At 34.1% G+C, this 72,089-nt stretch overlaps 2 protein-coding genes across 3 annotated transcripts; both read right to left on the reverse strand.

Moving 5' to 3' along the window:
• Positions 1-8,901: 8,901 nt before the first annotated feature.
• On the reverse strand, positions 8,902-21,430 carry LOC133321373 (ATP-dependent RNA helicase p62). 2 transcript variants are annotated; one of them, XM_061530460.1, is made up of 6 exons: positions 21,332-21,430; positions 20,651-20,968; positions 15,007-16,128; positions 14,516-14,754; positions 10,291-10,469; positions 8,902-9,212 (listed from the first exon to the last, which is right to left on the reverse strand). In XM_061530460.1, coding segments are annotated over exons 2-6 (1,851 nt in total). In that variant the 5' UTR covers positions 20,653-20,968; positions 21,332-21,430; the 3' UTR covers positions 8,902-8,903. The 2 variants fall into 2 exon arrangements, with proteins under 2 accessions (XP_061386444.1, XP_061386445.1); XM_061530461.1 differs by lacking the exons at positions 8,902-9,212; positions 10,291-10,469 and adding an exon at positions 13,071-13,189.
• A 4,696-nt stretch (positions 21,431-26,126) lies between these two features.
• Positions 26,127-29,979, reverse strand: LOC133321371 (hatching enzyme 1.2-like). The gene is made up of 2 exons (XM_061530459.1): positions 29,805-29,979; positions 26,127-26,942 (listed from the first exon to the last, which is right to left on the reverse strand). Exons 1-2 carry the CDS (start codon positions 29,977-29,979, stop codon positions 26,128-26,130), a joined length of 990 nt encoding a protein of 329 aa, XP_061386443.1. The 3' UTR covers position 26,127.
• Between the last annotated feature and the right edge of the window lie 42,110 nt (positions 29,980-72,089).

Here is a 72,089-nt window from a genome sequence, read left to right on the forward strand (position 1 = left end):
TCAGATTTAGATATAGCTACCATATATAGAATTTTTTAAAGAATATTTTTCAAAGCCCTATTTTTAGGCGTGGATTTTTTAAAGAATATTTTTCAAAGCCCTATTTTTAGGCGTGGATTTATTGAAGAATATTTTTCAAGGGCCAACGTGGATTTATTAAAGAATATTTTTCAGGGGCCAACTGAGGCGTGGATTTATTAAAGAATATTTTTCAAGGGCCAACTGATGCGTGGATTTATTAAAGAATATTTTCAAATTTATTAAATTAATGTAATTACCTGAAACCATCTTAATGTAAATACCTAGTTTTTCATCTTTGAAAAACACGTGCTGTGGCCAGATTCTGAATGGTTAGTTTACGTCAATTTTTATAATGATATTTGACATCATTTCCGTTTTTGGTAATAGCCGCATTGATAATAAATTGTTGCCATCATTTTAGCACCGGTTGTAACAGGCACATTCGTTGCATGAAGTTTCCCCACAGATACAAGTCCGCCATCAAAGAAAATCTGTTTCGATGATGTTGAAAAAGAAAATTTGCAATTATGATGGTGTTGGTAAGGGCAGGGTTCGGAGCTATTTATATCCTTCACCACACTGTGGTACAGGGTATTATGTCTTTGTGCATATGCTTGTAACAGGCAAAAGGAAACGAGATAGACACATGGTTCCTTCGAGAATATGCATAGAATCACATTCTATGTCGATTTATGCATGTTCGTCCGTCTGTCCATGTTAAATTGTAAACAAAGTGCAGGTCGCATTTATGATTCGAATTGGATGAAATTTGGCACAGCTCGTTTATTTGGTCCAAGGACGAACCCTATGAAATTGGGAAAAATCGGTTTAGATTTAGATATAGCTCCCATATATATTTTCGTCCGATTTAAGGTAAATGGTGCGCCAAAGTCCCTATAAATCTTCCGATTTGCACAAAATTTGACACAGTGTACTGAATACAGCCTACACTGATCTGTGCAAAGTTTCGTAAAAATCGGTTGTGATTTAGATATAACTCCCATATATATTTTCGTCCGATTTAAAATAAATGGTGCGCCAAAGTCCCTATAAATCTTCCGATTTACACGCGATTTCGTAAAAATCGGTTCTGATTTAGATAAAGCTCCAATATATATTTTTGTCCGATTTAAGATAAATAGTGTACCAAAGCCCCTATAAATCTTCCGATTTGCACGAATTTGGCACAGCGTATTGAATTGAGCCTAGACTGATGTGTGCAAAGTTTCGTAAAAATCGGTTCAGATTTAGATATAGCCCCCATATATATTTTCGTCCGATTTAAAATAAATGGTGCACCAAAGTCCCTATATATCTTTCGATATATCGAAAATTTTGCATAGCGTTTCATGAAAATCGATTCAGATTTAGATATAGCTACCATATATAGAATTACTTTATTGCGTTTTGTTGAAAATCGTGCAGATGCAGACATATCTTCCATATATATTTCGAACCGGTGCCTGATTGAGATTAAATTTTGAACAGTGCGGCATACCGAATAGCGTGTATCAAGTGTGCTATAAATCGATTTACATATATTTGACCTATTGTACACAAACGACTCTAAATCTGCCCGAATGAAATGAAACTTAGCATAGGTTTCAGAATATATGTGGGCAATATTGCCAATTTTTTAACATAGCTGAAGCGGAGGTTCACCCCTTTATAACTCGGGAACTACTTAAGTATATGAAAAAAGTGAATAGTTTTGGGTTAATTGATCTGTCGTTGCAAACTGTTCATGATATTGACCTCCAAACTTTATTTTGGTGGAAGCTGTGTCTACTTTAATGTAAAAAAATGTGTAAAAACCTCAACCTGTTTTTACCAGTTTTTTATGTTCTCTATCGATTTGTGACTAAGCCACTCATTGCACGGTCTTCGTGTCAAAAGAAAACTAGAAGTCAACAAAATGGGGACTACGCCCCTTATGTATCATTTTTCAAAATTTTAACTGCATCTACCTTTAAATGATGCTGACATTTTGAAGCTCGATTTTGAGTGTTTTTTTAATTTTACTTCTAGCTTTAATACGCAAACAGGAATTTATAAAAATCGATTATAAGATTATTGTAGTCGCGAATCTGCGTAATTTGATATGTATTTTGTGTATGTAGTATGCACAGCTTCAGAGTAATATTCATCCGAAGGTGCGAATTTTGTGCGATCAAATTTCTAAAAAACCTATTTATCGGGCCAAATTTTTAGATCTGTCAACTGAATGATATGGGTACCCGCGATCAATAAGGTTTTTTACGTTTCGGATGATATAAAATCGTCTTCGTGAAAATCCATCTACTAAAACGACGGGAACTGGCCTTCCAAAAACACGAAATTTGGCAAAAAATGTTTTTGAAAGTATCGCGGATTTATTTGCGTTTTCTATGGATCATTTCCGCTTCAATAAATGACCTCATACGGATTTTGATCTTGTTCGAAAAGAGAACTTTAAAAACTTCAGCCGAAAGAGAGATGTACCCAATTTATCTCAAAACTAGTGTGAGACTGCACATCCATAGTTCTTAATGGACCACATTGAAATCGGTATAGATCGATGTATTTTTTTAGGGTGCACACCGAAATCGGATGCGCGTTAATGGCATATGGAGTTTTCGGAAATTATTCGCGTTTTACGATTTTTTGGGTACTTCAATGTAACGTGCGGCACATCTTAGCCGTCAAATGAAATTTCGCAAAATATATATGGATTGGAAGATAAACTTCAGTACTTCCTAAAAACCGCATGCGCATCAAATGATTTTGAGAATTACGCGATTTAGACGCAATTTATCTCAAACATAGTGTGAGCTGGCACATCCATGGTTCTTAATGGACCACATTGAAATCGGTATAGATGGATGTATTTTTTTAGGGTACACACCGAAATCAGATGCGCGTTAATGGCATATGGAGTTTTCGGAAATTATTCGCGTTTTAAGATTTTTTGGGTACTTCAATGTAACGTGCGGCACATCTTAGCCGTCAAATGAAATTTCGCAAAATATATATATGGATTGGAAGATTAACTTCAGTACTTCCTGGAAACCGCATGCGCATCAAATGATTTTGAGAATTACGCGATTTACACGCAATGAAAAAAGTATCTTTCATAATATTATTTTATTTTAAGATTTATTCCTATTTATAGAATTCTAAGATTTATCGGAAGGGTCTTGCTATAATCCGCAAGGCGTATACTTATACACAAAAAGTGATTATTATTATATATGTCAATTTTTCGGCGAAATTCGGGTAAAATAGCAGAATAACCCCAACATTTTTTCTGAAATTTCTTGTATACAATTAAAAAAATTAATATGATGACATTATTTTTTCGAACCAAAAACAAATATTTTTCCTCAATATCTTGTTTTGTTGTCGCTTTGATTTAGAAACCGCTACACGGACTTGTGTGATTTTGATATCATTTGATTCATCATGGTGTTTAGATTATGTAGATATTTTTAAATTAATTTTTAGGGGTGTGTATGTCATTAATATAATGAAAATATTGATGTACTCTGCTATATTTTTTTATTTTTCTCATATTTCGCGAAGATGTGCAACTTTATCGCGATTATTATAATATATTGTAGATATTCCGAATGTATTCTTATTTTACGGAGGAAGATATATAATAACGTTTTTGGTCAATATAATAATCGGCGTAATTTTAAGATTTTTTTCTTATGCCCAAAATTAACACCTCGATAACTTTTGCGCGCATCAACCAAAAATTTGATCGCGAACGGTTTCGGAGTCAGAACATTTTTCTCTATATGTATACCAAAAATCATAGATGTGCCACAAAAACAAAAAAGCTGATTTTTTGAAAATGGAATATTAAAAAATTGACAATAGTGCCCATGTACAGATTGATGTTAATCGGTTCACATATAGATAAATACCACATATTTAAGTTCGTTCAATTTCATGTCAATATTATTTCGAAAGGCGACGTCTATTAGGATATATGTGTAAAATATACCAAAGTAGTGAAGGGTATCATATAGTCGGCTCTACTTTTACTTTACTTTACTACTTTCCTCACTGGTTTTTAATTCTATTTTTATGTGAGTGAGTTTTTAAAAATATTTTTTGGCATATTTTGAGAGGCGTGGATTTTTTGAAAAATATTTGTTTGAAGATATAGCCCAAACATTTCCAAACCCTGCCCTACCATTAAAATAAGGTGAATAGCCCAGGTGAAATCAAACTCACACTACATTTCACAACAATGGCGCTATATTTCATACATTACCGTTCGTTTATTTGCTGCCACTGCCAACATAGTGAAAGGATTTTTTTATGGTTGTTTAAGAAATTGAATTCCTTTCTTGTTGTTGTTGTTGTTCGCCTACGAACACCTTGGCTCAACATCATTCCATATTCTTGACGCTACCGTTAATATTAACATTAAAAAAACATCTTCTCGCTACTATGTAAGCAATCATTCCATTGAGTGTGAAACGCAGGGTAAGTGTGATGGATGGACGGACAGACAAGCATTCGGTTAGGGTAGATGGGTGAAATTGAAATTGTCGGAACTGTGTGCTATTTTTGTTCGGTTCTTCCTCTTCTTCTTCTCTTTTTGGGTCTTCTCTGCTTCGTGATATTTTTAAATCATTTTGCACTTCTTAAATGATAGCACCAACAACACGCCACCAACCGCCGTAATGGCCATTTCTGATTGAATTCTTCGCTTAAGTGTTAATTAAATTTGACTCACTTACCAAACGACGTGGACCATGATTTTTTATTATTTAATTTATTTTTTGTTCCCATTCAATGGACGGTATTTTCTAATATTCTGAGGTTGCTGTCATTTAACATTAAAAAGCTCAATGGCAAGTAAAGAAATAAGTAGTTCTTAAATGAAATTAACATTGTTTGTAGAATATGGCATTTTTTGTACTTTTATATATTTGTAAGAGAAAAAGGAGTAGAGGAGCGACGGAAGTCCATTTGAGAAGTTTTAGATCTTGCAATGTAAAAAAGTCTGCAAGTTTGGTCATGGCGTAGATCTTTTAAGGAATACTTTTCAAGGACTCTCAAGTTTAGTTAGTAGTTTTTTTTTCAAAGAATAACTTCTCAAGGCTTAGAATTTTTAAAGATTATTTTTTCAAGGCGTAGCCTTTCTTACCAATATTTTTTTTCAAGGCTATCATGTCAGACTTTTTGCAGAATATTCTATCAAGGCGTAGACTTTTTAAGGAATATTTTTTCAAGGACTATCAAGGCGTAGACTTTTTAAGGAATATTTTTTCTTTTTTCAAGGCCTATCAAGGCGTAGACTTTTTAAGGAATATTTTTTCAAGGCCTATCAAGGCGTAGACTTTTTAAGGAATATTTTTTCAAGGCCTATCAAGGCGTAGACTTTTTAAGGAATATTTTTTCAAGGCCTATCAAGGCGTAGACTTTTTAAGGAATATTTTTTCAAGGCCTATCAAGGCGTAGACTTTTTAAGGAAAATTTTTTCAAGGCCTATCTAGGCGTAGACTTTTTAAGGAATATTTTTTCAAGGTCTATCAAGGCGTAGACTTTTTAAGGAATATTTTTTCAAGGCCTATCAAGGCGTAGACTTTTTAAGGAATATTTTTTCAAGGCCTATCAAGGCGTAGACTTTTTAAGGAATATTTTTTCAAGGCCTATCAAGGCGTAGACTTTTTAAGGAATATTTTTTCAAGGCCTATCAAGGCGTAGACTTTTTAAGGAATATTTTTTCAAGGCCTATCAAGGCGTAGACTTTTTAAGGAATACAAGGTAATACAAGGTACAAGGTAACCGCATCGGCGAATTTCTACAACAAACATCGGTTGTTGTATTTTGATATGTCAAAAATATTTTGCCGAAACAAACAGATTGACAAGATTTTTTACACAAATTCTTGTAGAAAATGTTAATAAAAGTATTGCCAAACAAGTCCTTCGAAATTCGCTGATTTTCATTTTTAATTTTGTTTTTTAATTTTTTGGTTGAACATTACAACAACATTTTTGACATTTATTTGCAGCAACAGCTGGGCCGATGCGGCTACCTTATTAAATATACCTTAATTCTTACAGTACGGGAACATACCAATACATACCTGGAGCCAAATCACCGAATTCGCCACCGAGTTCTGTTTTGTATAGAGAAACATTTCGATCGTTGTAAATGTTTGGATCACCGCATTCGATCGTAATTTATTTTGTCTACTACATTTTTTACATTGCTGTAAACATATGGAAATTGGAAGCGAAAGAGTATGTCAAAATAAGTTCTCGTGATCAAAATATGTTATTTTTGGAAATTTATATCGTTTTGGTGTGTTTAAATATATGTGTATAAATATTATATGAATCCAAAAGATTTTTTTATTTCCTCTTTTTCGTATCCAGAGGATGAGTACACTGTGGCATTAACAAGGAATTTAGTTTTGTTGTCAATTCGCGCCACAGAACCAATTCGATAACGACTGCTGTGATCCGCGTAAACTACATTACGATGCCGAAGTACTCGATTTCGACTGCGATGAATTGGCCCCTGTTGTGTTAAAGTTTTTGGCGACATCTATTGGATGAAAATTAATCAAAAATCTTAAAATCAGTTTATTACCCTACAGTGTGGTCAACAAAATTCAATTACGCTAGACAACATGATTTTGGTGGGGACGGAAAATTCCGTATGGGAATGAAAATCCTGAGTGTTTGCGGCTATTGCACTTTATTTCAGAAATGTGTTACATTTAGTAAAATCAAATGAGGTTTTTTGAAAATATTTCGGTCAACAAAATTCAATTACGCTAGACAACATGTTTTTGGTGGGGACGGAAAATTCCGTATGGGAATGAAAATCCTGAGAGTGTTTGCGACTATTGCACTTTATTTCAGAAATGTGTTACATTTAGTAAAATCAAATGAGGTTTTTTGAAAATATTTCGCGAGACTTTTCGTTATCTTCTTGAGCCATAAACTAAATACAAGACGAGATTATTTGAGATCCGAATGGAATCGTCGTATTTTTACCAACTGTAAAATAAGTTTTAATATGAGACTCATCGGTAAATTCCATATCGTATCTTTTCCACAAAGGGTCAACATTTTGAAAATATATTAATCGAATAAAAATCATATGGAAAGTCAAATTTGACACACATTTCGAACGTCGTTTTATTTATTTCAAACTTAAATCAAGTTCGAAGATGATACCTCCCACACAATGTAATATTCCATACTTTTCAAAAAAAAAACCATTAGTTAGTGTCAAGCCGTCGTCTTTTCAAGTGATCTATTATTTATGTGGGGAATAGTTCATTTCCAATGACCCACATGTTAAATGTCAATAGTAAAACATTGTGTTTATATATACAGTATTGGTGACACTAATAAATTGTGTATAAATGGTAGATTATTAAGAACATTACAGTTCCTCTGTAATAAGTAAATATCTACTTACCATAAATGGCATTTATTCGCTGGGATTTAAAAATCCCATATAGCCCAAAAACCAACCAAAAATTAACCAATGTTAAACTATGAGACCATTTGTGTTTCCTGTATAATTTATTTTATTGTTTTTGTTTGTTTTACTTTTTTCAATGAAATACATTCATTTATCTTAAGTTTTATGTTTAGGATTGTTTTAAGTTTGTTATCATACAAATAAAAGTATAATTGTAGTAGAATGCCAAATTTGTCGATTGAATGTAAATTAAATTGGGGGCAATAATTCACAACCAAATAAAAATTAAACCAAACGAAAATGGGTTAATTAATTCAAGGAAGAAAAATAATGAACAGAAAAACTAATTTAATAAATATTCCTCGACTTTTTTCGTTTCGTTCTTTGTTTGATGATGTGGCGGCGTAGCAGGATTTACAAAATGCCAACAAAGGAAAATAAACTAGGGCTTACATGTATACGACGTGGCGTTGGCTAGTTGTAGTTGTTGTTTGTGCGGCAAAAGAATTAGAAAACAAATTAGTTTATAATAAAGTTGGTTTGTTTAGTTTTGTTTTTTTTTCTCCTCTCAAACACAAAGGTTTACACATGCTGTGTGGTGGTTTTGTTTTTACGGTCTTTTGCAATTCCTAGACTTAAAGCTAGAAATTATTTTCAAAGCAAATGTAAACTTAAGTGTGTATGTTTTGAACAATTAAAGTGTTCATATTCAGTTAAGTTTCTGTTGTTTGTACATTGAATAAAAAATGTATGTGGCGGCGTATGCGAAGGAGGAGAGGAGGAGGACAATGTGAAAAGAAATACAATTTTAAATTTGTTTTGTTCTTATAAATTGTGTTTTTTATAAATTTATTACTGCTTATTGTTGTATTGTAGATTATAAGTTATTTGAGGACAGAGTATCACAAAAAAATGCATATCATTTTGTTTGCTGTTTTATTTTATTAAATTCCAAAAAAAAGTATCACACGAAATATTCTTGTGTTTGTAGTTGAATTATAATTTAAGAAAAATAAAGACAAACAATGATATTTCCTTCTATGAATATGCAAAATAATTATTCTTTCCAATACCTTTTTTAGGCGGGGCAACCAACTACAAATGGAATTTAAGGTATTTTTTTTTCATTTTTTATATAAAAAAGCCTCAGTTTTTTGTTGTTGTTTGTTTTGTTGTATATGTATTATGTAATTATTATATATGGATGTAGATAGATACGAGAGTATACAATAAATGTATGGAATCTGTTTTCATTTGATAAGTATGTTGTTGTAGTGATTTTGTTAAAATGAGAAACAAATGATTTTGGATTGTTGTTGTTGTTGGTTATTAAAAAGTAAAAGTAGTACTAACATTAAGTTTTGTTTTTGTTTAATATTAATTCCTTATAAACTAAATTTTTGTTTTGTTGCTAATTTGATTATGTGTGTTGGGGTTTAATCAAAACGCGTATGTCTGGTATTGCCGCCACTACTACTACTGGCACCGCCACCACGGCTGTAGCCACTGTCTCCACTGCCGCCACCGTAGCCGTTGCTGCGACCACTATCACCACCGCCATAACCGTTGCTGCGGCCACCGCCATAACCACCGCCATTACCGCCGCCATAGCCGCGACCATTGCTCATGGAGCCCTTTTTGAAGGTGCCATTGTAACGAGAGTTACCGCCACCGCCATAACGGGAACGGCCGCCACCATCGAAACGGCTGTTGCGTACCATGTTTTCTAGAGCGGGGTTGATTTCCTGTAGGCGAGAGAGGAACAAATTAGAAATTGGATTTTTTTGAAAAAATATTTTTATAAAAAATTAAATTGGAAAAAATTAAATTTTCGATTTAACCTCCATATAACGGTACCTCCACATTTTCAGAAATTTTATCATTCTAAGTGGATTTTCCAAACCTAGTGACTGAAATTTGACATTTGGCTTCTTGTTGAATAATAAAAAACTCTTCGAAGAATTGCTTCCATATAAAAGTCCGTCCAATTTTCAATATATCAAAAGTTCTAGCCGAGTATTTCAAACTCTCTCAGAGAATAAAAACCTCCTACCAGAGATTTTTCCCATATTTTCGATATAATCTGAATTAAACTCTATATAATCTAAATTAAAGGCCCTAGCCGAATCATTCAACCTCAGGGTCTGTAATTTGACATTGCCCAAATTTTAACTTTTAAAAATGCGGCTCTAAGTATAATCTAGACGAAGGATAATATGGATGTGACAATTATGACCCTCTTTCTACAGACATTTTGTACTGTCGATCTAATTTAAGATTGATCCAAATCCTGACTTTGACTTTCCATATGATCTTCTAGTGCAACCAATCAGACAGGCGGCCAAACAGACTTGGTTATTATCGACTTCAAATGTTCTACATTGATTATGCAGATACCGAACGACCGTTTGAAAACGGCCTCTGAAAAAATAACAGAACTTTAAATCTCCTATTTTTTGTGGCGAATTATTTAAAATAATGGTACCCCAAATGATTCCATTCCTTGAGATTTGTCCAAAACTATTCGATTTAAAAACAAAAAGGTCGAATTTTTAGACGTTATGAATCGAATTTTGGCTTATGTTCAATTTACGAATTTTAGAATGTTTTGTCTACGGATAATGTACATATATTCCGAATTGTGTGTATTGAAAGTTACGGTATTCGTCGGGTTTTCTTTTGATTTTTACTATATCCAACAGTTATTCTTTTTTCTTTTTCGGCTACATTCTGAGGCCATTTTCAAAATTTGGTCTCCTTTAAAAATATATTTTCAAATCTTATTTTAATTTATATTGTAAATAAAAATACAAAAATTCTTACCTGATTAGCCTCACGAAGTACATCTAACAATGCCTTCGATTGTTTTGAGTTGTTGCGTGTAAAGAATGCATATGATGTGCCAGTTGTGTTTGAGCGTCCAGTACGGCCAATACGATGGATATAATCCTCCGATGATTGTGGATAATCGAAATTAATAACATATTTAATGCCATCAACGTCTGTTGTGTTTTGGTGAATTATGGAATTGTTATAAAATATATAGAAAAGATAAATAAATTAATAAAATTTCATCAAAATGGGAACAATTAAAGATAGCAAAAACGTAACACAGTTTATGTTTCAAAATGTCCCTCCCATATATATAGAAATATATAGATAGGTAAGATAGTATAGTAGTAGTAAACAACCATGACTTGTTTTCATTTTCTCTCTTTTGCCTGTATGCCTTCTTCTTTTTGGTATTTAAAACAAACAAAAAAAAACAATATTCTTCTACTCTCTTTTAAACTAACTTTTCTGGTTGGTTAGAATTTTGAAAAAAGCTTTTTTGTTTACTTCAAAAAACTACAAATATGAATTTCGATATTAAGAAAAAAATTTAGCAATTAACAATTTGTAAAAAATATAGTAGTTTAATTTAAGTAAAAAATAAATTACCTTATTTTTTGGAAGTTTCTTTTTTTTTCTTATCAATAAAATGCGAACGAAATTTCAAGAAAACACATAAACTCTTCACAGGAACCACGTCGTTTTATAGGCGCAATACCGCCGTGTGTTTTGGGATGCACATTTGGACGACGCAGTATTTTTTGGAAGAGGTTAGAGGAGAACTAATATGAGATCGTCCGTCCCATAACCCCACCCCACAACATTATGCTTATAGAGCGCAGTGGGGGTGAGACTTGACGAAAATTTATTTCTTTTCAAATAAATTTCTAATAGCTTGTTCGACTTCTCGTTTGCTTCTTTCAAAATCTAGACACACATGTTCAGCATACGTTTTTTCTTTTTTCAATTCTAGTTGGTTTCTAGTTGTGTACAATTTTATCGCGCGATCGATGAAGAACGACGATATTTTTCAAAAGACGCCAAAGCCCATGTTCTTTTCTAAATACTATTTAACACACTTTAATCCACACACATACATACATACAATTCTGATGAGGTTGAGTGCGTTTCTCTTAGTGTGTCGCAACAATTCAAAGGCTCCAGCATCCATTGTGTACAACAGAGGTATTATCTAAGGCAGGCATCCGATGGTTACTTTATAAATAACATAATAATATTATTGTTGTTGTTGATTTTGTGTATGTAGTAGGAAGAGATTTCCTAAAATAAGTTAACTATTCTCTAACTGGTTTAGTTGTTATTTTTCTATGTATTTTCCTTGTTGTTCTCATTTTGTAGGAATTTTTTTTGTGTCCTTTGCTTGTGTATTTTGTTGTTGGTTTGAGCGGAGGTAGTTGTTGTGTAAAACGACGTTACGATTTTGTGCCGGGGACGTACTCTCGTTTTTGTAAAGGACGTAAAAGCAAATGATGATATGCGCCGTCGTTTTAGGGGTTTTGTGGTCCTCTTGTGAACAGCCTATTCAACATTTGTTATACGATTTCACATACTTTGGGATACGTCTCTCCAACTGCATTTAAGAAGTTCCATTTGTTTTGAATTATTTATTTTTTTTTTTTTCAACAAAAAAACCAAATTTTAAAACCAAATCATCACCAGTAACAATGATCCAGCTTTGTTTCGTTTCTTGTATACACAACAAAGAACACATTCATACACACATAGATAGAAAGTGCGAGCGAGCGAGCTTGAATGAGCAGCTTCACTCTGTATCGAGCTGTTTTACTTATTTTCTGTTTCTATTGAGATGCCTGCTTAAGCCAACTGTGAATAGAGCGGAGAGCATTCGCCATTCGCGGGGAGATGTTCTTGAGTTATATTCTTCAAATTTCTTATTTTTGTAAAAACTCCAAAGCTGAGTTTTGGGGTTTTTTTCTGTTCGAATATGTTTCAACTGACTCCTGCAATGCAATGCACTCCGTCCAATGGTGATGATGCTGCTGCACGTGTGTCCCCACCGTTAACATTAATTTCTTATTTTTTGTTTTAAATTAATTTAGTTAATATTTTTATTGAGATTTTAAATTGAGAGAGAGAAAAGATTTATGGTTATGCTTTCATTTTTTTAGTTAAGAAGTATTTCTAGCTTCATGTTGTTTTGTTTCTATGTTCGTTCAACACCAATTTGCTCCCAACATTTTTTTTACAGCAGAGGCCTCTTTTTTGTGCACATTTTTTAAATGCGCGCTTGCTTGATGATAGGGATATATGTTGTTGTTGTTGTGACGCGAAATGCATTTGTTTAAATTAGTTTAGCGCGTAGTATTTATTATTATATCTCTGAAGGTGGCGGCGGTATATTTTTGCTTGTTCGGCTGGATGTTATAAAAAAATTGCAGCAAACCAAACATATGCCCAGGTGCGGTACGCTCAGTAATAATTGATACACACGACGACACCACTACTCCACCATTGGGTAAATTGTGTGTGCGGCGTTGTATTACATTCATTCACAACCAAGCGTAATCCACACATTGTGTTTTGTTGCAAATATACCTCCTCCTCCTTAGCGATTGATTGTAACGAGGGATTCTCGGTTATTGAGCGGTGGTGAGACGGTTTTTTGCTACGGCATACCCTTTTTTCCAATGGCCAGTTAATGGTAAAAAAGTGTTGCCGTTTCTATATATCCGTGGCCGCCGCTTTCTCAAAACGCGTCCGAGAGAAGAAAAAGATTTCATTCAATACACAGCTCACATGTTTCAAATGTGACTTTCACTTTTACATTCGATTTCGTTTTTCGTTCAAATCATTACAAGATTTTTTAGTTGACATTTTATCCCCACCATGCAACAATTTATTATGGCCTCTGTAAACGAAATAAAAAGAGAATTGGGAAGAGACAAAAACAGTGTTGATGACACACACAAGGCGTTTTTTGTGAGGGGGTGGAGGGAAAGGAAAAATACCATATAAGTATTAATAAAGTCATGTTTCGTTTTTTATGGTTGTTGTTATTGTTATCTTATAATCTAAAATTGAAATGTGTGTTCGAGGGGTTAGGGATGAGGGAGGATAAGATAAAGTAGTAAGTAAGTAGATATGGATTAATGATAAGAATGTTGGGTTTGGGTATGGAAATGAGGAGGAGCGCATTTTATAGTATGCTGATTGATTTCTAGCCCTATAATTTTACTGTTAAATTTCGAATAAAAGCCCAAAAATAAACTACAACATATTGAAATGAAATTTTAAAATGCAAAACAGAAAATATTAAAGACTGGTAATACTATCGTCTCAAAAACACCTTCTTTGTGTATATTTAGCATCAATGTGATTCTTTGTATACAGTGAGAGAGAATGGCTACCAGAATTGTGTTCAAGATGATTAAAAACATTTTTTAGCAGGACTGTCGGTAGATTACTTTGCCTCCTATGAACAAATGCAAGTTCATTGTTTCCGAACTTCGTTTAAAATAATAATGCATGAAGAACTTAATAGTTAAAACATAATATTCGGGAAAAAAGGATATTCCCAAAGATTTTTTACTAGGGGTAGTCATACATACATAGAACCAGGAAAATTTAATATAAGGAAGTGTGTTTATATTTGCATTCAGTCATAGAATATAAGTCCAATTTTTTTATAATATATTAAAGCATTTGCTTTATTTATATATCCGAATTGAAAATGAAACTCTAATAAATTATGGATCGAAATTATCTTTCGATAAAATAGACATGAATTTCCTGTAACTTCTCAAGTTGTGTAAATGTGTCCACAATGAGCTGAGATCGTTGACTGAGAAGACTCGGTCAACGGATATAGTTCAATATTACGTAGTGCGTTTAGATTTGCATTCAATCCTAGAATTTAAGTCAGAGTATTTGATAAAATATTAAAGATGCCGTTCATAGTATTCAAACAATGCTATGAACCTCTAAACTTGGAATTTTTGCTTCCAAACAAATTTCATGTTTTGCATTTAAAAAAATTAGCATTTCTTTCATTTAATAATAAAATCGAAATAAATAATTATTCTATAGATGATGATGATGTAGTAGTAGATGAAAGCTAGACGATCATAAAACATATTACATGTGTGTGGGAGGATATATCTATTATTATATTCGTAGAATGAAGATAGTAGTGGTGATGGTGATAATAACAACAAAGACTTCAAGAAAAACTTACCCAAACCACGAGCGGCAACATCTGTGGCTACCAAAATATTTGATTTGCCCGAACGGAATTCACGCAATACAAAATCACGTTCCGATTGTGATTTGTCACCGTGAATGGCACCGCAACGGACGCCAAAGCTGCGAATGAAACGTACCAAATGATCAACGCGACGTTTTGTTTCAACGAAAATTATAATTTTGCCGGGATTTTCGCTGGTATCATAGATTTCCGAAAGCAAAGATTTTAATCTGTAATAGGAGAAAAACATACATTAATATTGAATAGACAAATTAAAGGAATTTGGATATACCCGAGCACACTGCAATATCTGTTTTTTATATTTTTAGTTACTACAGAAAATATTTAATCTCCAATAACCAAAAACATATTTAAAAACATGTGCTCTAAGATTATTGCAAAACCATAAAATTGGGAGGTTGTGATTTTGCTGTGCTCGCAGAGCATTTCAAAACTATAAATCATATTATATTCCAACTTACTTTTCTTCCTTGTCATTTTCCTCGCACACATCAATGACTTGACGAATATTGTGATTAGCCGACAATTCCAATGAACCGATATTAATTTGTATATAATCTCCCAAGAAATCTTCAGCCAATTGCTTAACCTCTTTGGGCCATGTGGCGGACCACATCAATGTCTGACGATCGGGACGAATTTGTGAGATGATCTTACGAATTTGAGGTTCGAAACCCATATCCAACATACGATCAGCTTCGTCCAATACCAAATATGTGCAACGTCTCAAATTGGTGGCACCAGCGGCCAAGAAATCAATCAAACGTCCAGGTGTGGCAATAACAATTTCACAGCCACGTTGAAGATCGCGCATTTGACCGCCTTTGGGTGCACCACCGAATACACAAGTATTGCGTACATATGATGAAGAACCAAATTCGGTGGCAACTTGTTGAATTTGTTGGGCCAATTCACGGGTGGGCGCCAAAACCAAGGCAATGGGACCATCACCACGTTGCAGGGGAGCCTGATTGTTGATGTGTACAATGGCGGGCAAGATATAACCCAAAGTTTTGCCTGAACCTGTCTTGGCAATACCGACCAAATTGTGGCCAGCCATGGCAATGGGCCAACCCTGGGCCTGAATGGCTGTGGGTGCCTTATAGCCTTGACGGCGGATTTCTTTGGTTACATATTCGGGCAAGTAGGCCTCGCTGAAATCTTGAATGGGATTGGGGGCATTACCGCGAATTGTGATTTCATGTTCGTCACGGAAACGCTGGACCTCGGCAAAGGAGCGATTGGCAACAGTGGGATGTTCCTTGTAGAAATCCTTTTTGAATGGAGTCAAGTTGCTGAAATCAACGGGGCGAATGGAAAGGTCTTGGGCGTTACCGCCACCACCTCCACGACGATCACCACCGCCAAAACCACTGCCGCCGCCATAACCGCCACCGAAGCCGCCACCGCGACCTCCACGATCACCACCACGACCTCCTTTTTCAACACGTCCCTTGCTTACGCCGTGGTAATCACCACCACGTCCACCGCTACGGCTGCCATAACGATCGCCACCCTCACCACGGCTGCGGTTTTCATCACGTCCGCCACGAGCGGCACCATAAGTTTTGTCATGAGGAGCCCTAAAAGAAAACAAATGAAAAGGATACAACATTAGTAAAAATTAGATCAAGAATAAAGAATAAAATAAAATGTTATTGCCTTTTAGATGATGATTTACGATGAGAGGTCATTTTGTGGGTAAAATATAAGCTTATATAAATATTCTTATGCAAACTGTATGTAATTAAAATCTTTTACGGAATTTTCCGTTAGCGCTTCTTGGCTTTCCTGTTTGAATAACAAACACCGAATAAAAATGGTTTCACTACAAATTTTTGTTAGCCTCTGTCGTTGGCTTGGGGGAAACAACAAACGTTAAGAGTTTCTGAAAACCTCCGTCATTATTTTGAAATTAATAAATTTGTTTTTTATTTGCATTTAATAGTTTCCAATAAAACTTAGAATCATAAAATTATAATCCATGCCAGCCATAATGTCTGCCGCCTTCCTCGTTTCCCCTTTTCCTCGTCCTACTTTTGCTCAATATAATTTGAATGATTTCAATATGTGATTTTGATTTGTTTGCATGTTAAATTCTTATTTAAAACTAAATTTATAAATTATACACCAGGTGGTACACTCTCTTTTTGAATATCTAGTGTTCTGTTCTCTAGTTGTTGTGCTTTCTTTTTGGTTGTTGGCTGACGATTGGCTGCTGCATGCCACATTTTGACTTTTCAGTATACACAGCGCTATCACAACAACTAGCAAAAAACACAATATTACATTTTGCCGTCACTCAAAATGCCAACCCAAACGACGTCGTCGTTGACACCGACGACAACATTTATATTGTCGTTCGCGTTCTCTCTCTTCTTTGACGGCTTTTTGTCGCGTGTATACATTTGCCAACAGAAATGACTTTGTTTGTTTTTGTATTTTCTTAAATTAGGGGCAATATAAATAATTGTTAACATGCAATTAGACGTCGTTTTTTTGTATTTGTATTAATAAAAATAATGTGAAAGTGATGTTCATTTATTTAATGTCACATCATAAGTATAATTTGTAGCGTGGGGGGTTCTTGGTAAGAGAGGCGTGGAATTCGATTAATTTGTGTGTTAGTTTAATAAATGGGATTTATGTATTTTATTAATAACACATGTGTACTCAATACTGTAAATAGAGAAATATTGATTTACAAATTATTTTCTAGCTCGTATATAAAGAGTAGTTGATTGAATTTGTAAATAGTGATATGTATATTCAGAAGTAATGTGTTTTTGGAATTTATTACAAAGTCCTAGCCCGCTATACATGTTAAAAATTATAGAAGTGTATAATGAAATATCGGTATAGTTTTAGAAAATGACAAAATATCTCTTTAAATATCTGTTTATTTTATCAGTACTTAACCTTGTATAAAACTTTTTAAAGAGGTCATTGATAAACATTATCAAATCTTAAATTGCAGCAACCAGCAAAAGTAAAAAAATTTTACTTATAGACTAGAAAGCCCAATTCACGTTAAACTAAAATCGTTTTTTACAATCGGTTCAGTTCCTGACCTTAGAATTATCGTTTGATAAAATGGTCGGTAAATATATATGAATATTATGAGAAGTGGTGTAGGTAATGGTAAATGTTATATATTATAGCCTGAATAGCTTTTGGGCGACTTATAGCCCTGGAAAGAGGTCAATAAAAATGATTATTGAATCTAGTGTAGCTATTATGGAAAATGGAAAAATTTAATACAGAAATTAAATTTCAGATTTTATTTTCTGCTTTTTCATTTTTTATTCGTAACATTCCATACAATAAATAACAATTTTAATGTTTTAGCAAACATAATATTATCGCTATAATTATCACCTTTTTCATAATGGTGTCTTATGATCAAAAATTAATCAATTAATCATTAATCAAAATTATTGTTAAATTTAACGTATGCAAAGACTACTCTAGGAAACGAATTTGTTTCAAGGTAATATATGACGACAATCATATAAAGTAACCAAACTTCTGAGAATAATATCTTCGAAAAATAAATGATCTAAAAGGTGGAGTAAAAACAGAAAATTGGATAAGAATTTAAACACAAACACCTACTATTTCGTTGAATTATTTATATAACATTTATGGGACAGTCCGGTATAACGACTGATATATTGTCAGGCCCATTCGTTATAGCGAAAAATTCGTTATATTGCGAAGTTATTTTAAGGTGCAATTTTCTTTAAAAACAAAAATTTCTTAGAAAAAACATATCAATTAACGTAATAACAGTAAGAATAACGTGTTAACATATTTTTTATAAGGCTAACCCATTATTTTTTGCGCCATTCGTTATACCCAATATATACATTTGGAAAACGTTCGTTATATACGGTAGTCAGTATTAAAAAGTCGTTATTTTGCTTATTCGTTATATCCTGAATTCGTTAAACTGAGTATTCGTTATACCTGGCGTCGACTGTATTTATATTTTTTTATTTGTTGGCTAATGGTTCCGAAATGAGACCATATGTTAGTCTTCACATCAAATTTAATTAACCGTAATTTTATCTTGCGCAAGCTTTATAACAAATTGTCAGAGATATACAACAATTTATAGGCTAATTGCGCTAAAATATCGATAACCATATACAATTCCTAAAAATTATTCTATTTGCTCTTAATATAATGTTGGATAATGGTTCCGAAATGAGACCAAATACAAGTCTTCACATCAAATTAAATTATCCTGAAATTTCTTTTGCACAAGCTTTATAACAAATTGTCTGAGAGATACAACAATTTATAGGCTAATTGTGCTGAAAAATATATTTTGATTTGTTTAAATAAATTACCTACAATATTTATTTATCATCGGACGTCAAAAGATGGTATACAAGCAACAAAGTCAATACTATTTTACCATGAGCATTACTCTAAACAGTGGCTCATAGATCTATTGAAGAATTATCCGCTTTTCAGAATTTTGGAAAATAATTTTTTTGAAATAAAAATTCACATTTTTTTCACTTTCTGAGTTGATTTTTACATAGAGTGCAGAATGACAAGATAAGGATCGCTTGATTTCGTCCGATTTTATTACAATGATCCTTTAAAAATGCTTGTGAAGGTTATCTTATCCGATTTCTTATCTGTTTTTCGTAAACAAAAAGTATATCAACTGTTTCCGAAACGAATGTGGATAATAATTCCGAAACTGGTAAAAAATAACAAAGTCAATTTATATTAAAATTACATACACAATACATATACCACAAGTCTGCTGCATAGTTAGGTTAGGTTGAACATATTAAATAGAATCATGACAATTCATCCACAAAATCATTCTATATGCAGGCGGCAGACAACCTTAAAATATGAATGCTGCTACAGCTGGGGTATGTAACACAAAAAATGCATGAATGCATCGATGCAATGCAACGCAACGTATGAAAATGTCAGGTAGAAATGACCGCTGTTGTGGTACAATGCACCCTACCCTCAGGGCAGGGCATGAACAAAAAATACCCCCTTTGATGTATACACAAAGAATCTATTTCTCATAACGGATGCACATCATCATCATCCACACAAAATGAATCTTGCTTTCCTGTTAGTATGGCATTTGTTCATGGTCTCATATGAGAAACGAACGAGTAGTTGTTGGTGAGGGTATTTTGTGTCAAAGAAAAAAAAACTTGATTAGACGACAGACAACTACAAATAGAGGTAATTATCTTGTGTCTATCACAGAGAAGAGAGTCCACCAATGAGTTCGTTCATGTATTAACACAAAAAACAACAACACACAAACACATGAAAATAAAAAACCAGCGAAAAAATAAACGTGTCGAGCTGGCAAAAAATTATTAACAAAATCTTTGGTATATAAAAACACACACATGCACAATGTGATGTGTGGTATGTATACAAAGAAAATGGCAAAATAGCAAACAAAAAAAACGAGGTAAAACCAAAAGAAAAGGAAGAAGGGGAAAGAGAAATTTAAAAAAACACGAGGCAATGAAATGTGCAAACGTCTTTTATACAGAACTGCACACACACAACTACACACCGACAACCCATGAAAGTATATTGACGTCAGATTTGGTTGTTATGAAGTCGGCAACAAGGTAAGAGAAAGAGAATGAGCGTCTGGCTTTGTCAAACAGGTAGCAATACAAAGAATAAAAAATAACGTGGTTTTTTAATGTAAAAATTTTCCATACATGGTCGGTCTACTTAATAATTTCAAATGTAAATAACACGCAAAGGGGTAACACAAACTACTTAATGTTCTCTTTGCACCCCTAGCCTATGTCAATAAAATAAAAAAACTACGCATATATGTTTGCCAAACATGACCAAAAGAGAAACACTAACACAAAGAATACAATCAAACATCTGGTATACAGAAAATATTTTGTTATAGCGAAGAATGAGGGAGGAAGATGAAAGAAACAAGAAGTACCAATAAAAAATGTATTTCAAAATGGATGACAAATCAGGTGTAGATAAGCATTTTCAAAAAAAAAAAAATATGTAATCACCACATTTTGGGACTTTCATCTTAAATCGAATTCGAGGAAAATTTGCTGTACTTACATTTTACCAAAACTGTTGTAATCTTCTTCGTCTGGATCTTCAAATAAAGTCTGTTGTCTTGTATGTTGTTGTTGTGCTGCTGCTGTTGAATCCCTTTTGGATGTTGTTCCAACGTCTGATGCTGATGAGGTTAGCTTTTCCGTAGGATTAGTATCGGCTGCCGCTTCCTTAAAATTTGCTTTAACGCTAGAGCAATAAATTCCTCGTACAATTTGGCGAGTTGATTTTGTATGGAGCTCTAGGTTTTGTCCTAAGCGGTAACTACTAACTCCTATGTGTTCCTTTTCGGTAATCGCTGGAAAAGCTGCGATAGTTTTTCTGTTGGTCGATGAAAAAAGAAAATGGCGTCGTTGAGTAAAATTTGCCACCGACAATGTGCTATTTTGCGTTGTTGGTGAAATTAGGAAATTTTTAATACAACAAGCGGTTTTTAGATTCGCGTTATCTTTGCACGAGTTTCTCGTTAATAAAGGCACAATTATTTTAAACATAATTATTCTCCTTTTTTAATTTTCTGTTTCGTATTTTTTTAATATGTATATAGTACAGTAATACTTATATCTATATCACAATCTTTTTTTGGTATTCTTTATCACACAGAGACAAGAAATATAGAAGAAAAATACTCTCACAGAAATGAACTCGTGCACACAACGCGAAATAACCGCAATAGGTTCTTACCTAACCTCGTCCAAAAGTGGAATGACGCATGGCACAAAATTTTTGTCAGTATTTACTTATCGCACGAGTTGTCAAACAACCACAACAGGGTTGCATTTCAGGTATATGTGAAACAAAGGGGGACAATGTGGAATGAAACACAACGACCAGACATGTTTTTTGGGAAACGAAAATAAATAAATTTGATTAAAATAAAAATATAAATAATTTCAATATAGAAATAGTATTTACATATACATATTTATCATAAATCAATATTTATTTGTAGCAATAGTATTTTAAATGATGTTTAAAATCAATATGAATTGGTATAATTTCTATTGCGTTGCCAACTCTTCTTAGATTTTTCTTGCCATTCAGGAAAAAGTATATCGAGTTAATCGCAGGAATTTCCAGCATGGGATGGAAATACATGAAATGTATCGAATTACCTTTGGCCTGTTTCCGTACTGCAAGAATCTACTAATTTTTACTATTTTTTCCGATATCATAATGGAAATATTGTTATCGCAGTAAAAAGTTGGACATTCTTGCAGGTTCTGGAACAGACCACTCATTTATGCAATAGACCATGACATTATTAAACAAGGTAGTCTCATGCAGTCATATGTTTCCAATTTTTTCATAAATTTGCCTTTGTCAGTATTCAGCTTTCAAAATGTTAATGAAAATATCTTCCTTCGAAATGTACGCATATCATGTGTTCAGAGACAAAAATTGCTAAATTATTTATATTTATAAATATTTTGAAGTTCCCTGTCTCTAAAACTTAATAAGTTGTAACAACGAAGGATGAATCTTGAGAGCAATACTCAGCTTTACAAAATATATATTTTTTCATATTATTTCAAACTGATAGATGAGTTCCAAATTAAAAAGGTTTGACATGATAAAATTCTCAAATGAGACTACCTTCTATAATTATGCTATCCAATAAACCTTCATCACTTAAAAAGGACTTAAAAAGGACGTTCTACAAAATGTTTAATGGTGAGACGTTCTACAAAATGTTTTATGGTCTGATCCAGAAACTGCAAGAACGTACCATTTTTTACTACGATAACAATTTTCCTTTATGGTAACAAAGGAAATAGTACTTGTATAAATTGTCAACAAAAAAATAATAATAATAAAAATGGTTCAGATAATTTGAAAAATAATTCTTAACAGCCTGTTTTTGTAAAATTTTAAACGAACGAATTCGAGTGACTTACAACCAAACTCCTTGGTTTTGAAAAATATGTCATTTATTTTTGTTTTGAATCAAAAAATATTTGTTTACATAAACAAAGGTTTGGTCGGAAGTCACTTGAATTCGTTCGTTTAGAATTTTACAAAACAAAAATTTGCCAAATAAAAATCTGCCTGTGGAAAAGCGGACTAAGTCATGAATGAAAATAATTAATTATGGGAGAGGGGGCACCTTAGATCATCTTTTCCTTTGAAGCCTCATACAAATTTGTATTTTATATATATTTTTTTAATTTTTAACTGATAGATTCAGATCATGGTACAATAATACAATTTAGGACAGCTTGAGTTGAATAACAAAAAAGCAACTATACACGTGTGGCTTCTTCTGCCAAAAATAAAATAAATATACACAACAAGTGTTTGTGTTTAATTAGCATTTTTTCAACACAAAACTAAAAACGCGAAAAATGAATAAAAGGTTATGTTTTCTTCCCAAAATCCAGTAGGGAATACCATCAAATGTTTTTTTCATACATAACAAAGTAATTATTTCCAGACGAACATGTTAATAACATAATTTTCATTTCAATTAAATTCGTATATATTTTAATTTATTTTGAATTTATTTGACATAGTAATCAAAACAATAAACACACATACACAAATACGTACCTTGAGAAAAAATTGTAATCAGTTGGTAGCTGTGCCCTACCTTGTAATAATTATACAATGGTACAGATGTAACCTTTGCACAGAATATTCATATGACTTACTTTAAGTTCGATTAATGGACGAAGTCATTATTTTTAAAGCTGTCCCAAGGGGGGCGCCCTTACAACAACAAAATTAAAATAGTTCACTCATCTTCATTTTGTTGACAACTGAAAAAGCTAGTCAAAGTTATTTACGCTGCTGAAGTACAAGATTTCCAAAAAAAATATTGCGAGTCGGAAAAAATTCAAACCGAGATTTTATAAGCCCACGTTCAAAGGTGCCCCCCTCTCCACTATATAACAATTGAATTATAAAATTGTTCATTTCTTTAATCTTCAATTCATTTCGACCAACTTTTTATACTTTCAATTATTTTTTATTCTTTTGGGTTTAAATATCATAAATTGTCCACGTTTAATGTCTATGAAAAATTCAAGACATTCACTAAACAACTGACAAATATATAAAAACATAAACCGTTTGTAAACACTAGGTTAGCTTGACTTTCAAATTAATAATAATAAAATCCCCCTTCATCTCGAGTGTCAACTTTTGATAGGGTGTAGTGTTGTTCTTGAACGACTTATTTCCAATTTAATTTTTTTCTAGTTTTCTTATTTAACATATTCGTATATACTTTGATGTTGATTTTGACATTGTTCTCCTTTAAAACTTTTCTATTAAAACAAGCACGGGAACAAAGCAATATGTAACACACATGCCATTCCGTTTGCGTCACCATTAAAGTTTCCATGTATTGTCGCATTGAGTATGTTCAGTGTGTGTCTTTTTTTTTATTAAAACGTAATTCGTGTTTCAAAAAGCGGGTAAAATTTTAGAGTGCAAGAAAAATTGAACAGAAAATATTGAAAAACTGAAATTTAGTTATAATTCAGACAATAAGTGAATTATATGAACTAACAACGATTGATCTATAAAAGATATGACTTACATCAAGTGATATTTATTAGAAAAGTTCTTGATTAGTCGTGATCAGTTGCAAACATTTTTTTCTGTCAATCAACCGTTATGTGGGAAAGCAAAAGTGTCACACAAGGAGCCAAAAAAATGAATGAATGAATGTGATCTTACCATTCGAACCAAGGACTGCTGTGAATGATCAAATGGAGGTAAATGGTCCCCAGTTTATTATTTGGTAAATTGACAAATGCACAAATAAAATAAAAAAATATAACATGTATGATTTTCTTTCAGTTGAAAGTTTTACCACGTAGGGAAATGATTCTTTGGTAATATATTCCAATTTTATGTTCACAAAGTTAGTAAATCAACAGGAGTTGAGAAATATATCTTGTGATCAAGTCCGAAATAGTCCGAATAATAGGGTAAGTAAACTAAAATAACTGATATATTTGCAATTAGTTAAAAACCTAACCTAACTTTTACCATATATAGCCCTTCTGATACTGTTGGAAATCAGTGCTTCCCGAGATATAGGTGTCCAAAGTTTCAAAAATATCCCCAATTTATGTTAAATATAAATTAGATTATCACTCTAGTACTTTTGAATTTTTTTACTACAGATAGTCCTTTTGATACTGGTTATGACATTTTTTTTTTTTGAAATTCTTTCCAAAATTTGAAGCGATTGTAATCAGCATGAAAAAATTTCAAATGTTTCAGAGAGGTAATCCTAATGATTTTTTAAAATCTTGGGGGTACTTTTGGAAATTAGGAACTCCGTATCTCATAAAGTACTCATTTTACCCCGAAAAACATGTTTAGAGTTGACTGTAAAGTACCTTTGTTCAGTAAGCAAAAGAGTATGAAATAAGTATTAGGATACGCAAAATCGCTGAATCCCGACTTCATCCAAATTTTGCTAAAATATTGTGGGTAACATCTAGTAAAAGAGACGAACATTTCTGGAAATTTCCTAAGCATTTTGGGATCAAAGATACTTGGAATTTAAATTTCCAATCGTATCGAAATGTCACTTTTAGACCCTATGTTTCTTTAAACCAAATTCGTTTCAAATAATTTGGAGTTGATGTAGAATTGTCCGTTCGTCTGTTTTGTGCGGACGATAACTCTTGAAGGTAGTAACCGATCTCATTCAAACTTTGCTCATCGTATTATTATTTTCAAGCGGAGATTAAGTTCGAAGATCCGAAATATAGGTACACTTCTCCTGGTAACTCCCACTCAAATGACTCATAATATAATTTGAGTGGAGTAACCTATCTGAACCAAAGTTTGCATAACCTAATATATTAACCAAACATTTATACTGTCCTTCTAGCATCTCTCCCACAATTGGTCAAAATTTGTCATAGGCTGAGGGTTTTTATATTGTCATAGGTTCACTTTTTCGGGTAGCCCCAATTATTCAATATTTTGGGGAGGTTTTTTTTTAACACAAGTGGTTCTAATTTGTTTCTCATTAGTGACAAATATTTCTATCAAAATTATCAAGATATACATAGACTTATTTTAAATTACCTCATGGTGGAGGTTATAAAAAGTTTGTCCCGGTCGATAGTAGGTTGTCTCAATTTCAAACCTATTTAGTCCATAGTAGGTTGTCTCAATGTCAAACCTATTTACTGCACTGTTTCCAATACACGCAATACTGATACACTTGACTTGAATTCGTTCCTTTCGAATTTTATAGAAACAGACTAGTAATACGAATTTAAAATATATACATAGTAAAAAGTCAAACATCACATTATGTTGTTTTAATTTTTTTTTAGTTGTAATATAAAAAATATCGTATATAAAAAATGTATACAAAAAAACAAAACATTCTAACATTATAGACAATTATTTACAAATTCGAATATATATTTACATTTATTTTTGTATTTAAATCAATATGATTCATTTGTTAATAACTTATAATCTATTTTCGCTCACATTAATTCTCACAGACCCAATAAATTACAAAAACTTCTGTACATTTTCGCATGCCGTCCCTTAAGGCAGCCATATAAATCGTTGATTTTCAAACAATCCGTTTTACTCAATGTTTTCCGTTGACCAATTCTAACACCCGGTTGTAGCGGTGTTATCGATGGCTTCTTACCCTTACTCTTACTAAAATAATATTCACCATAATGCATAACCGAATTGTAATCATATTCAAAACTATATTTTCCACGTTTTTTGGAGATTAATTTGAAATTCTTACGAAACTTGGGTACAATATTTTCCCAATGTACCTTAATGTAATTATCACGATCGGCCCGGGATTGTTCATGATAAATGCCAATTGCGTGCATAAGTTCATGCATTATACGTCCCTCGCTGCTGAAACAATGAGCACTTGTTTCATCGGGTTTTTGCAGAGACACTACTTGTTCGCCACCCTTTCTGCCAACATAAGACCAGCATCCCTTGGGGCCATCTTCGGGGGGTGTTATCAGTATATAATCATCTTCTTCTCCATCGTATGGTACAAATTTGATGCATGTCAATGAATTAAATGTTTTCAATACACGCTCAATTGCCCTTCGCTCTCGCGAATCATAGAGATAACTAATTTCGAATGGTATTGTACCATTTGGCCATAAACGTTTTGGATGTTTTGTTGGATTCACCCCCAGACGTAAGGTGAGGTATGTAAATGGATCAATGGCAATATCTCCTTGAAATAGCCGGGGTTTAGTTTCAGGATCATCACCACCAGCATCGGTTAAGTCATCTTCACTTATATTTGGTCCATAGGGGTCGTATTCATCTGAAAAGAAAATGTTTTTATAATTAGCTGTATGTTTTTCTAATTTGAAACAAAGAAGTGGATAAGGATAAGAAAAAGTATGAATTTATATTTTTTATGGAGAAAAAGATACACAGAACATAATAGTGGAATAACTGACATACATATCCATTACCATATCCTCTGTATTGATAATTAGGTTTAATCGATATTTGTTATATCTCATCTAGGGAACACACGTTGGGTCTTTCTAACATAATACTTTTTTTAATTGCTTTAGCAAAAATCCAGAAATGTCAAGTTATTTCTTCGTAATTAAATGGAAGGGGAAATGCCATTTTATAATTAAAAACAAATTTTAAAAGCAATATTTTTTAAATATATCACAAAATATATTGTGGTGGATCTTAAAACGACTGATATTAAAATAAATGCTAAAAAATAGGCGTTGTTGATTTCAATTGAGTTGAGGGCAGATAGTTTAATATTTTTTTACTGTTTGTTGCCCACTTTTGAAATTACGTTTTTTCTGTAAAATCAAAAAGAAACATTGTTTTTTTGAGGATATATTAAGAACTGAGTTTTTATACTCTACACAACTATGCTGTCAGGGTATTATAGTTCTGTGCAACCCCAAGAGTTTGTAATGCCGCGAAATATTGGTCCTAGACCCACCTTTAAGTATTCCGATCGTCATATCTCGACTGAGTAGATCTAGACATGTGTGTCCGTCTGGCCGTCCGCCTGTTCATTATTTTGTAAACACAATTATAGACCCATCGTCACGAAATTTTGCATGTAGGATGGGTTCTGGCTAAAGAAGGCCCCTATTTTTTTGGTTATGATCTGTTAATATTAAGGAGATGAAATGGACCAAAAACCTTATTATTGTCTGACCGCTCTAGAGGTCACAATTATAACCCCAACATCACATGGCTGACATAGAACGGCTGTTTCCGCAGAGAGTTTGTGTTACGTGGTAATATTTGTTTATGTCTTTGTGCATATGTTTGTAACAGGCAAAAGGAATCGAGATAGACCCATGGTTTCTTTTGGGAATATGCATAGAATCACTTTCTGAGTCGATATACGCATTTCCGTCTGTACAGGTCGCCAAACTCCCAAACTCACCAAACTCTTAATATTTGTCCGATTGGGAAAAGATTTTGCACAGAGTTCTGAATTAGGTCCAGACTGATGTCTGCGAAGTTTTGCTGAAATCGGTTCAGATTTAGATGTAGCTCCCATATATAGTTTCGTCGGATTTTTTGTGAATGATGAACCAAACTCCCAATATTTGCCAGATTGGGACAAAATTTTGCACAGAGTACTGAATTAGACCCAGACCGATATCTGCGAATTTTTCTTAATATCGATTCAGATTTAGGTATAGCTCCCATATATAGTTTCGTCCAATTTTTTGTGAACTATAAAACATACTCCCAATATTTATCCGATTGAGCCAAAATTTTGCACAGAGTTAAAATCGGTTCAGATTTAGATATAGCTCCCATATATAGTTTCGTTCGATTTTTTGTGAATGATACACCAAACTCGCAATATCTGTCCGATTGAGCAAAATTTTGCATAGCGAATGCAATTGAGGAAAAAATGGTGTGTGATAAGGCTTGTTGAAATCGGTTCAGATTTTGATATATGTCGTATATACAGTGTTGCACAAAACAAAAGCAACAAAATGTGAATCAAAATTTATCTTATTTGTTTGTTAGTTTTACGTCACTGTGAAACATAATGTGTACATATATTTTTGTTCTATGGTTATGAGAATAATTCTAATAAAGTTCTATTAGCTTTTAAAGTACAGTAATGTTACAAATGAGCCGATGACCGTGGATCGTTACAAAAAGAAAGTGCAAAACAAAAGCAAGAAGTCATGAAGTATGCAAATAGAGTAAATCAATCAAAAAAATTAACGGTACTTCTGATGGAAGCAGAATTTTTGTTCTGACAAAAGAAATTTAGCATTAGTATTTTATCCTAACCATCGCATTTTGTGATGGCTCGAGAAAAATATTGTACAGCCTTAAAATCTCAAATTATTTCTGAATATAGGAATGGAAAATCACAAATATCAATTGCCAAACAGTTTAATCTTAACCGATCTGTTATTTTGAGACTAATAAAAAAAGAATAATAATACACATGACGTAATAACCGTGCATTCAGGTGGGCGGTCACGGAAGACATCGGCTCGTGACGATAGGAAAATTTATGGCATGTTAAAAAAAAAATAATAATAATAAAAAATAAAAACCATTTGCTACATCTCAAGAGGTTGTAAAGACACTCAATTTAAGTATCCACCATAAGGAAAAGCCATCTGTTCGAAATTGTTTACGTATCAATTGTCCTATCTTTATACTTTTATGTCTTTGGGATCATATAGTCGGCCCCGTCCGACTTTTGAACTTTCCTTACTGTTTTTCTCTTAACATTGTCCGTGAAAATAATAATTGACGTGTTAAACCCACATGGTAAATATTGCAAATATTCAAAATTGTAATGAAAATTGTTAAGTTTATTTTAATGGCAGCAATTTAAATCTTAAATCCATTTATTGCTTCACTATTTTTAGCATTTCAAATTACGACATAGGACATGTAATAATTGTTTCTATGAATTTTTTAAACTTTACATTTTTCATACATTATCATTTATATTCACTCTTATTTTTATTTAGTTATTTTTTTTGCATTTATCGAATTTAAATTGTTTCATAGATACATATTTATGTGTGCATGTATTTTTCACATTTATTTGAGATTATTTTTTCCGTTTCTTTTTTAAACTCATTTAATGAAAAAATTCCACTAAAATATTATTTTTTGTTTTCTTTTTCACACACACAGACGAAATACACACCTAATCCAACATGAGGAAATTCATGTTCGAAAAGATCCACTCCAGCCGGATAATGTTTATTCGACAATTTAGCACAATATGCCGATTGCAAATACACAACAACAACGATGCAAATAACTCCGATTATCGGCTTAAAATCAAAGCAAAAGAAGGTGCGTCTGCTGGGAACAACCATCATTCACCGAACATTGAATGCAAACTATTTCCACATTCGAACCAGGTGAGTAGTACAAAGCAATTCATTCCTTGGCGTACAAATCTTTAATTTGACCGCCCGTCACAAAAGACACGTTTTAATCGTTTCTAATGATTTCCTAAAGAAGGCCACAAATTTAACATATCTTCCAAATGGTTTGTTGTCAATTTCAAATTTGATTTTAGATTTTACAACGAGCAGAAGGCGGCACGCGCTTAGCCTTCTTTTTTTATGGTTGGCGGGGATTAGATTGATGGTTAAATGTGCTGCGCGATTGTCGTTATGTTAGTTGCGAGAGTTGAACTGCGATTAAATAAATAATAGTTTTGAATGTCGTTGATATGTGTTTTTTGGTTTTGTTGTGCGATACCACCATGCGACGATAGACGACAGGTCGTCCAAGCCATCAACAGAAGAGTATTTTGGCATGGAATACAATTTTTAACCAACCAGCTTCGCTGTTAGCGACAAACATACATGCATGCATTCATATGTCTGTCGGTCTGTGTGTTTACTTTCGCTGAGATCTAAAGCTGTTGATATTAAGTTGAGGTAACCAACCCAACGCTAACCAGCTCAAATCGTATGTATGAAGACATTTCTATTAGTGAGACAAGCGGTTGAGATCAACAAAACAAATGATACTCTGTTTAAATGTGAGCCTAAAGCTAATATCTTAATTTGTTTGCCTTTTTTTGCTTTTTTTTTTTGAAGTTGTTGTTTTATCGTATTTTGAAAAATGTTATCACAATAAAGGGGTCAAATGGGGTAAGGAGATCAAAAGGGGTTTCTTATAGCAAGGTCAAATGGTTGTGTTATATATAGACCAAAACGTTGTTTTATTGGATAATATAAGGTTTCCTGAATAGAAAAATAGTTTTACAATGAAGTTGCAATAGATCTTATTACAAGCTATGAAAAGTATATAGTATAGACCACTTTATTACAATAATAATATTTTTTCTAGGAGCACGAATAGGCGTGGATCTTCAAAAAATATTTTGTTTTAACGAACGTGTATAGGCGTGGATTTTTAAAGAATATTTTTTCAGAAAGCTTTGATAGGCGTGAATTTTTAAAGAATATTTTTTCAGAAAGCTTTGATAGGCGTGAATTTTTAAATAATATTTTTTTTCAGCACACTGTGGTACAGGATATTATGTCTTTGTGCATATGTCTGTAACAGGCAAAAGGAAACGAAATAGACACATAGTTCCTTTTGATAATATGCATAGAATCACTTTCTAAGTCGATTTATACATGTCCGTCCGTCCGTCTGTCCATGTTAAATTGTAAACAAAGTACAGGTCCCATTTATTAATCGAATTGGATAAAATTTGGCAGCTCATTCATTTGGCCCAAGGACGAAACCTACTGAAATTGGGAAAATCGGTTCAGATTTGGTTGTAGCTCCCGTATATATTTTCGTCCGTTTTAAGGCAAATGGTGCACCAAAGTCCCTAAATATCTTTCGATTTGCACGAAATAGCGTACTGAATTAAGCCTACAATGATGCGCCAAGTTTCGCGAAAATCGGTTCAGATTTAGATTTAGATATAGAATTGAGTCTAGAATGATGTGTGCTAAGTTTCGTAAAAATCGGTTTAGATTTAGATATATATTTACGTTCGATTTAATGTAAATGGTGCAACAAAGACCTCATATATATTTCGATTTGCACGAAATTTGTCATTTTAAAGAATATCTTATTCTTGGAGCCTTCATGGGCGTGGATTTTTAAAGAATATTTTTTTCATGGAGGCTTTATAGGCGTGGATTTTTAAAGCATATTTTTTCAAAGAGCCTGCATAAGAATATGTTTTTAGAGGGCCTGACGTGCATTTTTAAAGAATATTTTTTAGAGGGCCTGGCGTACATTTTTAAAGAAAGTTTTTTTAGAGAGCCTGGATAAGCTTGTTTTTTAAGAATATTTTTTCAAGGAGAATAAGTAGGCGTGGATTTTTAAAGAATATTTTTTTCTAGGAGCCTGCATTTTTTATATTAGAGATTTTATAAAAAATGAAAAATCTCCTATTTATGATTATCAAGTTTTCATCATCCCTCCCTAATATCGGTTCGTTAAACTTTTCTTTTGCATTGAGTTCAACGACAGATAATCGATTACAACAACTGTGGCAACCACAACGTGAGCAAAAATTCGCATAGAATTGTACGTGAATACCCAAAAAACACCTTGAAAATCGAATTTGGTTGTAACCAAAGATTACGATCACATTAATATGCAAAGTATATGTTCACCCCAAACGGTCACTTGAGACGCTTGGAGAGTACTGGAATGATTGGTGGCTGGCGGTGGTGGTGGTATGTAAACAAATCAGTGCGATTTCAATGAATAACATTCATTAGTTGAATGGTTGAATATAAATACATATCAGTTGTTTGTTTGATTGTGGGTAAAGTTAGTTAGTTGGTCAGCATAATAACGGTGGACATTGAACATGGGTATTGGGTGAAGCCGGGCGGGGTGATTACAGGTTGCTTTTTTTTCGCGCATATATGGTATTTTATGAATCTCCCCTTGATGGTCAGCGATTATTTTTGTTTACAATTTAAATTTAGGCGGTATGTTAAAAAAATAGTTTCTTGTTAAACAAAAAATAAGGGGGTGATACAACACCCTACAGTGTGGTTCAATGACCAACCATCTTAACAAGTTTAAACATACACACCTCCGATCTAGGGTTCAATTTTAAACAACTGACCTGATAAGCGATATTTTATTTATATATTTGTAGCCGATTTTATTTTGATTATAACAACTGACCCTATTTCTCCTGTAGGGTATTACAAAGTCAATCAATGAAATTATAAATTATGACTGTTTGAATAAATTTGTTTTCTTTTCATATTTGGTGCGACACTACAAGTTGTCATTGTGTTTTTTGTTTGTTTATTTTTCTTTCTTAAAATTTGTTGTTTTGATTTGGAAAAAAATGACCCATAGACCAAATCGTAGTGTAATAAGTCTGTTGTTAACATTTCGCAAATTGTTTGTGTGTTTCTTTTGCTGTGGATTTTTTGACAGCTCTCTGGGTGCTGTTGTTGGTCATTTTTTATGGACTGTATATTGAATTGCGTAAATATGCGTGTTGTTTTATCAAAATACCTTTTGTTCCCACCACCACACTATGCTAATCAATGAACGGGAATAGTTTTAATGGTGAATCTTCTTCTATGGTTCGGAAAGGCAAGGTCACCGTAGTCGCAGGTTTTTTTGGTCAGTCGGGTGGTATAGTTTTTATTTTTGTTTTATATGTTAGCATATTTAATTAGCGTTCTATAGAGAAACGTTTGATTAATTAAACCGTGTTTGCTGTGGTAACACCAAATAAAATATTTTTATTTATCAAATGTCACAAAAATGAGGACAAAGTTTATATGGTGTAACAGGGGGCAGCATTTGTGGTGTTAAAGTTTATTAATATTTTTTTCACGGAGCCTGGATAAGCGTGGATTTTTAAAGAATGTTTTTTTCATGGAGCCTGAATAGGATTTTTAAAGGCGTGAATTTTAAACAGAATATTTTTTTCATGGAGCCTGGATAGGGGTTGTTTTTTTTTTTGAGAATATTTTTTTTCATGGAGCCTGAATAGGATTTTTAAGGCGTGTATTTTTAACAGAATATTTTTTTTTCATGGAGCCTGGATAGGGGTTGTTTTTTTTTTGAGAATATTTTTTTCATGGAGCCTGAATAAGAGTTTTAAAGGCGTGAATTTTTAACTGAATATTTTTCTTTTCATGGAGCCCGGATAGGGGTTGTTTTTTTTTGAGAATATTTTTTTCATGTAGCCTGGATAGGTGTGGATTCATAAAGGATATTTTTTTTTTCATTGGAGCCTGGATAGGCGTGGATTTTTAAAGAATATTTTTCAATGACAAGTATGGATTTTTAAACAAAAATTTCTCGAAGAGCCTGAATATGCGTGAATTTTTCGAGAATATTTTCTCATGGAGCCTGGATAGGTGTGGATTCTTAAAGGATATTTTTTTCATTGGAGCCTGGATAGGCGTGGATTTTTAAAGAATATTTTTCAATGACAAGTATGGATTTTTAAAGAATATTTTCTCATGGAGCCTTAATATGCGTGAATTTTTAGAGGATATTTTTCATTGAGCTTTTTAAAGAATATTTATTTCTCTTTTATGATAATATATTTGGAGCCTTAATATTTTTCACGTCGAATTTTTAAATTGCATCCTCAGGATATTTTTGACATTAATGACATTAATTTACAGAATAAAGTGACAAAAAGATTTATATTTTCATACATCATTTCTCAATAATTTTCAATGATGCTATTAAAATATATTGATGCATTTGAAGGTTTTTGTTGGACAGTTGATTGAAAATCTCCTGGGACCTAATTTCAGCTCAATTAAAAAGTGTGATATTATTACATTATTGTTTTTATTTTCAATGTATTTTAATTCCATGCACTGTAAAATTCCAGAAATGTCTCGTAATAGCAATTTGTCACACATATTCCAACATCCGATTTAATTAATAATCACCGAAGCAGGGAAACCAACAACTTTGACTTTGATAAATAGTTAAAATATGTTGAAGGCACTTTTGGCTCTATCAAATTTTCTGTCAATCAGTTTTTCGAAAACAATTCATTCAATATTCACATGTTAACGACTGAATACTAAAACAATTAATTAACCATTATAGCCAACAATAGCCAAAATATTAATGAGGTATTTTGTTAACACTTCGTAAACGATGACAAAAAGTAATGGAAAGCTTATATCGGAAATATCAGGGTGAACATGATGTGAGTGGAAGTAAAACGACTGACATCCTTAGGTAATAAGAGGTAAAAATGGGGGTGTTGAGAATTATTATATCCACAATGGAGTATCAAAGTAATGTCAGGAGCCTGTCTTATTCAAGCCTGTCTTTTATTCAAAATAATGAGGAGATTGTTTATTTTTTTTATTTTATTTTATTTTATTTTTATTTATTCATTTATGTAATACAAGGCCTATAAGACCATATTTAATATTACGTAGTTAACAACAAACCCGAGCTTATAAAAACTAATATTCATTATAAAATACTAAAATTTAAATTTTTAATTATTCTAATTATTCTTGGCTCCCCAGCCATAAAATACAAACAATAATAAGAAAAGAGATGAGATTATGTCCAGTAAACCAGTAGTAAAAAGAAGAATAATAAATTTCAAAACCACCAATCATTGCAGTAAACCAAAATATAGATGAAGTTTTCTTTTAAACACATTATTAGAATGGGAGAATATTCTTAGATCATATGGCAATAAATTCCAACATCGTGCTACCCTAACTACAAATGATCTTGCATAAATGGATTTATAAATTCTTGGTATCACCACTTGAGGGTTTCTCGAAGAATGTGAAAAAGAAAACGTGCTGGTTAATGGTTTAGGCTCGCCAGTTTTTATTATATTATAAAATGTCAGTATATTTCGATAAGAAATGAAATTAAAAAAAGAACAACCTAAAAAGCGTTTTACATATTCAGATATAGGTCTTCTGACTGGAACATTATATATAAAACGCACAACAGCATTCAAAGTCCTACGTAACCGAGCAAGATTTATACCAATACAACCTGATACAATTTCAATACCATACAGGATATTTGACAACAGTATAGCATGAGCTACTTTCTTCTTAATATTGATAGGCATATATATATTTGATGCATAAATTTGTCTTAGTGATCCCCAAATTCTACCAGATAAAGTATCTACATGGTGCCGAAACGATAGTTCATTATCAAGAACTACGCCCAATAGTCTATGGTGGGTTACAAAGTCAATTTTATTATTACAAATTTTAATATTTGGATCAGGAAAGACGTTTTTAAACATACCAAACATCATTGCTTTCGTTTTAGACGAGTTTACTGTGAGACAATTTATAGATGCCCAACACAAAAATTGCTGAAGACATGCATTTATTGTACTCTCAAAAAATAATATATTATCATTGTACCCAGTAAATATCAGAAATATATCATCGGCAAACTGGTATGTTTTGCAAGTTTCCGACTCCACATACTCGTGTAAATCATTTACATACAGTATAAACAGTAGAGGACCTAATACGGAACCTTGTGGAATACCATTGTAAAGTGGAACCGTTTCAGACCGAAAACCTTTAACATCAACAAATTGAAATCTCCCTGTAAGATATGAGTGGATTAGTCGACATGCGGTTACTGAAAAGTTGAATTTTTCCCTTAGTTTAGTAATCATATGTTCAACATTTACTGAGTTAAAAGCTTTTGAAATGTCAAGAGATACCAATACATTTACTTTGCCCTCATTAATATTTTGCCGAATAAAATCCGTGGCCTTCAAAAGCAAATGTGTAGCACTATGACCCTTTCTGAAAGCATATTGATTATCTGTTATTAATCTTGATGTTTGCTCTAAAATTTGATTTTTTATAACGATTTCCACAATGCTGGTAGTATTGAGATGGGACGAAGATCATCTGGGCTATTAATATTCTCCAATTTCGGAATGGGCACCACCCGAGCTATTTTCCATGCCTGAGGAAAAACTGAACTCAGTATATTATTCACTAACTGTGAAATATAGTTCGATATATACGGATAGACCAACTTGATGAAATGTATCGGTATTTCGTCAACACCAACCGATTTAGACTTGATATTGGCCTGCGTGTTGCCCTGCGAAAATCTCAACGTCTGAAACACACCGAAAAGAGAATGAAGGCATAGTGTCAGGGAACTCATTAAAATTAATTTCACACGCGGACAAGGAATTATTATGCGCAAAAAAATTATTAATATCATTGACATTCATATTAATTTCAGGCTTATCATAATCAAAACATCCGGAATTTTTTAATATTTTCCACATCCTACTGGAATCAGCATTTCCGAAAAGTCTTGAATAGTATTTCCTTTTTGCCCTGCGTGTTACCGTTCTCGCCTTATTCCGATATTTGCAGTACAAAGACCAATTTTCTTGGGATCGATTAGATTGAAAAGCGGAAAAGGCGAGGTCTCTAATCGATCTGGCAAAAACAACATTTCTAGCTTCAATCCAACGGTCAGATCTATGATGTATTTTCTTTCGAACAATAGGTACACATGAAAAAAGATCACCAAACAGATTCATAATGAGCTTACATTTTATGTTCACATCAGCTGTACAAGAATATGCATTAGCATCAAAGTTATCTAGGATAGAAAATAAATGTTCCCAATTAATTGTATTATAATCTCGATATTCTATAAACTCAGACGGACAATGAATATTAAAGTAGAGAGAAGCAAATATAAGGGCATGGTCAGATACAGATGGACATTGAACTTGGTCGGAGAGTTTTATTAAAGAGACATCACTGACTAGCATGAAATCAATTAGTGATGTCGACCTTCTACTTAGGTCGAAATGTGTTGGTTTGCTGTTGTGTATTATGGACATATTGTATCGGGTACAGAAAGCACGAACATTATTTGCTTTTGGAACATCAAATAGATTTAGATTAAAATCCCCTAATACGACAATATTCGAATATCTGGAGAAAAGATCTCTATGATTATATTCAAAATCTAGTAAATTGCCAGATGGCAAGTAAACCACGCCAACAAGGGTCTTTACATTGTCAAAAACTATCTCTAAAGATTCACAACCGATCATAGAAATCTGAAAAATGGTTTTATATGGTACTTCATTTTTTATATACATCCCGACACCCCCACCTCTACCAGCAATTTTCCGATCATTGCGACACAATTTATATCCTGAAATAGAAACTGCGTTACTACATACATCAGATGAAAGCCATGTTTCTGATACAGCAAATATGTGAAACATGCTATCATTAATTACATGTCTTATTTCATCAATTTTAAGTTGGGGTTTTATACTACGGCAGTTTAAGTGGGCGACTTTGAAATTATTCTTATTTGAGCATAGGACAGACTTTATATAAGAGCTACTGTTTACAACTGGACCGAGGTTGTCATTAAGAGACATCATAAGATAACAATTTAGAAGAGGGGAGCCAAAATAATATATTTAATATAAAAACGCTAGAATATAAATTACTTGTTTTTGTAATCTTTAAAATATTATCTGTGGGTATTCCGCATTCTTATACCGATGGTCTTTGAGAGAACAGAAATCAAATTGAATTTCCGATTTTGGACTTTACCCCATTCTACCTTACAATTCCTTTCTTTAATTTGAAAATTACCCTATAAGCTAAGCTTCCCATATACACATACCTTCCGTCATATAAGGCTATACAAAAAAATATGTATTTAATTTGGTTGCTTTGTTTTTTGTTGTTGTTTAATTATGTTGCATAATGGGCCAAACGTCAGCTGATGTCAGTCAGCCAGTTAGTCCGTCAAACAGCAGCTGCACTAGTAGTAGTAAATAGTCTTTTTCCATCAAACTATGTATAAAACTAACTGGCAAAAACAGCCAACAAATGAATGGTGGATGGACGGATGGATGGATGAATGAGCGATGTCAAGAAGAAGAAAAAAGTTTGAAATTCAAACTTTAACTAATGTTGACAAATTGAGCGACCAGATAAAAAATAGCATTACGCTTAACTGGCACTTGGTCATTGTGACTGACATGCGTGTGTGCCCAACACTTAATATGGGTTGAAGTCAAGGGAACAATTTACTTAGGTCGGGTTTGGTGATGGCACAGTGGTTAATATGAGATACAAGTAAGATTTTTTTATTTCTCAAAAATCCATTATAATGAAATATATATGTTTTTAAAATATCTGTGATAGGCCTGGATTGGCATGTATTTTAAAAAATATATATTTTTTTGTCAAGGAACCTGAATAGCCCTGGATTTTTTAAAGAGATTTGATATCGTCGATCTTTATACCCTTCACCAAACTGTGGTACAGGCAAAAGGAATCGAGATAGACCCATGGTTCCTTTTTGAGAATATGCATAGAACACTTTCTGAGTCGATTTACGCGTGTCCGTCCGTCCATGTATTTTTGTGAACAAAGTACAGGTCGCATTTATGACTCGATTTGGATGAAATTTGGCACAGTTCACTTTTTTTTTTTTTGCACAGAGTACTAAATTAGGGCCAGATTGATATCTGCAAAGTTTTGTTAAACTCGGTTCAGATTTAGATATAGCTCCCAGATATAGTTTCGTCCGATTTTATGTGAATGATGCACCAAACTCCCAATATTTATCCGATTGGGACAACATTTTGCACAGAGTACTGAATCAGGTCCAGACTGATGTTTGCAAAATTTTGTTAAAATCGGTTCAGATTTAGATATAGTTCCCATATATAGTTTCGTCCGATTTTTTGTGAATGATTCACCAACATTTGTCCGATTGGGACAAAATTTTGCACAACGCACTGAATCAGGTCCACTTTTATGTATGCGAAGTTTTGTTGGAATCCGGTTAGAATTAGATATAGCTCCCATATATAGTTTCGTACGATTTTATCTGAATGATGCACCAAACTCCCAATATATGTCCGATTGGGACAACGTTTTCCACAGCGCACTGAATCAGGTCCATACTTTTATGTATGCGAGGTTTTGTTGGAATCGGTTTTGATTTAGATATGGCTCCCATATATAGTTTCGACCGATTTTATGTGAATGATGCACGAAACTCCCAATATTTGTCCGATTGATACAACATTTTGCACAGCGCACTGATTAGGTCCAGACTTATGTCTGCGAAGTTTTGTTGGAATCGGTTCAGATTTAGATATAGCTCCCATATATATTTTCGTCCGATTTAATGCAAATGGTCCTTATATATCTTTCGATTTGCACGAAATTGGCATAGCATACTGAATTAGGTCAAGAATGATCTGTGTTAAGTTTCCTGAAAATCGGTTCAGATTTAGATATAGTTTCTTCCGATTTTTGGGTATGATGCACAAAACTCCCAATATTTGTCCGATTGAGCAAAATTTTGCATAGCGAATGCAATTGAGAATAAAATTATGTGTGATAAGGTTTGTTGAAATCGGTTCAGATGTTGATATAGGTCTTATATATATTTTCGTTCGATTTTATGTAAATGGTGCACCGTGTTGTTGTATGTTACGGTTGCTCAATAAGGTCCATGTGTACATACATAACTTCACTCGATTTCATAATGGTAACCAATGAATCCAAGTCTATCCGTTTGACATACATTTATCTTCGTTCGATTGTATCTCAATGGTCCTCCAAAGATTATATGTCTAATCTATCAACAGGATATTGTAGATATTAACATCTTTGTATGTTCCCCAAGTGGTGAAGGGTATCATATAGTCGCACAGTGGGAAAAAATGCAGAACTAGCGCGCAGAAAATAAAAGTATATGTTTTACTGTATGTTTATCGATATTTTGGATAAGAATAGATTTAGATGGATAATTTTAATTATTTTATGAACAAATTTGGCATTTTTTTATTAACCCACTAAGCGCCGAATTTTTTTTTAGAAAAAACATAAATTTTTGGGTGAAAATTACTATTTTGAAGCTTTTTAAACATTTTTTACTAAGCAACATTTTTCGTTATAACTAATAGTATTCCTAAAATGGGAGCTTCTTTTAAAAATTCCGAAACATTTGGAGGGTAAAAAGTGGGTTAAGGGCAAACACTATTGTTATTATATGTATCTTTATTATTGTTAATATTATATATCTAAAACATTAAACTATATATATTTTATAAAATTTATGTATTACCTGTTAAATACTAATCACATTCAGAATACGAGTTGTGATCTAAATTAGTTGGTAGCATTGCATCCTCCAGTAGTTTAAGGACTTCTTCAGATGTTGGCTCACTATATCGATGGTTAAGAGAAGTACTACGAGGCAAACTTGATATTTTTGGATCAGAAGAAAATAGTAACCTATTGAAAAGATCACTCATTGTTTCCTCACGACTCATTTTTCTGGTGTACAGTTCCCTGTAGTTCCAAGAGTCCTTATTTCTGGATTCCATGGCTTCTTCAGACAACATTCTTTGCATGTAAGGTAGACAGGCCGTATTCGTATAAGTTGATGTTTGGTGTTAATGACGAAATATTGTGGTAATTTGCTTATAGCGAAAACCGTAAATGTAGGTAAAACCGTGTATATATGAATGTTACACCAATGATATTTTTTCAGGGTTCATAAAGTAGACCCTTTACCTGCGATATTTGAGAAGACTCTTACAACCGATTTCGTTGTAATTTCAATTTTTATTTAGAAAGACATTTGGAATAAATGTATATCCAGTGCATGACTTTAAAATCAATGTTACAATTACTCTGCAACGGACATTTTGAACTTGTTTTATTTCTTATCTGCTATGCTGTGATCTATTCCAAGTCATATTTGATCAATTATATCAACAAAATTCACAAATTTTTATTTTTATTTGAAATTAAAAAATCTTCCTACACCAAATTGGAATTTTTTAAAAAAATTGTCATAAGTCCCAGAGTGGCAGGAAAAAATTTGTATGAAGTTTAGACAGACAGACAAAAAAATAAATAAATATATAAATAAAAAAATTACACTGAACTCGACTGCACTCCATACGAAACGATTTTAATTGAAGGAATTTAAAAAAAAAAAAAAACAGACCTTGCATATATTTAGCCCGAATTCCATTCCATTTAATTAAATACCAATACTATATATCAAAAATGGACAAAATTCTATAATAATATATTCACAGAATTTACACGACCATCGCACATTTTAATTTATTCGGATTATTTTATACGGACTTAAGTACACTCAATACTCTACTTTAAAACTGCATTAATGTTTTAGAGTTTCCTTCAAGTTCATTCTTTTTATTTTCTGCGCGCTAGATTGGTTTTTTTCCCACTGTGAGTCGGGCCTGTCCGACTTTTGAACTTTCCTTACTGGTTTATTATTGAATTTTAATTTCCAAGCAACCATAACAATTTTTCCCAATTAAACCCACTGTTCACTTTTCTGTGAAACATTATATACGACACAATTAATGTTAAATACTTTAGACGAAAATGCGGCGGCTAGCAATGGCTCCTACTGCTGTTGCCTCTTACAACATGACCCGTTTCATATAATTTTTAACCCATCATAGAGGCTCAATTGCAAGAAATTTTCTATTTAGTAGTTTCATGTAACCCATTTTAATTAATTTCTATGCTGTTCAGAAGTTGCGAAGCATTACAAAATAAAAACAACAAAGCTGTAAAATATTCACATACATTATAATTGTGCTGATTATAATGTTACAAAAGCATCATTTCACATAAAGCTGCTAAAACAAAACTTTATTAAAAGTTATCAAACAGTAAAAATACAAAAAAACTGCATTCCCTTTCCTTTCTGCGGCAGCATAGTAGAACAGGTCAGCAGCAGCAGTGTGTTGTGTCGTAACGTTTTGTTGGTGGAAAACGTTTTATTACAATTGAGTGTGTTGAGAAAAATTGATGGAAATTGTAGGAAAATGAGAGGCGAAAGTACGTGAAAATTGTTGGTTGCGGCAACTAATTTTAAAGCGGGTGCCGCACCACAAAGTGGAAGTTTTTTCTATCTAGGTTGTCAGACGGGCCGGCTCTGTGTGGTTAAAGAGTTACTTCTACATGTCGAGGTTCATTTTAAGGGAGACTAAGTGTAGTAGGTCCCTATTCTGGTGATATTTTCATGTATTTAATGTTAGACAGGAGAACAGGAGGTCCAATTGTAAAGTTATGTATAAATGTTGTTCAGTATTTAATGCAATTTTTGACTTTTTGGGTATTTATTTTGTGTCAAATCTTCCGAAAAAACATTTATGAAATTTGAATACTATTCCTATTCTCATGGTGGAGGGTATAAAAAGTTCGACTTATGTATCCCGAATCGAATTAACCTCATCAAGCAACAATCGCTCTGATGTATCAAATATATGAATCCAAAAACCTTGTGATGTAAAGAACAAGAGATGTATACCTTAAAATCGGAGAAAAATGCCATGGGAGCTACAACTTAGTCGGAACACATTTACACCAAACTTAAAAAACGTCAACTATACTTTGTTTGCAAACCTGGCTAAAATATTAAGTTGATTTGAAATATTTATCCCACATCATTGCACCATTTATATTAATGTCGAAGGAATATACGAGTATATCGTAACCTAAAAGTAGTTGTTCTGTAATATAACGGCATCGAGCATGAGTACTGTGTGAACTTGACACCCTAACCCCAAAAGAATTTACTCTGTAATTAAGGAATGTCCTTCTTCCTCACCAGATTGACCCAATAATCTTCTTAGGGCTTCTATGCTTGTTGACGTATAAACTATAGGTTGATTGACGGACAGACAGTTCGATATGGTCTCCTCTTGGTAGGACGAGTTTCAAAAACTTGTTGTTGACTGCATTCAAAACACTTTTTGTGGATCGCCTGGCACTATCATCGTCAGTCACTGCCTAGGGGAGTTCGTACTGTAGTACTTCCTAGCTACAATCGCATATGATGACAGATCCTTACCATTATTGCGATTGTTGCTTTTGAGATTCCCAGATTTTGCTGAAAATTCCGAGATTGCACTAGTCTATGAATTCTCTCCTTTGACTTTCGATTGGCTCAGCTTTACGACGATGGAAAGCCCTTCTTCTTCGCCGCATTCGAGGAATGGGGATAACGATCAGTCTTATCCTTTGGGGTTTTAGTTTGCTGTAGGTTTTTATTTCTCCGGTTTATCTTGGCCTGGTTCCGCTTTCCCACCCAGATAATCGTTTAATTTTTGTTGTGTGTTTGACAATATCCTCTGACATTCTTAGGCTTTTATGTCGGTTTCATTTTCGTTTCCCGACTCAAAATTGAGCTCGAATATTGAGCCGAGATTTGTTGTAGCAACTGGCACAATTAATTGTGGTCGACAGATCATAATTGCCTAGAGAAAGAAGTTAAAAGGTACACAGTGAACCTCTAGACCAACAAACCTTAATAGCATTCATGCATTTTAAGTCAAGCAGGCAGTAGAATGCTCGGGGACGATCCATAGCAGCAGAGGAGATGCAGTTGGCTAGCACAAAATCAGGATCAGTGCAACAGTCTCAATTTCTACGGGGCACGATACCAAATCCAAAACGAATCCAAAACCAGAACCAAACATACCAAATCCAAAACCAGAACAAAACATAATAGGTTCTGCTTCCTCTGTGTGCAATTTTAGGAAGGTTGCAACCTGTATGGGCTGCGTTCAATGATAATTCATAGACATGTGAGAAGTCTTAGCTGGACATTTAATTAAATGCAACTTGTCATGTGGTCCTAGTCCACATGTTGGGCATGTGCTCAGCCACCTGTATCTCCTTTGCTGGTATGGATTGTCTCCGACCATTCTACTGCTTGGATGACTTTATGTGCTTGAATGCTATTAAGGCTTGTTTTGTACCTCTTTCTCTGGGTTATTATGATCTCTCGAGCACATTTATTTGTGCAGAAGGATGGTTATCATATTCTAGTTCGGATATACTTCCACTGCGCATCACTTATATTTGCAAACCACACTGACACCACGTAGCTTACCACTGAGCGGAATTCTTTATAGACTAACTGAAGTCTTTATAGGCGATCTGAAGGGTGTCTTTATAGACGAACAAGCTGAAGGCAGTCTTTATAGACGAACTGAAGGAAGTCTGTTTAGACGAGCACAAGGGTGTCTTTATAGACGAGCTCAAGGGAGTCTTTATAGACGAGCTGAAGGAAGTCTGGATTTATTTTTACTCAACCTAATATATATGGGAGCTATATCTATAGCACACGTTAGGCTATCCTAACTTCAGTACGTTGTGCAAAATTCGTGCCAATAGGCCTAAATTTGGTGCACCATTTGCTAAAAATCGGATGAAACTACATATGGGAGCTATATCTAAATGTGAACCGATTTTCACCAATTTCAATAGGGTTAGTCCTTGGGCAAAATAAATGAATTGTGCCAAATTTCATTTCATTCGGATAATAAATGCGACCTGCACTCTGTTTATAATTTAATATGGACAGACAGACGGACGGGCGGAAAGATGGACAGGCATAAATCAAAAGGATCCATGAGTCATCTCTTTTCCTTTGCCTGTTACAAACATATGCACAAAGACATAGTACCCTGTACCACAGTATAACAATTATTTTAAAATCCGATCAACGCCAATATATCTCTCCCCTTCGATGTTAGTTTTTTTGTTTTATTGATGCTTGCCTCGAGGAACATACTAATTTATACGTGATCTATGTATATATTTCCTCATATATATTATGTAGATATGTGTGATACTCGCACTTCAGCCGTTACATGTTCTGCACTTATTACTATACAGATTTCTAAACATTAAAAATAATAAATATTTACTTTTATCTACTTTATATTTAAAAAAAAAACTATAATACAATTTCCAAAAAAATTTATTATTAAAATTTCGTACGTACACATTATTGGTTCAATCTGTTGTTATCATCCCTCATTATTCATGGAACATATTTCGATAATTTTTTTCTTTGTTCTTCTTCAATTTATTTTTTAAGTATTAATTACAATTCATAGGAAATAAAGTTTTTTCAGTGCTGCGTTGTTCTGTTCTTAACATTTAATAAAGTACTAAGAGCATTATAAACAATTTTTCTGCTGCAACTATTAAAAAAAGAAAAAGTAGAAGGAGGAGAAGAGGGAGAGAAACAAGAACACGAGAAATGTTTCAATAATTTCTCTTTTTTTTAACTTTTAGTGAATTTTTTCACAATGTGGATACTCCTCCACCCCCGCAAGAAAAAAAATCCGAATCATTATTGTAGAAAAACTTCGTTTTTCGCCTTGATTTCATCCTTTATTTTCACTAACACCATTCACCCAGCAACCCTCCACCCCTCAGACGGAAGTTAAGGATTTGTTCTCGTTTGTTGCTACTGCTGTTGCTCCTTTTGTTTGATATTTAAAAGAATTAATGATTTTTATCGTTTGTGTTTTTGTTGTTTTTTTGTATTTTGTTCTCTCTAATCCGGTCGATATGGTATTTCCCACAATGAAAGGAACTTTTTTCCATTCCATTATCACACTTTGTAGCAAAGTAGCAAAAGTTTAGTAATTTTTTTGTTTTTGTATCTTATTATTTTTGTTTTGTGTTTATAAATACGGTTGTTAATTATTATATTAATGATTGCAATAATTAATCGCTTATTTTGTAATAAACTGATATCGTCGTTTAGTAAAATGGGGTTTTTATGTGTAAATTGGTAGTAAGGTATTATTCGTTATGATTTTAATTTGTTTAATGGAAGGGAGATATTATTTGGAGAATTTGAAATAATAGTCTGATAATTATGAAGTTAATTAGAAGTTGCGATAAAGGTTGGCTACAAAACAACATAGAACATAATTAAGTCAGGTTATGTGGTGTATCCTCCAAAATATGGAATATTTTATAATTTGAATGCAAGACAATTTATTAGAACATTTCTGCAAAGGCTCCAAAAAATGAGAAAATATTTTCTCGAATCAATCTAAGTGACACTGACAACGCCAAAACAGATAATATATTTACTTAGCTGGCTTGTGACAGAACATTTGGACCATAAGCCGAGCTTAAAAAATATTTTCAGGCGCGTAGCTTTTCAAAATGTTTTCTTCCACTTGATCTTTCCATCTAATTTGTGGCCTTCCCCTTCTGCGCGAGCCATCAGTTGACTTGCTTTTATATGCCTTTTGTGCTGGGGCATTCTCATCCATTCCACACATGACCTAGCCAACGTAGTTGCTGCAGCTCGATACGTCTGACAATGCCCATGTCCGAGAAAAGGTGGTACCACTCATGATTCATTCTACGGCGATATTCACCGTCAGCTCAGATCGGCCCATAGATCTTTCGGAGAATCTTTCAAACACTCCAAAAGCTGCCATATGACAGCGTCTTGTGGAGTATGTGTTTGGTCTGCCGGGAAATGACTCTTTTCTAAACTGCTTACTTACCCATAGTATCATTTATACTTCACCTTTGCCTCTCGTACGACCTTTTCTAGTAGGATGTTAAAAAGAGCACATGACAAACTTGTCACCTTAACTGAATCCTCGTTCGATTAAATTTATCCTGCATAACCCTATTAATTTTGCAGGAATGGCGAACGCAAACAGGCTTTCAACATCTCTGAACGGATAGGGCTGTCGAATGCGGCTTTATAGTCGACGAATAGGCGGAATGAGTAGATGTGTTGTTCGTGGGTCTTTTCCAGGCATTGGCGCAGAGTGAAAATCGAGTCAATGGTGGTTTTGCCAGGTCTGGAGCCGCATTGGTACGGTCCAATAGTGTCATTGACCATTGGTTTCAGTCGTTCGTGCTGTGTGAATGGATAGCTGGTTAGTACATTATATGCGTTGGAAAGGATACATATACTATAGTTGACACATATTGTCTCCTTTTTTATGCACGGGACACAGTATGGTGAGGTTTCTATCATTGGGCATACATTCCTCTTTTACTAATCAGCTGGTGCATGCTCCTGACCACCAGTCTTTATTAGTTCGGATGTTAACCCATCGGATTGATTGCCATTCTGACCTTATCGTGGATAGGTCATCACTTATTGGCGGTTCTGGGTTATCTTCTTCACCGCCACTATTTGATACCAGATTTCGAAGGCTTGCAAATTCTGGGCTGTGTCTCTTTCGCCAATGACCTCATTTCTAGTCGAGTTGGCTAAATGGTTCGGCATTTATCACATCTATATTGTGTAGGTTTGTAGCCAGAGTTTAAACTTCACCAGTTTAGACTCTCCGTTATATCTTGAACCTCCGCCTGTAGGATTCTGATCTGGCAGACGAAATGAATCTTACTGTATAACAACAGTCACCAGAGGTGGTGATTAGCCCATAAGTCTCTGTCCGGTATCACAGTTTAGTTGGATGTGAACCTTTTGAAAGTATCCGATTGCAGATTCTATTATGTTTTTTGTGCAGAGTTATCATGCGCCCAAATCAACCAGGTAGGCGGACGTTATTTGTGAATCGACTCCAAATTATCTGAAAGGGATTTGGATGATGGTATACAATTAAAGTGGACTCCCCATTCCCGGTTTAAAAAAAAATTGAATGTTGTTTTTTATTTAATTCGAACCTGCACTAATACAGCAAATGTCTCTTTAAAATTTGAATTGAAAATCTTAAGAAGTCCTGAATATATAGCCGATTTATTGTTTCAGTATTAGATATTGTTCTCAAGCTTTAAACGCGTTTTTCTCGAAACAGTGTCTTTAAGAATGACGGGCACGATAATCAAAAAATTAAGATTCCAATCTGTACATAACCATCGTATAAATTAGGATAAATGTAATCGTTCAAGATCTTCCTTATTTTCTAACTTGGTTTGTGGTAAAAAAATTAGGGATTTTTGAAAAATATTTCTTCAAAGAGAAACGTCCCAAAATTTGAAATCGATCGGATTATTAGGTTTTGAGTTATTGTGCCCGTCATTCGCAAAAACGCTGTTTGGAGAAAAATGCGTTTAAAATTTGAGAAGCGCTCTTGTCGTCACCATGAGCTAGCACAATAAATCGGCTATATCTTCATGAGTAGAGTAGATTCGAATTAAATCAAAATAAAAAACCAGTGAGCGAAGCAGTATAGTCGGACGGGGCCGACCATACGATACCCTACACAACTACCACGGAATTCTATCTTTCTGCGGATTTCTATTCCGAGCCTTGGTAATATTTCGTTATAGTTTCACCTTCTTGCCGTTTAGAAGTCAACAGTTTTCGGTCCACTTCATCCCGAAATTGTTATCTGATCATCACCGAAAAGAATAGTCGTTGTCCTTGACCATACCTGGATCCTCCTGGAAAATTTTAAAGCGATCAGCGCTATATTTCCGCCTCTAGAGTGACAATGTGTTTCTAAATAATATCTAAATACGTAAGCACCTGTAAATATTTAAGTGTAACTTCCACATCCGAGTACATACGACAATATAATTGGTATCAATTTAAAGGTCAACTACTCCTCTTGGATATACTATCAACTTCTCGGACATATGTCCTTCAGGAGCAAGTATATACGCCCCAGAATAAAAAAATTGTAATTTTTCACACAAAAGTCAGGGTCCATTTGACCCGCCAAATATTGACATATCTTTATCAAAACATGCATGCTTATTCTTTGACCCGATCCCCTTCTCCATGTAAAATTTCACGATGTTCGGATCATAATTGCGGCCTCTGGAGCGACCAGAAATATCGACAAAAATTTAGTATTTGGTCCATTTCATCCCCTAAATATTAACCGATCTTTACTAAAAACAATAGGGGTCTTCATTGGCCAGAACCCGTCCTACATGCAAAATTTCGTGAAGATTGGTCCATAACTGTGGCCTGTATCGTGTTTACAAATTATAATGGACAGGCGGACGGACACACATGTCTAGATCGACTCAGCTAGTCGAGATATGACGATCGGTATACTTAAAGGTGGGTCTAGGACCAATATTTCGCGGCGTTACAAACTTTTGGGCCTGCACAAAGCTATAATAGTTGTGTAGGGTATAATTGAAACATAAAAAATTGTAGGTCCTGGGTATTATGTTATCTTGCATATGTCTGTAACAAATAGAAATAATATATAGATCCATAGTTGCTTTAGATATGGCTCCGATATATATTTTCGTTTCATTTGTTTTATTTCACATGTAATTCAAGGCTATCAAGTCCATTAATGAACAGAATTACAATATACATCGTACACAATTAACTTTACCTTAAAAAATAAAACTACTCCATTTCCTTCCGATTTAACAATAGTACATGAAAGTTCCAATGTTTGTCGGAATGTAACGAAATTTTTGCACAGCGTACCGAATCGCTATTGAATGTCGTATATTTAGATATAATTCTCATATATACTACCGTGCGATTCCATGCGAAATGTGCTTCAAATACACAACATTTGCCCGATTGAGATAAAATGTTGCACAGCGCGATGCGTTTAAGTCTTATCGATTTATTCATTTTGTCGGGCCTCATGTCATGGGTCCACTTTAGATGCCACAATCATTATAAAGGAGCATTTGTTAAGATTAGGTTTACAAATTATTGGTAAAAAAATTATTTTGTTTTTGCAAAATAGTCAGGCTTAATCCCAGTTTGTTGTTTTTATAAAAAACAACTATTTATTAGTGGGGAATGTATTGCATTGTCCGCCGAGGGGTAAGGCAAGGAAGACTATAGTTTCGGATCTCGCCCCTGATCCTCATCAGTTCCCTTAGTTTTTTTGTTGGGATATTCTCCCCAGAAGCTATTAATAGCTTCTTTACAAAAACCTTTCAAACCCAAATGTCTCTTGTGACAATTCGAAGTTCTTACGTTACCAGCGATACGACCCCAATGAGAAGTTCGTTTCGTTGGCGCCTGAGTTCGTGGTCAACAAGGCATTTACAGACAACTACAATACATTTCCCACTGCTATGTGTCGTCACTTTGTGACGAATGCACATAACGTTGTTGTTGGTATTGCTAGTTAAAGCAATAAACCAAACAGTATGACCGTGCCTCGTCTACAACTTCAGTAGTGTTTAGCGGGTTATTTGGGATACATGCCATACATTCCCCACTAATAAATAGTTGTTTTTTATAAAAACAACAAACTGGGATTAAGCCTGACTATTTTGCAAAAACAAAATACAAATGGTATCCCAAATAACCCGCCAAACACTACTGAAGGTAAACAATTTATTGTATTGGTCGTTAAAAGTTTTTAACTACGTTACAATCATTCTCAAATAAATGTAAATACCTATTCACCATTCCGGTATAAATAAACTAGACGAAATAATGAAGCATACTTTAAGGCGATTATAAGATTTTGTACTTCACCTCAGAAAAAGTAGTGCCAATAAATAATGAACGTTACATTGTTCAAATAAAGAAAATACTAACATTTTATACTGGGTTGTCCAATAAGAGGTGTTATTTTGCCATATAAACAAAAAACTGGTTTTTAGATAAATTTTCGGTTATATAGGAAGGACAATTGTAATAACCTCTTTGAGAGATAACACATCAGAAAATGTGTCATTTAAAAGGGCAATGATTTCCTTGATTGGGTGGTACGAATCGCCGTCTTGTTGAATGTAAACCTAATCTAAACCCTAAATCATTAATAATTTCTAGATATCGGTATCGGTTGATCCATCATCATTTTTGAAAAATTAAGGGTTCTCAACAACAATTATTTGGTTCCCGAGCTCCAGATGCGACAGTGGCAACGTTAAAACGTTACATAAAATTCAACGAGGCGTACAAAAATATTCAACATACCCACTATGGCATAATGTTTTGTATGGCCGTATTACCCAAATACGTCGAATCGATATCTCTTAGCGAACTAAACAAAATCGCGAAACAAAATTAAAAAATTATACAATGTATTCAAATATTTCACATTCTTATTGAAATTTTCATATTTTCTTTTTGTTTCGTTTCTATTTTCAACAAAAGAAAAAAAAAACAAAACTACGTTCTGTCATAGTTGAATTTGTTCAACTTTGAAAATTCGTACGTCGACGTATTTCGGTAACATTCATATAAATACATGTGTTTTACTTTTGTGGTGAATACCGTCGAAATCCCTAGTTGAATTTTAGGCAGTGTTCTTAGGCTATTTTTCCTTCAAATTTTCTGTAATTGTTTATTTGGGTTTCTCATTGGGTAGACAAATTTCTTACCAAAAATAATAAATATTGGTCGATGTTTCGGGGCAGCCGTTAAACTCAATTATTCAGTATTTTGGGTATATCGGTCACGTTTGCCAGCCGAATTGACTCTAACTGCGAGCGTTTTCATTGTCAAAGTTATCAGATTACTTTAAAGACAGGTTTTGCAACCGCATTGGCTGTAATAATATATTTCTTTTTATTCTCATTCGATACCAAATCTTACGGATTTGATTATCAATATCCATCCCTCATCAGGTATATGGTAACCCTAACTTTCGTTATTTTTGAAGATTTCAGATTTAAACGACGTGGCTTTAATTTGATATTTTGGGTTTGTTTTTGGTTATCAAAATTTCCAAAAAATAATATCGATCTTTGGACATAGTCCCCATATGAAGATCCATTCCCATTTTTAAGTATTTTGATGGTTCATTGGCCGAACACGACATTCAGTTTCCAGTTTCAGCATTTCAGTTTTTTTATGGAGGGAGAAAAACTAATTTCCACAAACTCCTCAATTTAAAAAAGTATTAAACAGAATTTTTAATTTTTATCGAAAGATTTCAGTATCTAATTGAGAGAGAATATTAGATCTAAATTTATGATATTTTGAGGATTTCAGACACGTTTGGCAACCGGATTAGCTTTAAAAATATATTTTTTGATTTTCCCCTTACGGATGCCAAAAACCTTTAGTTATTTTGATGATTTCAGACATGCTTTTTAACCGATATGACTTTAATTTGATGTTTTGAGTTCAATGTCCAGCACCTTTCTAGGAATACGACTCCGGAGACCTGATGTCCTTGACGATATCAGCCGCTGTAATTTAGCATTCCGATTTATGGAGGGCGAAAAACTAATTTCACAAATAGTTCAATATAAGAAAATTTAAATAGAATGATTTTTAATTTTTTTCAATCCATTCAAACTATTTGTCGAAATATTTATTACACTCCTATTGAGACACATTAATAGTTGTGTTTTTGGACTCTTCAATCGCATTTCCGGTGATAAAAATCATTTATCATACATTTTTCTTCCGACCGGTCGAAAATGCGATGGTTTAAGACTATGTTTGAAGACTCAAGCTAGCAACATACCTTGACATAGTCTTATACAAAAGTATCGATCGATTTAAGATATTTGATCAATCGAATCAGTCGAACCAGTTGCAAATGTCTCCAGATTTTCTCAGTGGAATGTGATGCTTCAGCCCTACTTACAATAATTTATCCTTTATTTATTTTTGTTGTCTTTCATGAAGTTATCAAAAGACCCACTCTTATATACGCACGCATACACACACCTTAATAGTTACGTCAAGAAGTCATTTATATCATTAATAAAGTCATAACTCAAGGACAAAGTAATATTGAAAAAAGAAAGAAAAAAACATATCAATATATTGTGTACAACATCAGCATCATCATGATATCCAACAGCCAAATAATCTTTACGAGTCAGATGCCAGATGTCACGTTCATATGAATTGCAGATGTCTGATACCGGATAAGCATTGCATATCAGCATGGAGAGTGCACTGAATTTATCGCATTTAATGCTCCAAACTTCATTACAGGGCATAATGATGATGTACACTGGAGCGATACTTATGATATGTCAGTCTGCCTGTCGGGATTCACTGCCATTAGCCAGAATGTCCTTAAAAGAAATATGCACTCGTGGCAGTTGTTGCCGTTTAATGACCCTTTTTGAATGAATGAAGAAAAAAAAAACGAAAAAAATAAAGAAACAAGTTAAAATCAATAAAGCAATCATGAAATGAAGTCGATATGAAGTTTAATGGTCTATAGAAGTTTCTTAGCCGAAGGACGAAACAACAACAGCTAAAGCTACAAAATAAAACGAAAAAAAAGTAAAAACTTCATCGTATCTTACTTTCAAAATTATGTTGCCACAGCAGTAGTGGTGGAAGAAGTTTTCCATGATAAATATCAAGTCGAGGAGGAGTAAATGAATGCTTAAATGCTATTGCAATTTTGTAAGCGTTAAATATTTAATTAGGAAAAGTGTACACAAGTATTTTATTTACTTTGTATAAGTTAGGCCGTCGTGTCATAGAAAATGGGCCAGTAAAAATTCAATTTGATGTTTGGGGGTTAATGGACTGTTAATGACCGGGGCTATGTTAATCGCAGACATTAATGAAATATTTTGTAGTCGATTAATTATTTTTATATTAATTCGTTTATTTATGAATGACATTGTGAAAATCGAAGGGTTTATGCCTGAATGGTGCTGATAAACCCACACACAAGACTACTAGGTGGAAATCCGAATATTGATTTAATCAGAAATTGTATTAGTTTGGGGGAAAAAGAAATCCATTATTTTTTCGACAGATGGCTGTACTGAAAGATTTCTCGTAAAGTATCGGTCAATCAATTTCAGATTTATGCTCCTTGGAAGGGTGACATTTCGCAGTAAAAAAAATATTTTGCTGTTTTTTATTTGGTACATTCAGTTGTGCTATAGGATGTTAAAAATGGAAGTGAACAAAGAGAAAATTCGGCACATTTTAAAGTTGTTCTTTGACAAAGGCGAAAATGTAAGCCGCACGGCTAAAATTGTGAATGGTGTTTATGGTTCTGTATCGGAACTATAAAAAGGCAATTTTGTGTAAATTTGGTTCGTAGATTCCGTTCAGGAATTTTTGAGGTACCTGGCCGGTCATCGAAAATGTTGATAAAATCGGAGAAATGATCAAAGTTAACGGGCATGTTAACAGTCGTAACATCGCCCAGGAGATAAAATAAACAGGTCAACAGGAGAGGTGTCGTGTTCCACCAGGATAACGCTAGGCCACACACATCTGTAGTGACTCGGCAGAAACTTCGAGAGCTTGGTTGGGAAGTTTTAATGCATCCGCCATACAGTCTGGACTTGGAACCAAGCGATTATTATCTATTTCTTGCATTGCAAAATTTCTTTAATGATAAAAAATTGTATCTAGGGAGAATTGAGAAAATCGTCTACTAGAGTTTTTTTTTGCAAAAGATGGCTGACCTTTTATGAGAGAGCCATTATGAAGTTACAAAAAACCATACAACAAAACGGTGCATATATCATATCTGACATTCCGAACCATGTTAAATAAAGTCCTATAATTCATATAAAAATAATGGATTTCTTTTTTCCCCAACCTAATATTATTGTTAAGTAATCATCAGTATGATTTATAGCCTTTTTATGCGCTGAAACCAATTGTCGAAGCACGTTTTCTACTCTGATTGAGACACATCCAAAACATTGAGCAGTATTTTCTGGCCACTAAAAACCGTCGACCATTCATTTTTTGGCAGTCCATTTGCAACACCACAAAATATTTACTAGGTCTGATCAAAAAATTTAACAGCTTATTTATATATCAATTACTATCTTCTCCCCCCTCATATACCATACATTTATGGCCATGCTTTTTCCAATTTTTTTTGTTATGACAACATCTCCTCATTCGATGAATATGTGCGTTATCATAGGGTATTTTCAATCAACTCTTCTACAAAAAATGTCCAACATTGGCTCATTTTTTAGGATAGCCACTACATAACGGTCCTTTTCAAAATTTATAGCATAAGCCGCCATATCTGCAAGTCCGAACTTACCGACCTTTTTATTTTTTTTTTGCGCTTCGCTCTTCAGGATGTTATTAGCTTTTATTATTTTTATTGGAATGTTCCGGAGAGGCTGGGACAGTAGTTCCCATCTTCGGACTTGATCTGGGTTTGGTAAAATTTTGAAATTAGCAAAGTTTGGATCACATCGGACATTCAATTCGCTTGACTTCATTATATTAACAAATTTTAAAAAAAAAGTTGGGACCGATGAGTCATGAGGACATAACATAAGTAGGGTAAAAATATTAGGTTTAGCAATTTTTTGATGCGTATGTCCTCAAAATGTTGAACCTTTGTTGGGGAGGTACTGGAAGAAGTGTACCGATGGATCCCATCTTCGGACATAATCTAGGCAAGGTACAATGTATTACTTTGTGCAAAGTTTCGATGAAATTGGACACCCTTTGTAGGGAAGCTTCTAGAACAACAGTCGGCATTGGGCCGCACATGTGCACTCACAGAAAGCGCGAGCGTAAACAACCACCAATCAGTCTCCTTTGAGCTGTGATGAAGGTGGTTGTGTTCTCGCTTGTTTTTATGATTTGATCGTAGCAATGTACGTATTATTGCAGACGAAGTTTGTCGAGAGAGCGAAAGTTACTCTCGCACACTTCGTGTCTGTGTGACCAAACAAATGCATATGTATATGTTGCCGAACCATGTTCTAGAAGGAGTGGACCGATAAGTCGCATTTTTCATCATTATACGGCCATGGTGTAATATTAGGTTGGATGTGCAACATTCCAATTCTTAATGTTAGATATTGTGATCTCTAATGTGATTTCAAGTAGAATTCAACAGGACAATGTTTCGTTGTACGCTGGATTAACAATCTCCCGGTGACGGAAGGTTCACCGATCATTTTATTTTCAGCGATCGATATTAGTAAGCAAAATACATAATTTTTCTACAACTCAGTAATCTCTGGACTTGGTGTGCTTTCCAATAGCAAATTAAAAATTTTTCTGATGTAGTCTCCGAAATCAAAGATCTATTCCGTGTTTGTAGTTTATGGGACCACAGATTGGTTACCGAAAAATACTGTATGATTAGTATGAAATTGTTGCAGTGGCAGGCGAAAACGCAACTTCTTTGGAAAGGCTTTTACGTTTATGGCGTTTCAACTTAGTATTCTAGAAGAAAAGGTGGATGAAACCGGACTTCGTGTTATTTGTTCTCAAATCTCATATTCCCTAGGAGTGTGTATTTTCCCCCGCAAAAATTATTGGTTCACGTTATAGGATAGTTTTCATATATCGGTGTCCGACATTTTTGATATATTGGCAATTTTGATCTTGTTCTCAATCAAATTTGGATTTCATTTAATATTTTGGTTTTCATTGGATAGCAAAATGGCACCCCAATTTTCTGTATTTTGATATGTGTCAAATCCATTGTGTGGGAAATGCTTCTACTAAAAAATATCAATATCGATTTTCGATATTTTGAAGGCTTTTCGGATACGTTTTACAAACGAATTTGCAGTAATTATAAGTTTTTGTTTCTAATTGAATGGGAACTGTTTCTAACTACGTTATTTTGAGGATTTCAGATATAAACCAGTGAGCGGAGCAGTATAGTCGGACGGGGCCGACCATACGATACCCTACACAACTACCACGGAACTCTTACCTTCTGCAGATGTTTATCCTGAGCCTGTGCAATATTTCGGGATATTTCCACCCGCTTGCCCGATTAGAGGTCAGCAGCACCTCTTCCTTACACTGACATATATTCAGAATATTACTAATATTCTGTACAGCCCTTCTAATTACTTGTCCAGATCCCTTCACCGTAAGTTGTGTTGTGATGTTCGGCTTATAATTGTAGCCTATAGATCGACTTGAAAAAAAAATTAAGTGCACTTCATCCAAAAAATTATTATCTGATCGTCACCGAAAATTATAGGAGTTATTCTTGACCACAACTGGAATCTCATGGAAAATTTCAAAGCGATCAGCGCTATATTTCCGCCCGCTAGTGTGGTATTGGGTTACTAAATAACATCTGAATACGTAAGCACCTGTAAATATTTAAGAGTAGCTTCCACATGCGAATACATACGACAATATAATTGGTATCAATTTAAAGGTCAACCACTCCTCTTGGATATACTATCAACTTCTCGGGTATATGTCCTTCAGGGGCAAATATATACCCCATAGAATACAAATTTTGTAATTTTGCACACAAAAATCAGGGTCCATTTGACCCGCTAAATATTGACCAATCTTTATCAAAACAGGCATGCTTATTCTTTGGCCCGATCCCCTGCTCCATACAAAAATTCGCGGTGTTTGGACCATAATTGCGGCATCTGGAGCGACCAGAATATCAGACAAAAATAAAGTTTTTGGTCAATTTCATCCCCTAAATATTAACCGATTTTTAACAAAAACAATAGGGGTCTTCATTGGCCAGAACCCACCCTTCATGCAAAATTTCGTGAAGATTGGTCCATAACTGTGGCCTGTATCGTGTTTACAATTTATAATGGACAGACGGACGGACGGACACACATGTCTAGATCGACTCAGCTAGTCGTGATATGACGATCGGTATACTTGAAGGTGGGTCTAGGACCAATATTTCGCGGCATTACACACTTTTTGGACTGCACAAAGCTATAATACCCTGACAACATAGTTGTATAGGGTATAATTGCAATGGAGAAAATATTGGTCGATCTTTGAGTATAACCTCAATATACTGGTCCAACACCTTTATAGGTATTTAGAGACGATAGACGCATTTTTTTTGTCAAAGAAACGGACGGAGTGTTTCGTCGTCTTTGAAGACTCTTCGATTGTCGATGCGGCACTGTATAGACGTATTTTATAGTATTTAAAAAAGTCTATTGTAGCAATCGACATGATTCTGAGGGATCCAGATAACGGCAATTTTTTACGACCAATATCGAATGTATCCTTACGAAAGAAATGTACCTGGATGTCCCTATTACATGGTAATCATTTGTTATAAGTTTACGCACAGCATCGATGTTCTGTGTTTTTTTGACAACCTTTGTGGTCCACTACCGAATTCCGAAGATGGGCACTCCTACTTTTACCAACCAAAAAAACATACATTGTTGAAATACGAAGCTGACTATCTGAACTTCCTGGGCGACAACGTCCATATACGTCCAGAATAAAATTCGCAGGTGCTCTGTATATATCACTTTGGATGTAGGTTATAATATACTTGGCCCCATCCGGATGTGGTCTTTCCTTTTTTTAATAGCCACCTTGTTTACATATAGTTCCAAGTGGTGTTAGAAACTTCCTTGTAAATAATTGTCTGTATTCTCTTGGTTGGTGGAGGGTATAACATGTTTGACCCACCGAACGTAACTTTTTTTTGTATTTAAAAAACCCTTTTAAGCAATTTTATTCAATCGCTTCATTTTGTGGAACAAATTTTTTTCTAAACATTCTAAATCAATACCAAATAGTTCCGTAATCCGCATTCCGTGATAAAAATCAATCGCCCTTGTTTTCTCACAAAGTGCTTCTAATTGGACATGTGGTCAGTTAGTTCGTCAGTACATCAGTCAGTTAGTGAGTCACCGTTTTTTTCCATGAAAATAGCGACATTGTCATTTTGTCGTTCGTTAATTTCCACTACGACATTTAAATCTTCATCAGAGTACCAAACCCACTATTCATGGATTTCCTACTCCCACCAACCCATTGTTCCTGGAATATTTGTAATACTTCGCTGATTCGATTACCATATCGCGTAAAACAATAGCCAGTAATTTCAATGGCCGTAATGCTAGACTCGCGGCTCGGCACGGTATATTTTTTCAAATTAAAATAGCCCACAATGGAATGCAATGGAAGAGTGTGTTCCAAAACCAATGATGTGATGTGAAACGATGTGATGGGATGGGATGCCTGTTACTGAGATCAAGTCATCGAGTTATCACACTAAACATAGCCATGACGACAGGATGTGCGGTATAAGTAACGAATTGTGAGAGTATTAACGTTTACGAGAAATTATCAACAACAGCAACAGAATCATCAGCGAGCACCATCAACATCATCATCATTATTATCGGCTAGAACATTATCCATCCATCCATCCATTTATCCGTTCGTCCGCCGGTACATCTACCAGCTACCAGATACATCGGCCACATTACAGCGGTCAAACTACTTGCCACAATCAATACGTGGATCATATGTGTGTGTGTGAGTGTTTGTGTCCATGAGTGTGTTGCAATGTGATGTAGAGTGGTTACATTAATACTTAAATCCAGACACATACACACATACATTAATTTACATTTAGGTATATACACATGGCAACCATGCAACATATGCAAGTACAGATGCGGATACACTTGCTAGACCATAGATTACCTGTGACAAATGAAGTGGAAAGCCTCAAGTAATATGAAATATGAGCTATTTTTATTTAAACATTATATTGGGCGAATTTGCAATATCATACATGTATGTGTGCATGTATATTTATTTGTGTGTATACAATTTTATAAACAATTAAATAAGTATACATTTATGTTTATGATTATAATTCGAAAGACCAATTGCAGAATTTTGGAGTCTATCTTGTAGGTATTCTGTATAATTTTGTAAGTGATTACACAATCTGATATTTCAATTGGAAATTTTTATATTTTTAAACATAGACGTACCCACCACGATTCGACATTTTGTGCGGTTATTCTTCACAAATTAAGTTCGTCTTTCAAAACTCATTTCAGTTCGTATATCAGGACTCCCTTCAGTTTGTCGATAGAGGAGACTCCTTTCAGATCGTCTATGGGAAACTTCTTTAAGCTCGTCTATAGAAGACTCCCTTCAGCTCGTCTATAGAAGATTCCCTTCAACTCGTCTATAGAAGACTCCCTTCAACTCGTCTATAGAAGACTCCCTTCAGCTCGTCTACAGAAGATTCCCTTCAGCTCGACTGTAGAAGACTCCCTTCAGCTCATCTATAGAAGACTATAGGATTATGACGAAAAGGGTGCATCGATGAACATAAATATTTGTATGGCGATGAAACACCATCCTATAACACTGAGAAAAACTGTTTTAATGAATTCAATCGTGACCGACGTACGACTGTCACAAAACATTGATACCCAGCATGAACTGATAATCGAAATTCGTCATGTGATCCTTCGGCATTTTTTCTTCAGCATATATTCAATTGTTTGAACACTGACCTCGGGATCGTTGGATACCGCAAAGTTTTGACAATTGCTTATCGGTTTATCGCTTTATAAAGATACTAGCAAAATGCCCGCTACTTCGTATGCGGAAAGGGAATACAAAAAATATTTCATATGGAAATCGTGAATACTGTATAATTTGTTATATTATAGTTCTGAATTCCACCTCTATTTATTACCATTTAGTACTCTTCATACACATAAGCACTATTTTCCGAAATCTCTTTTTTATTTTATTACACAGGTTAAAAATAGACCAGATTTTAGCAAATACGTACAGGTTCTGCAAATAGCACTTTTCGAACACATGAGTAGGGGAGAGGGGGGCACCTTTGAACGTGGGGCACCTTTGAACAGCGCTCATAAAATCTTTGTTTAAAAATTTCCGACCCGCAACCACATTTTTGTATATGGCAATCTTGTTCTCTATCTGCGTAAACCACTTTGCCTTGTTTTTTCAGTTGTCGAAAAATTGTGCATCGGTGACCATGTTTTCGCAGTGTCATTGTAAACTTTTATTCATTTGGTTGTAAGGGGGCAGGAAGAATTCTGTGATAGTTTTCTTTCGTCAAACAAATTTTTTGCATTCCAACAATCATTTCAAACATAACTAATGTAATTTCTTTTACATATATTTATTACAAAAAAAGTTATTATAAATTTCCGTAAAATGCTATGGTTGGGGCACCTTTGAACATACCCAGTATACTCCAGTAAAAAACTGAGTTTTTTACTTTTGGCTTCGATTTCTCAAAAATTTCAAATGGGCTAATAAGATTGCGAAATTAGCTGTATTTTTCACCATATAAATTTTTGTTTTTATGTCATTTTATATTTTAATAAATTTTGATCAGCATTTTTTAATTTTCGAATATTTTTGTATATATTTTTTAATAAATAAATGCATTTCTGATATATATGAATACAATACATATATATTTGAACATAAATACTTTAAAAAACCATGCCATTCAAAAATTCCAAACTTTGTTCAAAGGTGCCCCCCTGGGGGCAGTTTTGAACTCTTTGACTTCGTCCATTAAAACAGTAATAAAATATATTTATCAAGCTTAAAGTATGTCATATGTATATTCATTTTAAAGGTAACGTATGTAGCTATTAGTTAAAACTTATAAGAGACCAAAAATGATAACATAAACAATTTTATGAGGCTTGAAAGAAAAAAGTGTTCAAAGGTGCCCCCCTCTCCCCTACACATTTTTAAGACTAATTTAGTACCAGTTACTTCCAAAACCCCTTGGTACTTCTTTCTAACTCTCCGTCAGTGACCGACATTCTAAATTTTAGGTTTCCAGCTCTCTCCGTTACCCAAATCCAAATTTAGTGCTTTTTTCCATTATATTTACTATTCGTACACATACATTTGATTTACATACTACACAATAACCTAAATTCCAGATTTAACCAAATCCAAATTTAATCTTCAATACATACATACTACACTCTAACAGTCCAAATTGTACCAAATTTAGTACTTTTCGTACTCATAAGAACAAATTTCCAAATGTACCTCAATCCTGCTTTCAAATAGGAAGCGTAAGTCCAAATTTAAAAATTCCAGCTCTGTCTGTTCATTAAAAAACAAATTTTACAATATTTGGTACCATTCTTTACTTTTGTACCCATATTCCAAACCTATCTCAAACCTGCTTTCAAATAGCAATCGTAAATTCAAATTTAAAAAATTCAGCTATTTCTGTTCTCCAAATTCTACCAGATTTGGTACCATTCTGTACTTTTCCTACACTCCCACAGTAATAAAGTGGCAACTTTCAGAATTCGAGTTCTAACCGTTCACTCAAGTCCAATTTGTACCAAATTTTACTAACTCCATGTCTCATCCTACAATCCAATCCTTAATTTTAATTTACCAATTAGTACACGTATTACGAATGTTCAAACTACCGACATATCGCAATCCTGCACTCAAACTGTTATATTAATTCAAAATTTTAGGATCTCAGCCCTATCCGTTCACAGAAAAACAATTTGTACACCATTTGGTACCAGTTAGTACTTTTTTCCTACACTCCAACAGTAATTTTAGTTCGAAAATTTTGGAGTCCAGCTCTATACGTTCACACATAATTAAGTTGTACCAAATATAGTACCATTTAGTACACATAAGTACTATGCTTCCATATGCCAATTCTATATTCCAACAGCAAACATTATTTAAAATTTTAGGTTTTCAGCTTCACCCAAATCCAAATTGTACCAAATGTAGTGCCGTTTAGTACTTTTCGTACACATAAATATGAATATCCGTAGGTGTGTCTATAGCTCAATCTTCAACAGTAATCTCTATTTCAAATTTCAGGTTTTCAGCTCTATCCTTTCAAACAAAATCCAAATTGTACTAAATTTAGTACCATATAGAACTTTTTGAACCAGTAAGTACGAATTTCTTAAACTACCTCAATCAACCAAAATCAAATAGTACCAAATTTAGTACCATTTTGTACTTTTTATACACATAAGTACGAATTTCTTAAACCATTTCCATACATCAACACCACTTCCCAACCTGCATTCCATATAAAATTTCAAGATTCTAGCTATATATGTTCAATGTATATATAATTAGAACTAAATTTAGTAAAGTTTAGTACCTTTAGTACACTTAAAAGTCGAATTTCCAAAAACCCTTTTGTACATCTTTCTAGCTTTCCATCAGTGATCCACATGCAAAATTTCAGAATTCTAGCTCTTCCCGTTCGCCTAATACAAAGGGTACCGTATTTGGTACTTTTTAGTACTTTTCGTACCCTTCTAGTTCGAATTTCCAAAAACCCAGCCTTATCTCACGCCTACACACCAACAGCAACCTACATTCAAAATTTCAAGCTTCTAGCTTTAGCCGTTTCGTCTGGGCGATGATCTGTCAGTCACTCAGTCACTCACTCACTTAACACTAAGCTCTTTTATATATTAAGATTTTCGGGTCTCATGTATGGGGACTATGTCCTTGTAAATAGTCTGTTCTCCTCAGTCGTTTGTATGAGGGCTAGAGTAAAAAAGTGTTAGTCGATGTTGCCGATTGATATGTACCCCCAGGTTTCGGAATTACAGGTTTTATTATTCCCTTTATATAACATATACATATATGTTATTATCAAAGTGGTTTCCGATTTGATGTTGATGAAATGGATTAATAAATTCCCTTCAAATTAAACTTACACATTTATAACATATTTACCCTTTGGTACCAGAAGGAGTGAGCCAATGGGTCCCATCTTCAGATCGCATCTAGGCTTGATAAATATAATAGGTTGTGCTGGGGTTGGTTCAAATCGGACATTTCATTCGCCCTTCATAGGACTTGGCCTAGGCTTGGTAAAAATAACACCTTGTGCAAAGTTTGGTTCAAATCGGTCATTCTATTAGTCTGATATTGGTTATATAAAAATTGAACATTTCGACCCGTTGTGAGGGAGAAGGTTTTGGCCAATGGGTCCTATCTCTGGATTAGATCTAGGTTTTGTAAAGATAATGGGTTATGCAAAGTTGGGTCCATTCGTCTGATATTGGATTAATAAATATTGAACATTTTGACCATTCATGCGAGATGTACCAGAAGGAGTGGGCCACCTTCAGACTTCAGACTTGATAAAGGCGGGGTAAAGATAATAGGTTGTGCAAAGTTTGATTCAAACCGAACATTTCATTCGCCTGATATTGGATTTATAAATATTGAAAATTTTGACTATTTTTTGGGGGGAAGTCACCAGAAGGAGTGGACACAATAGTCCAACGGATTGATATCCGGAGATTTTGATGACCATTGTGCACTGGAAATGAAGCGAGGAACTTTCTGTTTTAACCATTCTCGGGTGGCGTGTGCTGAGTCCAGTTGGAATGTCAAAGATCTGAGGCCAAAATGTTTGCGTGCCCAAGGCATTAATATACCCTCCAGCATATTTTCACGATAATAATATATTTATTCTGATGCCGGAGAGCGACGATCGGCTGTTATGGCGGCCCACACCATCACCATGGCCGGGGCTTGAGTTCTGGTGGCCAACCGAAGGTGCACATTTTCAGCTGACCTCTTTGGCAAGTAAACACGATCATTTTGTTTGTTTACAAACTGCTGGACAACGAATGTTTTCTCATCGGTGACCTCTTGATATAGGCGGGGTAAAGATAATAGGTTGTGCAAAGTTTGAATCAAACCGAACATTTCATTTGCCTGATATTGGATTTATAAATATTGAACATTTTGACTTATTTTTTGGGGGGAAATTACCAGAAGGAGTGGACCGATGGGTCCCGTCTTCGGACTTGATCTAGGCTTGGTGAAGATAAAAGGTTGTGCAAAGTTTAGTTCATATTGGATATTGATGAAATGTTTTTTGGGGAAGGTACAAGAAGAAGAAGAAGTCCAATGGGTTCCATTTTCGGATTTGAATCTACACTTGGTAAAGATAATAGGTTGTAAAAAGTTTGGATACTCCGTTCATATGATATTATAAAATTAATTGCACAATTCCGGGCATTTTGTGGGAGGAACCAGAAGGACAGGACTGATATTCTCCAAATTGGAACTTAAACTAAGTTTGGAAGAAATATTACGATGTGAAACTTTTGGACGAAATTGGTTACTCTTTTCGAGAGTTATCGTACGCACCAGGCGGCAGACAGGGGGCGGGCATTTGTAAATCGTCTACAAATTGTCTAAAACGGATTTGGTCCAAAGAAACATGGGGGGTCTAAAACCAATATTTCGATGAGGCTCGTTTTTTTCGTAGCAAAGTGTATATACCCTCATAAGCCGTAAGGTTGAGGATATAAAAATGCGGACCTATAATGAACATTTTCTGGGATGGCCTTTTTCAATAGAAATCTCAGTCATTCGCCCTACAAAAAAACCCGGAATACGAAATAGCAGCAAATTAAATTGGGAAATTCGGCAAAATATAGTAAAACCTCTACGAACTGCTTTTGAGGTTGTCAAAAGTTATATATCGAAATTACATCCATTTCGGTTGAAAAATTGGACTATAAACATGACAATGTCGAAAATGGGCGGCATATTTATATGGCGTCTATGCCAAAACTTTGACCTATATGGAATATTTTCTGCAAACATATTTTTCGCACTTCAAGAACCCGTAACCTTCCGCTTTGATGTATGCCAGATGCCGGAATTTCAAATGTTAGCCATTTCTGGTGGAAAAGTGCGTTCGAAATCTTCATAACTCCCAGTATCGGGAGTTCCCATTATATGGGAGCTACTCCACCTTGGGGCTCGAACCATAGACTTCTTGACATGTCAAAAGGTACAATTGTGGCTTTAATGTTTGTAGATGAGGTACCAAAAGGCGTGGTCCTTTAGCACCGACCTTCGTACGTTGTCCAGGTTTGGTAACAATAGTACAATGCCCAAAGTTTGTATTAATTTGGAAAATCATTGAACATAACATGAGATTTTCGAACTTTTGGCCATTTTGTTAGATGAGTTATCAGAAAAAGTGAACCGATTCAATATAGGTTCGATAAAAAATTACGTATGACAAATGTTTCCTTCTTTTGAGGGTTTTCATTCTCGTAGACATGACCTTGATTTGACTCACAGTGTGCTAATTTTTGATCGGAGTGGTTACTCGACTCCATGTTGTATGAAATAGTTTGGTCCAAAGAAACATGAGATCTAAAATCGATATTACGATGATGCACATTTTCGTGCCAAACTTTTTACCTCCACCACATTGAAAATATTGGAAAGTCATCGATCTATTGATGTTCCTTTTGCACAATCCACTTTTGTACATTCCCTCCTGTCTATCCCCCCTTTTAAGCAGCCACTGATGTTAAGTTTTTTTTAATTACCCTGCCATTAATTAATGTTATTGATTTGCGTTATTAACACATTCCTGATTGTTTACACCACAACCCTTTTGTTAATCTCCTTTACACATCTTGACCATTTATAAATGCCAAACAAGCCAATGTCATTCATGACCCAAAACAAACACAGTGGCAAACATGCAGCACACACACACATACACATGTACACATTCATAAAGAGAGAGATATGACCGTTGATATGTTGCCATTAAGTATTTAATATTCAAAAAGGATAACGGGAGGTCATCAACGTCATCATTGCCATTATTGAGGGCAAAAGTATCTCTCAACACACAAACACAGACACGCTGGCAGACAGCTGCAGCATCATAGAAGGGCGAGTAAAAACAAATTTATTTTCATCAACATCGAGCAAGCAAGCAACAGTTTGAGGATCCGTAGCAGGCCAACTTTTTTTTTTTGTATAAATTGTTTCATTTGGTGGGGACAAAAAAGCCTTCATGCTAAAGGACTGGTGAAAAATGTTATCCTATATTGGGATTACAAATGATTTGTTGATAACAGCCGTTGTGGTCACCCAGTTAACGGGAGAACTAATGATGAAATAAGTTATCTTAGCCCAAGAAAATGATAATGGTTGCAGCATTAATAATAGCAACTGCAATTAAATAAATAAAAACTTTGAAATTTATTTCAAATTCTTAAAATGTGTATTTCGAGGGTCAACGTTAGGAATTTTATGTAATTTTCGTTCATTAAAATCGAAGTCATTAGGATACCTTAAATAGTGAGTAGAAGGGAAGAAAATTCAAATGTGTTGTACATTTGAGAAGAGGGAAATTTTTAATGTGATATATAGAAAAGTCTTTTTAGTAACAGAGGGGTAAAAACATGATTTGAAATTAAATTATTGGTAGGCTGAATAGAAGGATAGTTGGTTCCAGCACATGTCCGGTAGTTGGACTTTGAGATTATGACTTTTTAGAACCTCTTCTCAAAATTACATAAAATCTTAATGGAATGCCCCATTCTCGATTTTACATATTCAAGATTTTCAATGGGCTAGTAAATGAATACCAATACTTGTTAAGGTTTGTAACTTTGCACATATATAATTGAAGATTTAATAAAGAAGACAAATAATTTGCAAAATTTGGTTGTTGTTGTTTTGCTTTTTTTTGATTTAAGAAAAGTCCTTATTTTGAAAGAGTACATATCTGGCTCTCGTATGAATTAGGATTGCCGACCTCAACAAAATGGTGGACCTTTGAAAAGTGGACCTTTCTGATAAAATGTTGATGACATTTTATATAATACTAGAATATGCCCGCAACTTCGTTAGCGAATGTAGGAAATATTTAATAATGTATTAACATATTATTTTATTTTTAGATAAAACTGCATATGTCTGAAAAAACAATCCAAACATTAATATCGAGCATAAAATAAATTTGAGTACCATTTAGTACCAAATTTCATGATTCGAGCTCTAAAGTTTTAACAAATTTTCCATTTGGCACACATTGTTTCCATAAGTACCCTCCTCAACCAATGATTCCAAATTCAAATTTCAGAATTCCAATTCTAATAATTCACCCACAATTGAAATTTCCAAAACTTCCTACTTAACCCAAACCTACACCCCGACAGTGATTTTAAATCCAAGTTTCAGGATTCCAACTCCATAGGTTCACCCACAATTCAAATTGTACCAAATTTTATACACAGCAGTGCCAAAATTCACCCACCCACTATTGGTTCACCCATAATTCAAATTCTACCAAATTTAGTACATAGTTGTACCAATTTCCAAACTTCCTACATACCCCAATCCTACACCCCCACAGTGATCCTAAATCGAAGTTTCAGGATTCCAACTCTATCGGTTTACCCACAATTCAAATTGTACCAAATTTAGTACATAGTAGTACCAATTTCCAAATTTTCCTACATAAACCAATCCTACACTCCCACAATGGTACTAAATTTAAGTTTTAGGATTCCAACTCTATCGGTTCACCCACAATTCAAATTGTACTAAATTTAGTATATAGTAGTACCAATTTTCAAATCTTCCTACATACCCCAATCCTACACCTCCACAGTGTTCATAAATCAAAATTTTAAAATTCCAACTCTTTCGGTTCACCAAAAAAATCAAATCGTACTAAATTTAGTGCATAGTAGTACCAATTTCCAAACCCTTCTACATACCCCAACCCTACACCCCCATAGTGATCCCAAAGTTTCGGGATTCCAACTCTATCGGTTCACTCACAATTCAAATTGTACCAAATTTAGTACACATTAGTACAAATATCTCAATCTTACACCTCAACAGTGATCCTGGCTCCAAATTTCATGATTCTAGCTCTATTGGTTCACCAAAAATTCAAATTGTACCAAATTTAGTAGCATTTAGTACCCATAAGTATTATTTTCGTAAACTGAATCCTGACTCCAATCCCACACCCCTACAGTGTCCTGACTCCAAATTTCATTGTTCCCGCTCTATAGGATCTCCCAAATCCAAACTGTACCGATTATAGTACGATTTAGTAAGTAACAAATTTCCAAAACTACTTTCATATCCCAATCCTACACTCCGACGGTAATTTTAATTTCATATTCCAGGATTCAAGCTCGGTTTGTACCTCCAAATCAAATGTTTGCCAAATATAGTACCATATAGCACTTTTCGTACACATGAGTTCACGCTTTACAAACTCTCCTCAAATCGACCCTAATTCTCATCCTTAATTTGCATTCCAAATTTCAAGTTTTTAGCTCAATCCATTCACATGCTACGAAATTTTACCAAATTTAGTACATTTTAGTACTTTTCCGATACTTATAGTTCGAATTTCCAAAAAGTCCTTTGCTACATCTATTCTACTCTCCATCAGTGACCCTCAATCCAAATTTCAGATTTCAAGCTCTACTGGTTCGCCAAATACAAATGATACCATATTTAGTACTTTTCGTACGGTTCTAATACGAATTTCCAAAAATCCAACCTTATCAGTCACATTTGGACCAAGAGTGACACTCACCCAAAATTTCAAGATTCTAGCTTCAGCCGTTTCGTCTGGGCGTTGATGAATCGTAAAATCAGTCAGTCGGTCAATCACTTTACTCTTTTATTAGTATAGATTATTACCTTTAGTACTTTTCGTACCGTTATAGTACGAATTTCCAAAAACCCAGCCTTATCTGTCACATTTGGACCAAGAGTGACCCTCACCCAAAATTTCAAGATTCTAGCTTCAGCCGTTTCGTCTGGGTCACTTTACTCTTTTATTGACCATTTGTGAGGTACCGGAAGGAGTGGACTTACTGGCATCCATCTTTGGACTTAATCTAGACTTCGTAAACACTTCGTAAGGATAATAGGTTGTGCAAAGTTTGGTTCACATCGGACCTTCCATTCGCCTAATATTGGATTTACAAATATTGAAAACTTTGACCATTTGTGGGGGAGGAACTAGAAGGAGTTGACCAATGGGTCCCATCTTCCTACTTGATCTATGCTTGGTAAAGATAATAGGTTGTACAAAGTTGCATTAACATCAAATAATTCGTTCGTTATTATAAAATAAATTTTAGCACAATTTTGACCATTTTGTGGGGGAGGTATCAGAAAGAGTAGACCAGGGGGCCCCATTTTCAAATTTGACCTAGGCTTGGAAAATATAATAGGCTGGAATCTATTGGGTTATTAGGTTTTGAGTTATCGTCCCCCCATTCGCAAAAACACTGTTTGAAGAACCCCGCGTTTAAAGTTTGAGAAGCCCTTCAGCCGTCGCATGATGCTGACACAATAAATCGGTCATATCTTCAAAATTTGTTCAGATTTTCGGTTGAAATTTTGTAGGGACATTATTGAATTAATGTATGTTCGAATTAAATCAAGACACAAAATTAAATTTTTTGAAGCCGTGAAGAAGGAGGGGGGGGGGTGTCCCCTTAATTATAAGGTGATTCGATAAAACGCCTCACACAACCAACCAAATTTATGCACCATGAAAAGGATCGTCAAACACATAATGATATTAACTATTTACGTTACGTCATTGCAGAAGATTAATCTCGGTGGGAGGTTGCATGAGTATTTCATATCTTTGATCGCTTGCTTACAGCACTGGGTGCTTCGGACAAATTTGATTGGAAATTTATAATTTTATCAATGAATATTCAAGCATTTCAGAACCCTGGGTAGTCCTTCAAAGCCACATATAGTTTTTCGAGCTGACTTCGCTCTCAATTTACACTTAGTAGATGTTCTCATCCTCTTTGCACAACCATTTGCCTTAACAGATTTTTGCAGCGCTCGTAATTTTCCAGAAGTCGTCCTAGTTTTGTCTAGTTGCAATATATTCCAATATTTTAATTCACATTTCAGTCCTTCTCTTAAAAGTAGACTGAAAAAATATGAAGCTTACAATGACGTGTATCCGGAGGGGTGAAATTTCAGTCCCCGGTTCTTTAATGATGGATCCCGTCTTTCCTGCTAGCCGAACGCTATCTGTATTACAACAGTTACATTAGCTTTTGAGCTAGTTTTCTGTTGGTCAATAAGGTATTAAAGTTTCAGATATGTGGTTGTCAAATGGGTGTATAATTTGAAATAATACATGAAAAGTGAGATTTACTCCTTATGAATGGTAAATTAAAAATTGGAGTAAATTCAAACCTTGGGTATTTGGGGACGTCTTCGGTCCTTGGTTTTGCATTTCTCCCACTTTCAGGTTTCATCCAATTCTATGCATTTCAGGTCCAAAGGACCTGTGTTCGTGGTGGAAAAAAGGCTTCCTTGCAGAAAATTTAGGGGTTTTATCGGATTTAGCCAAATTTCCAGCTTAAGTTGCTGTAATTTTCCATTACAAGTTTTTAAAATTGAAACACATTTTTGACGGATGTTTTCGATATAGGTCCTAGGTGGATTTTCCAGCCGAATTGGCTGTAATCTGACATTCCAGTTTTTTGTAGAATGATAAATATTTTTACAAAACATTTTTCGATACAGATTGAAATAACCTCCATTATTCTGAAAGTTTTCGCCACCGACTTGGCTTTAAGGGAACCCCACCCATTCTCGATTTTAATTTTTCAAGATTTTCAATGGGCTGGTAAATCAATACCAATGCTTGTTAAGGTTTGTAACTTTGCACATATATATTTGAAGATTTAAAAGAGAAGAAAAATAATTTACAAACAATTTTTGTTATTGTTTTGTTGTTGTTTTTTGTAATTAAAGAAAAGTCCTTATTTTTGATGGCGGGCATGATAACTCCTTACTGGAACATCGGAATCCGAAAATTCCAATTACTTCGCTCTAAAATTAACAAAATGGCGGACATTTGAAAAAATATTTTTTGAAAATCACCGATTTTTGACCAAAAACCAAGTCCTAGTTCATACACTCACAGAGGAACTTGTAAAAATTTGGAATCGATTGGGTAATTAGTTTTTGAGTTATCGTGCCCGCCATACGCAAAAAAGAAAAACGCGTTTAAAGTTTGAGAAGCCCTTTAGCCGTCACTTGATGCTGACACAATAAATCGGCTATATTTTCAAGTGTTCTTGAGATTTCCACTTGAAATTTTGTTGGGACATTCTTGAATTAGTGTAGATTCGAATTAAATCAAAATTTTTTTTGACCCCGAGGATGTTTGCATGTA

This window comes from Musca vetustissima, unplaced genomic scaffold, assembly GCF_032173495.1.
Source record: "Musca vetustissima isolate MV318-11 ecotype Yass unplaced genomic scaffold, APGP_CSIRO_Mvet_v1 utg63505, whole genome shotgun sequence".
Lineage (NCBI taxonomy): Eukaryota > Metazoa > Arthropoda > Insecta > Diptera > Muscidae > Musca > Musca vetustissima.

What these genes read in the sequence shown, in the direction of transcription:
- LOC133321373 (XM_061530460.1), bottom strand. An exon ending in GAAAATGACAAGGAAGAAAA is followed by an intron (nt 14,755 to 15,006) that starts GTAAGTTGGAAT and finishes CTCCTATTACAG; the next exon opens with ATTAAAATCTTTGCTTTCGG. An exon ending in TGTTGCCGCTCGTGGTTTGG is followed by an intron (nt 10,470 to 14,515) that starts GTAAGTTTTTCT and finishes AAAACACAACAG; the next exon opens with ACGTTGATGGCATTAAATAT.
- LOC133321371 (XM_061530459.1), bottom strand. Translation starts at nt 29,979, where the DNA reads ATGGTTGTTCCCAGCAGACGCACCTTCTTTTGCTTTGATTTTAAGCCG. An exon ending in ATTTCCTCATGTTGGATTAG is followed by an intron (nt 26,943 to 29,804) that starts GTGTGTATTTCG and finishes TTTTCTTTTCAG; the next exon opens with ATGAATACGACCCCTATGGA.